The sequence below is a fragment of the Bufo bufo genome, chromosome 4 (genome assembly GCF_905171765.1).
Source record: "Bufo bufo chromosome 4, aBufBuf1.1, whole genome shotgun sequence".
Lineage (NCBI taxonomy): Eukaryota > Metazoa > Chordata > Amphibia > Anura > Bufonidae > Bufo > Bufo bufo.
The window spans coordinates 534,077,121-534,149,209 of NC_053392.1; the positions used below are offsets into that span (position 1 = coordinate 534,077,121).

The following is a 72,089-nucleotide window of genomic DNA, read 5'->3' on the forward strand; positions in this document are numbered from 1 at the left end:
GTAATAGCACGCACCTTCTGCAACTTCCCACTTAGGCTCCGGCCTGGTGCACCTGCCTGATCCCTACTACCCCTGCGGAATAACCTGCCTCTTCCTCTGCCTGTCATTTTCTAAATGACCCTGTGACAAAAGTCCCTATAGAAGAGCAGTATTTGTGAAAGAAGGTATATCGCAGCCCTGCCTCAATCAGTTTTTTTGGGAGGCAACTGGTATATCACACCAGTAGAAATTATTTCTTCAAATAGGTATATCAAGCTCCTTAAACAATATTTTGTGGAAGCAGGTATATCGCACCCCTCAATCAGTATTTTGTGAAAGCAGGTATATAGAACGCCTTTATCAGTATTTTGTAGAAGCAGGTATATCCCACCCCTCAATCAGTATTTTGTGGTAACAGGTAACAGGTATATAGAACACCTGAATCAATATTTGGTGGAAGCAGGTATATTGCACCCCTCACACAGTATTTTGTGGAAGCAGGTATTTTAAACCTTTTAATCAGTATTTTGTGGAAGCAGGTATATCGCACCCCTCAATCAGTATTTTGTGAAAGCAGGTATATAGAACACCTTTATCAGTATTTTGTAGAAGCAGGTATATCCCACCCCTCCATCAGTATTTTGTGGAAACAGGTATATAGAACACCTGAATCAATATTTGGTGGAAGCAGGTATATTGCACCCCTCACACAGTATTTTGTGGAAGCAGGTATTTTAAACCTTTTAATCAGTATTTTGTGGAAGCAGGTATATCGCACCCCTCAATCAGTATTTTTTGGAAACAGGTATATAGAACCCCTGAATCAATATTTGGTGGAACCTGGTATATCGCACCCCTCAATTAGTATTTTGTGGAAGCAGTTATATACAACCCCTCAATCAATGTTTTGTGGAAGCCGCTGTATCGCAGGCCTCAATCTATATTTGGTGGAAGCAGTTATATCGCACCCCTCAATCAGTATTTTGCGGAATCAGGTAAATAGAACCTTTTAATCAGTATTTTGTAGAAGCAGGTATATCCCACCACTCAATTTTGTGGAAATAGGTATATAGAACATGTGATATAAGAATAGGGCGGCTCTCTATAACCCAAAAAGATGGAGTTAGGTGCTCAATCCAGACAGGCGTACCCAACGCTTGTAGTAAGAATAATGTGCAAGGAAGGAAAGGGATGGCACTCAGAACATTTGTGTTGTATGGGTAGATAAATTAATATATTTATTAAGGGGTGGCTATATGCCTAAAAAAATATGATAGGAGGTTGTATCAAAGTGGTAAAATTACATATCTAAAATAGCAGTATGAATAAAGCACATTAGAATAATTGATTCTACAAGATCCTGTTAAGGAAAGAAAGTCCTAAAAATTGGATAGATGTCTGTTTAAAAATGGAAAATTCAGTCTTAGGTAAAAGGAGTTGATAACATATCCTCATGTAAAATGTCACTTATCCTGGTAGATCATAGATAAAATATCAGTTAGTGAAAGAAATCCTGTTGAGGAAGGGGGAATAATAGGAAATGTCTTGTAGACCTGTGGGAGGAAATTACAGTCTCAAGTATCGATATCCAGCAATATATTGTGGTATAATCTCCTGAAAAATCAAAGCTTCCTATAGGAAGTAATGTGGAATAGTGCAGAATAGATATCTCCTTATTATTTGAGAATCAATCATATCCGATTTGGTGATAGTACTATGTGGTCATCAATTGCTGCTGTTAAAGCAGGTACATTACCCTCCTGGTGGCCGTCATGGATCGGGGCCGTCAGTGGATCGGGGAGCGGCTCCTGCCTGCAGGTTGGCGTCCACGTGTGTTCTTCGCGCCCGTTGTGTGATCCGGCCGTTGGTTTGCTGCTGCTCTTCGTCACTTCCGGTGACGTCACATACGTGTGAGGGATCTCCCGCTCAATTCAATACCAGCGTGCCAAGTGGAGATAGGTGGCGGGAAGAGACGTTACAGCTTGCAGGAGGGAAAATAAGCTCCGGAGCTTTTCTTTGGTTGTAGGATCCTGGTGCTAGCTAGTTACAATGGGCTTGGCTCAATACCCCATACGCGTTTCGGAGCTTGCTGCTCCTTCATCAGTGGGAATGAGTGGCCCATTTCTTCTTGGAGATTTATATGGATCTAATTGGATCCAATTAGTAGTTGTAGGAGTGGTCAGGAGATTTTTTTCTTTTTTTGGGGGTTGAGTAAATTGTGTGCTGGACTTCCATAGACAAGATTGGGATGAATAGTATATCTCAATAGATATATATATATATATATTCAATTAAAAGTCAATGCATTTATGACAATAAAATTGTAATAGTATGAAAGCATGATATAAATATAATAAAACTGAAGACATAGTAAAAATGGAACTATACATAATGCAAAAAATATATATGTAATGATATTAATAAAAATATATATCAGGTAGGAGTGATATGAATAAATCCATATAACCTATCGATTGATGGTGGTGTGGGATGGGAGATATGGATACATAAATAGATATAAATACATAGGTCAATATATGGTATAGCAATCAATAAAACATAATGCTATTCTGTTCTCCTCACTATAGTTGTTAATTTTGTATATGTGTGTGATGTTGCGTCATAGTGATTGTCCAGATGTGTTATAGATGGAGGTGGCCCCTCCCCATGTTCTCTATCAATTACTGCAATCCACCTCCATCTATAACACATCTGGACAATTACTATGACGCAACATCACACACATATACAAAATTAACAACTATAGTGAGGAGAACAGAATAGCATTATGTTTTATTGATTGCTATACCATATATTGACCTATGTATTTATATCTATTTATGTATCCATATCTCCCATCCCACACCACCATCAATCGATAGGTTATATGGATTTATTCATATCACTCCTACCTGATATATATTTTTATTAATATCATTACATATATATTTTTTGCATTATGTATAGTTCCATTTTTACTATGTCTTCAGTTTTATTATATTTATATCATGCTTTCATACTATTCCAATTTTATTGTCATAAATGCATTGACTTTTAATTGAATATATATATATATATCTATTGAGATATACTATTCATCCCAATCTTGTCTATGGAAGTCCAGCACACAATTTACTCAACCCCCAAAAAAAGAAAAAAATCTCCTGACCACTCCTACAACTACTAATTGGATCCAATTAGATCCATATAAATCTCCAAGAAGAAATGGGCCACTCATTCCCACTGATGAAGGAGCAGCAAGCTCCGAAACGCGTATGGGGTATTGAGCCAAGCCCATTGTAACTAGCTAGCACCAGGATCCTACAACCAAAGAAAAGCTCCGGAGCCTATTTTCCCTCCTGCAAGCTGTAACGTCTCTTCCCGCCACCTATCTCCACGTGGCACGCTGGTATTGAATTGAGCGGGAGATCCCTCACACGTATGTGACGTCACCGGAAGTGACGAAGAGCAGCAGCAAACCAACGGCCGGATCACACAACGGGCGCGAAGAACACACGTGGACGCCAACCTGCAGGCAGGAGCCGCTCCCCGATCCACTGACGGCCCCGATCCATGACGGCCACCAGGAGGGTAATGTACCTGCTTTAACAGCAGCAATTGATGACCACATAGTACTATCACCAAATCGGATATGATTGATTCTCAAATAATAAGGAGATATCTATTCTGCACTATTCCACATTACTTCCTATAGGAAGCTTTGATTTTTCAGGAGATTATACCACAATATATTGCTGGATATCGATACTTGAGACTGTAATTTCCTCCCACAGGTCTACAAGACATTTCCTATTATTCCCCCTTCCTCAACAGGATTTCTTTCACTAACTGATATTTTATCTATGATCTACCAGGATAAGTGACATTTTACATGAGGATATGTTATCAACTCCTTTTACCTAAGACTGAATTTTCCATTTTTAAACAGACATCTATCCAATTTTTAGGACTTTCTTTCCTTAACAGGATCTTGTAGAATCAATTATTCTAATGTGCTTTATTCATACTGCTATTTTAGATATGTAATTTTACCACTTTGATACAACCTCCTATCATATTTTTTTAGGCATATAGCCACCCCTTAATAAATATATTAATTTATCTACCCATACAACACAAATGTTCTGAGTGCCATCCCTTTCCTTCCTTGCAGGTATATAGAACACCTGAATCAATATTTGGTATAAGCAGGTATATCACACCCCTAAATCAGTATTTTGTGGAAGCAGGTATATCGCACCCCTCAATCTGTGTTTTGTGGAAGTAGGTATATCAAACCCCTTAAACAGTATTTTGTCTAAGCAGCTATATCGCACCCCTCAATCAGTATTTTATGGAAGCAGGTATATAGAACCCCTTAATCAGTATTTTGCAGAAGCAGGTATATCGCACCCCTCAATCAGTATTTTAAGGAAGCAGGTATATAGAACCCCAGAATCAATATTTTGTGGAAGCAGACATATCACACCCATCGATCAGTTTTTTTGGGGGCAACACATATATCACACCCATTGCAAATAGTTGTTCCAATGATGCTTGTTCCCCTATATACCTGCGGTATCGCAGCAGAACCACACACTACTGCTGCACAATACAAATGCACTATAATATACTTTCTATGTAAGAAAGTATATTATAAGTATATCACACCCCTCAGTATATCACACCTATCGATAGCACACCTATACCAGTCCTTAAAGGGAACCTGTCACCAGGATTTTGTGTATAGAGCTGAGGACATGGGTTGCTAGATGGCTGCTAGCACATCCGCAATATCCAATCCCCATGGCTCTGTGTGCTTTTATTGTGTAAAAAAAACTGATTTGATACATATGCAAATGAACCTGAGATGAGTCCTGTATGTAAGATGAGTCAGGGACAGGACTCATCTCAGGGTAATTTGCATATGGATCAAATCGTTCTTTTTACACAATAAAAGCACACAGAGCTATGGGGACTGGGTATTGCGGATGTGCTAGCGGACATCTAGCAACCCATGTCCTCAGCTCTATACACAAAATCCCGATGACAGGTTCCCTTTAAAATGACTTTTGTGGCCCTATTAGCTAGCGTTTGGTGTCCCAAAGAGTCTGTCCCTGCTCCACAATGTAACCTTTTCCCTACACTGGCAAAACACAGAATGTTCGGAGCAATGCAAAAGAATATGGCACATGCCAACATCGCCATATGTTCGCATGTTCGGTGAATCGCGAACTAGCAAAGTTCGCCGCGAAAAGACCGCCGGGCGAACCGCAAGGCCATCTCTAGAGCTCCATTATTGTCAGAATTTGGGCCATTACGACCCTGGCCAGGAGCATATCATATGATCTGGAGCAGGAAGGTAAGTTTTAATAAGTATGAATGTAAAAGATGTTAGTCTCAACAAGGGGGAGAAACATAAACTAAAATTAAAAAACTCAGAATACCTCTTTATTTTATAAGTTGGAGTGGCCACCCCTCTACAAGTAGTAGTTGTTATTTTCTTAGCAGTTTTTGATTATAGTGTATGCAGTATTTTCGCATTTAGAAAGCATAGCAAGACCAAGTGGCTCGTAGCCAGATATAAGTTAGAAAATATGTTTTATGTGGAAATTGATGAAGTCATACATTATTTACTTTACTTTTTGCACATACAAACAGAAATGGCCTAATCAACCCGGGACCTAGAATTTACATAGAGATGGTATTTAAGAAGAACTGATGTGAAATATGAATGTAAACAACAGTATTAAAAATCCGCTAAGTGTCGAATTAATAACACATGTCAAGTCCTCGCAGTATGATAAATGATAAATTACGGACTCCTGTGGATTACCACATACGCAGATTCTTACATCTCAAAAGCTTACATATAAAGGAAGGAAGGTGAATGTTGTAATTATGGAGATTTCTAGTACATGGTTAATGAGATGATATATACATATCATTTGAATATTTGACATAAAACTCACAACTTTTTTGTGAGGAATGGAAAGAGTACTTACTTTCTTCTCTCATGCAGTTGTATAAACTGTAGGGTAAATATAGAATTAAAAGGGGACCTGTCGCCATGAAAATACAATGTAAGCTACTGACAGCATGTTATAGAGCAGAAGGAGCTGAGCAGATTGATATTTAGTTTTATAGTAAAAGATTTAGTAAAACTTGTATTTTATATATTTAGATTCCTGCTCATTCTGGGCTTTGAAGTCCAGGAGGTGGTCCTATCAGTGATTGCCAGCCTTCCCTCTATGACTGTGTATACAGAGATAGCTGTCAGTCACTGAAAGGACCGCTATGTTTTCACTATTATTCACTACAGTCCAAAAATATAGTCAGAAAATGAAGATCCTTAACAGGGAGTTTCACATACAGGTGTATGAAAATGGGGTTTGTAATCTAGATAACATTTGACAGTTCCGCGAATGGCATAGGTATGACATCAACAAATTTTCTGGTTAAGACATAATGAATATGTAAGTGTGTAAATGGTCTGCTTACACAAATCATTCTAAGGCCCCATGCTGCCATGTCTGTGTTAAGGACCGAAAAACACGTGCACTCCACATCTGATTTCAATGGGTCTACAATCTGCAAGATGCAGTGAGAGATAGGACATGTTCTATATTTTGCAGCGCAGAGGCACGGACTGGAGATTCACATTTTTTAGATTTCAGAGCCATTGAGTTCAATTCTCATCATAAGCCCAATGTTCCAAAAAATGCAGAAGGTAAACGGCCAGTATCTGTGTTTGGCAGATCCCCTATTTGTGGTCTGCAAAACTTGGCACAGTTGTGAGAATGCACCCTTAGGGAGAGGAGGATGATGCATGAACAAAAGGTTAAGTTTGGTGTATAGAAGGGCCAAACCCCCTTAGTCCCTTGCCATGCAGAAAAGCATGGCGCTGTCTCCTACCTGTACTGAAGACCTGAACATCTGGTCCAGGAGGAAGGGTATAGCCCAAGAATCCTTGAGAATTTTACCCCTTAAGGACGCTGCCATATTTCACCTTAAGGACCAGCCATTTTTTGCAAATCTGATATGTCACTTTATGTGGTGATATCTTTAAAACGCGTTTACTTATCCAGGACATTCTGAGATTGTTTTCTCGTCACATATTGTACTTCATGACAGTGGTAAAATTGAGTCAAAAAAATACCAAATTTACCAAAAATGTTGAAAAATTTGCACATTTTTACATTTCTATTTCTCTACTTTTATAATAGATAGTAATACCTCCAAAAATAGTTATCACTTTACATTCCCCATATGTCTACTACATGATTGTATCATTTTGTGAATGCCATTTTATTTTTTGGGGACGTTAGAAGACTTAGAAGTTTATAAGCAAATCTTGAACTTTTTCTGAAAATTTCCAAAACCCACTTTTTAACTCCTTTCCGACCGCCTAACGCACGGATGCGTCCTGGCGGCGGTCGATTCATGTGGAACTCCATATGTGGAACTCCATATGGTTTTTGGAAAGCAGATTTCACTGGGATAATTTTAAGCTGCCATGTCACGTTTGAAGACCCCCCTGATGCACCCCTAGAGTAGACACTCCACAAAAGTGACCCCATTTTGGAAAATACAGGATAAGGTGGCAGTTTTGTTGGTACTATTTTAGGGTACATAGGGCACATATGGCAAGGTAACAAAAAATAGCTGTTTTGGCATCGTTTTTATGTTTTGTTATTTACAACATTCATCTGACAGGTTAGATCAAGTTGTATTTTTAAAGAGCAGGTTGTTATGGACGCGACAATACCAAATATGTTTGTTTCAGTTTTACATAACTAAGCATTTAAAAAAAAAAAAAATTTTTTGTGTCTCCACATTCTGAAAGTCAAAGTTTTTTTTATTGTTTGGACAACTGTCTTGTGTAGGGGCTCATTTTTTTCAGGATGAGATGATGGTTTGATTGGTACTATTATAGTGTGCATATGACTTTTTGATTGCTTGCTATTACACTTTTTAAGGTGACACAAAATAACAACGTGTTTTTGTTTTTTACGGTATTCATCTGAGGGGTTAGATAATGTAATATTTTTATAGAGAAGGTTATTACAGACGCGGTGATACCTAATATGTTAACTTTTTTTTATTTATGTAAGTTTTACACAATGATATCATTTTTGAAACAAAAAAAAGCATGTTTTAGTGTCTCCATAGTCTGAAAGCAATAGTTTTTTAAGTTTGTGGGCGATTGTCTTAGGTAGGGAGTCATTTTTGCGGGATGAGATGACGGTTTGATTGGCACTGTTTTGGGGTGCATATGACTTTTTCATTGCTTGCTATTACACTTTTTGTGATGTAAGGTGACAAAAAAAATTCTTTTTTGACACTTTTTTTTTTTTACAGTATTCACCTGGGTTAGGTCATGTGATATTTTTATAGAGCAGATTATTACAGACGCGGCGATACCTAATATGTCAACTTTTTTTATTTATGTAAAAGTTTTACACAATAACAGCATTTTTGAAACAAAAAAAAACAGTCTTTTAGTGTCTCCATATTCTGAGCCGTAGTTTTTTTTTTTTTTTTTGGGCGATTGTCTTAGGTAGGGGCTCATTTGTTGCAGGATAATGTGACGGTTAGATTGGTACTATTTTGGGGGCTATATGCCTTTTTGATCGCTTGGTGTTGCGCATTTAGTGATGTAGGGTGACAAAAGAATTGTTTATTTAGCGCAGTTTTTATTTTATTTTTTTGACGGTGTTCACCTGAGGGGTTAGGTCATGTGATATCTATATAGAGCCGGTCAATACGGACACGGAGATACCTAATATGTCTACTTTTCTTTCTTTCCCTATTTTTTTTTTTTTTAAATCCCTTTATTATGGCAAAAGGATTATTTTTTTTCTTTACTTGAAACTTTTATTTTATTTTTGGAAAACTTTATTTTTTGTCCCACTCTGGGACTTCAACTTTTGGGGGTCTGACCCCTTTACAATTCATAAAGAAGGCATCATGCTGCCTTCCATGCCATCAGGTCCCCGTCACAGCAGCGCAGGGACCCAATGTCTGCTTCCTCCCTGCACGGACATTGCACGTGCCGCGGTCAGCGCTGACCGTGGCTGTGCAGGGGTTAATGCGCCAGCATCAGTCATTCCACCGATGCCGGCGCATGCAGCAGGGGTCCAGCTATCAGTGACTGCCGGACCCCTGCTGCTGATCGGGCTTCTGCACCCGCCCGATCACCATGACGTACATGTACTTCTCTGGTCCTTAAGTCACAGCCAGAGATGACGTACATGTACATCATGGGTCCTTAAGGGGCTATAATAAAGGTAAATTATGCAAAAGTATATTTAGTTCACATCTGCTTTCTGGATTCCTTTATGGATTTCCGTTATAAAATAGTTATAACGGAAAATAACGGAATCTATAATACAGAAGGACAGATTCGTTATGCTGCCCATAGACTTGTATTATGAAGGAATGCAAAATGGAAGCCTTTAAAAGGCATTCCGTTTTGCTTTCCGTCTTAATAGAAGTCTATAGGGAAGCATAACGGATCCATCTGGTTTCTGTTATGCAGAACAGAGAAAAAAGTCCTGTCGACAGGACCTGTTATGATTCCCATAGACTTCTATTAAGACGGATCAAAACGGAATGTCTCTAAAGGCTTCCGTTTTGAATACCGTCTTATGGATTCCGTTATTTTCCTTTATAACGGAAAGCCAGAATGCAGATGTGAACCCACCCTTAAAGGTTATAAACGCAACATTTTTTTTTTCCACCAGAATACCCTTTTAAATGATCGTTTAATTAACCACCTCCGGACCGCCTAACGCAGGATCGCGTTCCGGAGGTGGCAGCCCTGCGCACAGTCACGCATATATGCGTCATCTCGCGAGACGCGAGACTTCCTGTGAACGCGCGCACACAGGCGCGCGCGCTCACAGGAACGGAAGGTAAGAGAGTTGATCTCCAGCCTGCCAGCGGCGATCGTTCGCTGGCAGGCTGGAGATGTGTTTTTTTTAACCCCTAACAGGTATATTAGACGCTGTTTTGATAACAGCGTCTAATATACCTGCTACCTGGTCCTCTGGTGGTCCCCTTTGTTTGGATCGACCACCAGAGGACACAGGTAGCTCAGTAAAGTACCACCAAGCACCACTACACTACACTACACCCCCCCCCCCCCGTCACTTATTAACCCCTTATTAGCCCCTGATCACCCCATATAGACTCCCTGATCACCCCCCTGTCATTGATTACCCCCTGTCATTGATCAACCCCCTGTAAAGCTCCATTCAGATGTCCGCATGATTTTTACGGATCCACTGATAGATGGATCGGATCCGCAAAACGCATCCGGACGTCTGAATGAAGCCTTACAGGGGCGTGATCAATGACTGTGGTGATCACCCCATATAGACTCCCTGATCACCCCCCTGTCATTGATTACCCCCCTGTCATTGATTACCCCCCTGTAAAGCTCCATTCAGACGTCCGCATGATTTTTACGGATCCACTGATAGATGGATCGGATCCGCAAAACGCATCCGGACGTCTGAATGAAGCCTTACAGGGGCATGATCAATGACTGTGGTAATCACCCCATATAGACTCCCTGATCACCCCCCTGTCATTGATTACCCCCCTGTAAAGCTCCATTCAGATGTCCGCATGATTTTTACGGATGCACTGATAGATGGATCGGATCCGCAAAAGGCATCCGGACGTCTGAATAAAGCCTTACAGGGGCATGATCAATGACTGTGGTGATCACCCCATATAGACTCCCTGATCACCCCCCTGTCATTGATTACCCCCCTGTCATTGATCACCCCCCTGTAAAGCTCCATTCAGATGTCCGCATGATTTTTACGGATGCACTGATAGATGGATCGGATCCGCAAAACGCATCCGGACGTCTGAATGAAGCCTTACAGGGGCGTGATCAATGACTGTGGTGATCACCCCATATAGACTCCCTGATCACCCCCCTGTCATTGATTACCCCCCTGTAAAGCTCCATTCAGACGTCCGCATGATTTTTACGGATCCACTGATAGATGGATCGGATCCGCAAAACGCATCCGGACGTCTGAATGAAGCCTTACAGGGGCGTGATCAATGACTGTGGTGATCACCCCATATAGACTCCCTGATCACCCCCCTGTCATTGATTACCCCCCTGTCATTGATCACCCCCCTGTAAAGCTCCATTCAGATGTCCGCATGATTTTTACGGATCCACTGATAGATGGATCGGATCCGCAAAACACATCCGGACATCTGAATGAAGCCTTACAGGGGCGTGATCAATGACTGTGGTGATCACCCCATATAGACTCCCTGATCACCCCCCTGTCATTGATTACCCCCCTGTCATTGATTACCCCCCTGTAAAGCTCCATTCAGATGTCCGCATGATTTTTACGGATGCACTGATAGATGGATCGGATCCGCAAAATGCATCCGGACGTCTGAATGAAGCCTTACAGGGGCATGATCAATGACTGTGGTTATCACCCCATATAGACTCCCTGATCACCCCCCTGTCATTGATTACCCCCCTGTAAAGCTCCATTCAGACGTCCGCATGATTTTTACGGATCCACTGATAGATGGATCGGATCCGCAAAACGCATCCGGACGTCTGAATGAAGCCTTACAGGGGCGTGATCAATGACTGTGGTGATCACCCCATATAGACTCCCTGATCACCCCCCTGTCATTGATTACCCCCCTGTAAAGCTCCATTCAGATGTCCGCATGATTTTTACGGATGCACTGATAGATGGATCGGATCCGCAAAACGCATCCGGACGTCAGAATAAAGCCTTACAGGGGCATGATCAATGACTGTGGTGATCACCCCATATAGACTCCCTGATCACCCCCCTGTCATTGATTACCCCCCTGTCATTGATCACCCCCCTGTAAAGCTCCATTCAGATGTCCGCATGATTTTTACGGATGCACTGATAGATGGATCGGATCCGCAAAACGCATCCGGACGTCTGAATGAAGCCTTACAGGGGCGTGATCAATGACTGTGGTGATCACCCCATATAGACTCCCTGATCACCCCCCTGTCATTGATTACCCCCCTGTAAAGCTCCATTCAGACGTCCGCATGATTTTTACGGATCCACTGATAGATGGATCGGATCCGCAAAACGCATCCGGACGTCTGAATGAAGCCTTACAGGGGCGTGATCAATGACTGTGGTGATCACCCCATATAGACTCCCTGATCACCCCCCTGTCATTGATTACCCCCCTGTCATTGATCACCCCCCTGTAAAGCTCCATTCAGATGTCCGCATGATTTTTACGGATCCACTGATAGATGGATCGGATCCGCAAAACACATCCGGACATCTGAATGAAGCCTTACAGGGGCGTGATCAATGACTGTGGTGATCACCCCATATAGACTCCCTGATCACCCCCCTGTCATTGATTACCCCCCTGTAAAGCTCCATTCAGATGTCCGCATGATTTTTACGGATGCACTGATAGATGGATCGGATCCGCAAAATGCATCCGGACGTCTGAATGAAGCCTTACAGGGGCATGATCAATGACTGTGGTTATCACCCCATATAGACTCCCTGATCACCCCCCTGTCATTGATTACCCCCCTGTAAAGCTCCATTCAGACGTCCGCATGATTTTTACGGATCCACTGATAGATGGATCGGATCCGCAAAACGCATCCGGACGTCTGAATGAAGCCTTACAGGGGCGTGATCAATGACTGTGGTGATCACCCCATATAGACTCCCTGATCACCCCCCTGTCATTGATTACCCCCCTGTCATTGATTACCCCCCTGTAAAGCTCCATTCAGATGTCCGCATGATTTTTACGGATGCACTGATAGATGGATCGGATCCGCAAAACGCATCCGGACGTCTGAATGAAGCCTTACAGGGGCATGATCAATGACTGTGGTTATCACCCCATATAGACTCCCTGATCACCCCCCTGTCATTGATTACCCCCCTGTAAAGCTCCATTCAGATGTCCGCATGATTTTTACGGATGCACTGATAGATGGATCGGATCCGCAAAACGCATACGGACGTCTGAATGAAGCCTTACACGGGCGTGATCAATGACTGTGGTTATCACCCCATATAGACTCCCTGATCACCCCCCCTGTCATTGATCACCCCCCTGTCATTGATCAACCCCCTGTCATTGATCACCCCCCCTGTCATTGATCAACCCCCTGTCATTGATCACCCCCCCTGTCATTGATCACCCCCCTGTCATTGATCACCCCTCTGTAAGGCTCCATTCAGACATTTTTTTGGCCCAAGTTAGCGGAATTATTATTTTTTTTTCTTACAAAGTCTCATATTCCACTAACTTGTGTCAAAAAATAAAATCTCACATGAACTCACCATACCCCTCACGGAATCCAAATGCGTAAAATTTTTTAGACATTTATATTCCAGACTTCTTCTCACGCTTTAGGGCCCCTAGAATGCCAGGGCAGTATAAATACCCCACATGTTACCCCATTTCGGAAAGAAGACACCCCCAGGTATTCCGTGAGGGGCATATTGAGTCCATGAAAGATTGAAATTTTTGTCCAAAGTTAGCGGAAAGGGAGACTTTGTGAGAAAAAAATTAAAAATATAAATTTCCGCTAACTTGTGCCAAAAAATTTTTTTTCTATGAACTCGCCATGCCCCTCATTGAATACCTTGGGGTGTCTTCTTTCCAAAATGGGGTCACATGTGGGGTATTTATACTGCCCTGGCATTCTAGGGGCCCCAAAGCGTGAGAAGAAGTCTGGTATCCAAATGTCTAAAAATGCCCTCCTAAAAGGAATTTTGGCACCTTTGCGCATCTAGGCTGCAAAAAAGTGTCACACATCTGGTATCTCCGTACTCAGGAGAAGTTGGGGAATGTGTTTTGGGGTGTCATTTTACATATACCCATGCTGGGTGAGAGAAATATCTTGGTCAAATGCCAACTTTGTATAACAAAATGGGAAAAGTTGTCTTTTGCCAAGATATTTCTCTCACCCAGAAAGGGTATATGTAAAATGACACCCCAAAACACATTCCCCACCTTCTCCTGAATACGGCGATACCACATGTGTGACACTTTTTTGCAGCCTAGGTGGGCAAAGGGGCCCATATTCCAAAGAGCACCTTTAGGATTTCACAGGTCATTTACCTACTTACCACACATTAGGGCCCCTGGAAAATGCCAGGGCAGTATAACTACCCCACAAGTGACCCCATTTTGGAAAGAAGACACCCCAAGGTATTCCGTGAGGGGCATGGCGAGTTCCTAGAATTTTTTATTTTTTGTCACAAGTTAGTGGAAAATGCTGATTTTTTTTTTTTTTTTTTCATACAAAGTCTCATATTCCACTAACTTGTGACAAAAAATTAAAACTTCCATGAACTCACTATGCCCATCAGCGAATACCTTGGGGTCTCTTCTTTCCAAAATGGGGTCACTTGTGGGGTAGTTATACTGCCCTGGCATTCTAGGGGCCCAAATGTGTGGTAAGGAGTTTGAAATCAAATTCTGTAAAAAATGACCTGTGAAATCCGAAAGGTGCTCTTTGGAATATGGGCCCCTTTGCCCACCTAGGCTGCAAAAAAGTGTCACACATCTGGTATCTCCGTACTCAGGAGAAGTTGGGGAATGTGTTTTGGGGTGTCATTTTACATATACCCATGCTGGGTGAGAGAAATATCTTGGCAAAAGACAACTTTTCCCATTTTTTTATACAAAGTTGGCATTTGACCAAGATATTTATCTCACCCAGCATGGGTATATGTAAAAAGACACCCCAAAACACATTCCTCAACTTCTCCTGAATACAGAGATACCAGATGTGTGACACTTTTTTGCAGCCTAGGTGGGCAAAGGGGCCCATATTCCAAAGAGCACCTTTCGGATTTCACAGGTCATTTTTTACAGAATTTGATTTCAAACTCCTTACCACACATTTGGGTCCCTAGAATGCCAGGGCAGTATAACTACCCCACAAGTGACCCCATTTTGGAAAGAAGATACCCCAAGGTATTCGCTGATGGGCATAGTGAGTTCATGGAAGTTTTTATTTTTTGTCACAAGTTAGTGGAATATGAGACTTTGTATGAAAAAAAAAAAAAAAAAAATCATCATTTTCCACTAACTTGTGACAAAAAATAAAAAATTCTAGGAACTTGCCATGCCCCTCGCGGCATACCTTGGGGTGTCTTCTTTCCAAAATGGGGTCACTTGTGGGGTAGTTATACTGCCCTGGCATTCTAGGGGCCCAAATGTGTGGTAAGGAGTTTGAAATCAAATTCTGTAAAAAATGACCTGTGAAATCCGAAAGGTGCTCTTTGGAATATGGGCCCCTTTGCCCACCTAGGCTGCAAAAAAGTGTCACACATCTGGTATCTCCGTACTCAGGAGAAGTTGGGGAATGTGTTTTGGGGTGTCATTTTACATATACCCATGCTGGGTGAGAGAAATATCTTGGCAAAAGACAACTTTTCCCATTTTTTTATACAAAGTTGGCATTTGACCAAGATATTTATCTCACCCAGCATGGGTATATGTAAAAAGACACCCCAAAACACATTCCTCAACTTCTCCTGAATACAGAGATACCAGATGTGTGACACTTTTTTGCAGCCTAGGTGGGCAAAGGGGCCCACATTCCAAAGAGCACCTTTCGGATTTCACAGGTCATTTTTTACAGAATTTGATTTCAAACTCCTTACCACACATTTGGGCCCCTAGAATGCCAGGGCAGTATAACTACCCCACAAGTGACCCCATTTTGGAAAGAAGAGACCCCAAGGTATTCGCTGATGGGCATAGTGAGTTCATGGAAGTTTTTATTTTTTGTCACAAGTTAGTGGAATATGAGACTTTGTATGAGAAAAAAAAAAAAAAAAAATCATCATTTTCCACTAACTTGTGACAAAAAATAAAAAATTCTAGGAACTTGCCATGCCCCTCACGGCATACCTTGGGGTGTCTTCTTTCCAAAATGGGGTCACTTGTGGGGTAGTTATACTGCCCTGGCATTCTAGGGGCCCAAATGTGTGGTAAGGAGTTTGAAATCAAATTCTGTAAAAAATGACCTGTGAAATCCGAAAGGTGCTCTTTGGAATATGGGCCCCTTTGCCCACCTAGGCTGCAAAAAAGTGTCACACATCTGGTATCTCCGTACTCAGGAGAAGTTGGGGAATGTGTTTTGGGGTGTCATTTTACATATACCCATGCTGAGTGAGAGAAATATCTTGGCAAAAGACAACTTTTCCCATTTTTTTATACAAAGTTGGCATTTGACCAAGATATTTATCTCACCCAGCATGGGTATATGTAAAAAGACACCCCAAAACACATTCCTCAACTTCTCCTGAATACAGAGATACCAGATGTGTGACACTTTTTTGCAGCCTAGGTGGGCAAAGGGGCCCATATTCCAAAGAGCACCTTTCGGATTTCACAGGTCATTTTTTACAGAATTTGATTTCAAACTCCTTACCACACATTTGGGCCCCTAGAATGCCAGGGCAGTATAACTACCCCACAAGTGACCCCATTTTGGAAAGAAGAGACCCCAAGGTATTTCGTGATGGGCATAGTGAGTTCATAGAAGTTTTTATTTTTTGCCACACGTTAGTGGAATATGAGACTTTGTAAGAAAAGAAAAAAAAAAAGAAAAAATCATCATTTTCCGCTAACTTGTGACAAAAAATAAAAAGTTCTATGAACTCACTATGCCCATCAGCGAATACCTTAGGGTGTGTACTTTCCGAAATGGGGTCATTTGTGGGGTGTTTGTACTGTCTGGCCATTGTAGAACCTCAGGAAACATGACAGGTGCTCAGAAAGTCAGAACTGCTTCAAAAAGCGGAAATTCACATTTTTGTACCATAGTTTGTAAACGCTATAACTTTTACCCAAACCATTTTTTTTTTACCCAAACATTTTTTTTTATCAAAGACATGTAGAACAATAAATTTAGAGCAAAATTTCTATATGGATCTCGTTTTTTTTGCAAAATTTTACAACTGAAAGTGAAAAATGTCATTTTTTTGCAAAAAAAATCGTTAAATTTCGATTAATAACAAAAAAAGTAAAAATGTCAGCAGCAATGAAATACCACCAAATGAAAGCTCTATTAGTGAGAAGAAAAGGAGGTAAAATTCATTTGGGTGGTAAGTTGCATGACCGAGCAATAAACGGTGAAAGTAGTGTAGGTCAGAAGTGTAAAAAGTGGCCTGGTCTTTCAGGGTGTTTAAGCACTGGGGGCTGAGGTGGTTAAATTGTTTAATACTGTTGTTTACTTGTCCATTTCTTATGTTAGAAAAAGAAAATCCCATTCTCTTATTTGATCATTTTATATACTGTACATGTAACAGCAGCCATCTGTTATTTTGTTCAGTATGGAAACAGTCTGGTAGGGAGGACGTCAGCTAAAACTATAACACAGATTGAGACATAATATGCTCCTTCGGTCTGGTTTACCAGCAAAAGCAATTATTTTATCATAATTGTAAGAGTCAGTAGGCAGCAGAATGCTAATACGATTGCAGGATAAATTTACCGTGATCAGCTTTTGTTTCTGGAATGGTGACATGTGCCAGTGTTAGTTTTCTTTTGTGTGGGAGTAATGCAGGAGCTGGGTACATGGAAGTGCAATGTAATATAATGCCAAATGAGATTTCTGATTATGGCTGAAAAGCTCTGCTCCTCTGACACCATTCATCAAGTCTGTTCAACAAGGAGGAGATAATGCCCTCTCTTTATAAGATGATATTGTCAAATAGTGATGGACGAACATCGGCTGGATGGTTCGTGAACGCGATCGCGCGAACCCGATCAAATGTTCACGAACCACAAGTTCAATGGCAGGCGAACCTAAAAAACCTTCAGCTCATATTTGCAGCCACCAAATACTTAGTAGAAGTTCACAAATAGTCCCACAACATGGACAGTGACATACTAGAGGGGGATCAATGACAAAAAATCCGACAAAAAATCCGACAAAAAATATGTATCTAAATCGGGGGACATTTTTATGCATCTTAAAGGGAAATTCTCTGAAATGTGCCCTGTCGGAGCCTAGAAAAATTTTATTTATTTAAGCCACGGGAGTACGGGCCTTAAAAATTAGGCATTCACCTAACATAAAAGAAATTCTGATTATGTGGCTCGAGGTACATTATACAGTCAATGGATAAAAATTTTACTGTATGCCACTGGACTACAGGCCCCAAACATTAGGGATTCACCGGACAGAAAAGATCAAGTGATTATGTGGCCGGAGGTATATGACAGTCAATGGATATCAATTTTTCTGCAGGCCAGTACAAATACAGCTCAAATACATATGTTTAAAAGAACAAAAAAAAAAATTGGATTAAAAACATGGCTAACGAAATCCCCCCTCTTGAAAAAAACCTTATTGTTGAAATTTGATAACACGTGGTCGTCACTGGTGTTGAATTCCTCTGAGGCCGCAACAATTATTCATTCAGCGTACAGAAAAGAACAAGTATGTATATGGCTGGAGGTAGATAACACGGTCATTGGATATCAATTTTATAGCAGGCCAGTGGACTACAGGCCCCAAAAATTATGCATTCAGCGTACAAAAATAAACAAGTAAGTATGTGGCTGGAGGTAGATTACACGGTCATTGGATATCAATTTTACAGCAGGCCAGTGGACTACAGGCCCCAACAATTATGCATTCAGCCTACAGAAAATAACAAGTATGTATGTGGCTGGAGGTAGATTACACGGTCATTGGATTTAAATTTTACAGCAGGCCAGTGAACTGCAGGCCCCAAAAATTATGCATTAAGCAGAAAGTAAAGAACAAGTAAGTATGTGGCTGGCGGTAGATTACACGGTCATTGGATATCAATTTTACAGCAGGCCAGTGGACTACAGGCCCCAAAAATTATGCATTCAGTGTACAGAAAAGAACAAGTAAGTATGTGGCTGGAGGTAGATTACACGGTCATTGGATATCAATTTTACAGTAGGCCAGTGAACTGCAGGCCCCAAAAAGTATGCATTTAGCGTACAGAACAAAACAAGTAAGTATGTGCCTGGAGGTAGATTACACGGTCATTGGATATCAATTTTACAGCAGGCCAGTGGACTACAGGCCCCAACAATTATGCATTCAGCCTACAGAAAATAACAAGCATGTATGTGGCTGGAGGTAGATTACACGGTCATTGAATATCAATTTTACAGCAGGCCAGTGGACTACAGGCCCCAACAATTATGCATTCAGCCTACAGAAAATAACAAGCATGTATGTGGCTGGAGGTAGATTACACGGTCATTGGATATCAATTTTACAGCAGGCCAGTGGACTACAGGCCCCAACAATTATGCATTCAGAGGGCAGAAAAAAACAAGTACCGAATTTTATGCTTTATAACACGCACCTTTTCCCCCAAAAAAGTGGGGGGGAAATGTCTGTGCGTCTTATAAAATGAATACTAGTGAGCGATTCCATTATGGAAGCGCTCACTAGTATGTATTAGGAGCGGGGAGCGAAGATCCGCAAGCGTAGGTAATACTTACCCTCCCTGGTCTGCGCTGCGGCTCCTCTTCATCTGTCGCGCTCCCATCTTCCTGGCCTGTGCTGCACTGTCATGACCCCGTACAGAGTCAGGACATAGTGCTCGCACTATGACCTGACGCTGCACACAGTCATGTGACAGTGCAGCGCAGGTCTGGAAGATGGGAGCACGACAGCTGAAGAGGAGCCGCGGCGCAGGACAGGTAAGATGATTTTTTTTATTTTAGTCTGATGGGGGTACTGATGGGCTATTCTGAGGTCTGGGGGTACTAATGGGCTGATCTGAGGTCTGGGGGTACTGATGGGCTGATCTTAGGTCTGGGCGTACTGATGGGCTGATCTGAGGTCTGGGCGTACTCATGGGCTGATTTGAGGTCTGGGCGTACTCATGGGCTGATTTGAGGTCTGGGGGTACTGATGGGCTAATCTGGGGTTACTGATCAGCTAATCTGAGGTCTGGGGGTAATGATGGGCTAATCTGAGGTCTGGGGGTACTGATGGGCTAATCTGGGGTCTGATGGGCTAATCTGGGGTCTGATGGTAATCTGAGGTCTGATGGGGTAATCTGAGGTCTGATGGGCTAATCTGTGACCTCATGGGGATCTGATGGTCTAAACTAGGGATGGCCAACCTGAGGCTCTCCAGCTGTTGCAAAACTCCCATCATGCCCAGACTGCCTACAGCTAGCAGCCTACAGCAGGGCATGGTGGGAGTTGTAGTTTTACAACAGCTGGAGACCCGCAGATTGGCCATGCCTGGTCTAAAATCTGGGGTGCATGTTATCATAGGGAGCGTCTTATAAAGTGAAAAATACGGTAAGTATGTGGCTGGAGGTAGATTACACGGTCATTGGATATAAATTTTACAGCAGGCCAGTGGACTACAGGCCCCACAAATTATGCATTCAGCGTACAGAAAAGAACAAGTAAGTATGTGGCTGGAGGTCTATTAGACGGTCAACGGATATCAATTTTACTGAAGGCCAGTACAAATACAGGTCAAATACATATGTTTAAAAGAACTAAAAATATAAAATTGGATTAAAAACATGGCTAACGAAATCCCGCATCTTGAGAGGCCCAAAACATTAGGCATTCAACGGACAGAAAAGGCCTTTTATGCCGCTGTATTTACCTAAGACAGGGACCATTATTTGTTCTTTCAGACAGGACACTGGACAAGAGTTCCATGGCAAATTGTGTCAGCGCTGGCCATAGGTCAAGCCTGCACACCCAGTAGTCCAGGGGTTCCTCACTTCTCAGAGCGTCCACATCGGCCGTTAACCCGATGTAGTCGGACACCTGTCGGTCTAGGCGTTCCCTGAGGCTGGATCCCGAGGGCGGCTGTCAATGGGTTGGCTGCAAGAATGATCTCATATCCGAAGTGACCAACACATCTTCAAACCACGCTCTTCTTGCATGTGCTGTTGGATTGGTACCCGCAACTGTTTCTCTGTGAGTGGAAATTCCTCTGCCAGCGCCCACAAAAGCAGAATGCAGCATTTCTCGAAGCAAGGCCTGGAAGTGCTGCATTCTGACAGCCCTCTGTGATGCTGGTAACATGTCCGCTATTTTGTATTTGTACCGGGGGTCTAAGTACGTTCCCACCCAGTACTGGTCCTTGCCCTTTATGCTTTTTATAATGGGGTCCCTCTTCAAATACTGGAGCATGAAGGCCCCCATTTGCACTAAACTGGAAGCGGTGGAGTGGCCTGGATCCTGCTGATCGTCCAGGATAATGTCATCCTCGGTCTTCTCCCCCCAGCCATAGACAACACCAGGGATCCCAGAAAAGTTTAAAGCATGCTCTTCTTGCTTCTCCTCCGTCCCAGCACCATCCTCCTCTGACTCCTCTTCAGACTCCTGTTGACTTGTCTCAGATGGAGTATCCCCCCTTGGGAATTCATCCAGCATTGCGACTTCCTCATCTTCCTGCTCCTACTCCTCTGCCTGTCATTTTCAAAAGGACATTGTGACAAAAGTCCCTATAGAAGAAGGTATATCACACCCCTGCCTCAATCAGTTTTTTGGGGGGGCAACTGGAAAATCACAGCAGTAGAAATTATTTGTTCCAATAGTGTTTGTCACTCTGTGTAGCTGCGATAACGCAGCAAACCCGCAAACAAATGCTGCACTACCCAAATGCACTATATAGAAAGTATATTATTGGTATATCACACCCCTGCTTCAATCAGTTTTTTGGGGGGCAACTGGTATATCACACCAGTAGAAATTATTTGTTCCAATGGCGTTTGTCACTCTGTGTAGCTGTGGAAACGCAGCAAAACCGCAAACAAATGCTGCAGGGGTGTTGCTAGGGTCTTAAAACATTAGGGGCAAGAGCCCAAGGCATATGTCTACCCCAACCCTCCCCCTCTTCCTCAAAACTGAGCTCCTCCACTTACAGTCTATATGCACAGCTCTTCCATCTACAGTATACAGTATATCCATAGCTTCTCCACCCACAGTATACAGTATAAACAGCTCCTTCACCCACAGTTTATATGCACAGCTCCTCCACCCACAGTATACAGTATATACACAGCATCTCCACCCACAGTACACAGTATTTGCACAGCTCCTCCACCCACAGTATACAGTATCTGCACAGCTCTCCCACCCCCAATATAGAGTATCTACACAGCTCTCCCACCCACAGTATACAGTATATGCACAGCTCCTCTACCCACAGTATACAGTATATGCACAGCTCCTTTACCCACAGTATACAGTATATGCACAGCTCCTCCACCCACAGTATACAGTATATGAACAGCTCCTTAACCCACAGTATAAAGTTTATGCACAGCTCCTCCACTAGGGTGACCACATTTCCAAACTGCCATTCAGGGACACCCGCCCCGGCCCCCCCGCACCCATGTCCACTCCCCAAAAAATATGATTTTTGATACTTTTTTTAAAAAATTAAGTCACTTAGTGACAGCGGCGTACTTTGTACTTACGCTGGCAAGTTCATTGCATCGAAGTTATGCTTGAGATTGCTATAAACATAACTGCCTGTGCATTGTTCAGTAATTTGTGATTGTGCCCTGCACACAATCACTGGCTACCTAAAACAGGTCATATTTTTAATGTGTTAGACATCTCTTAATCCCCTTTTATAGAGAGGGGGATCTGTGGATGATACTGCTATGGGGGGGATCTGTGGATGCCACATACCGTATATAGCATCTTATGCTATATGTGTCATCCCCAGATCCACCCCATGACAGTGTCATCCCCATTTCCCCCTCCATAACAGTGTCATCCACAGATCTCCCTCCCTATAACAGTGTCATCCACAGATCTCCCTCCCTATAACAGTGTCATCCACAGATCTCCCTCCCCGCCTCTCACAGGAGTGTACATATATAAAAAAAAGCATATTTCACATGAACACTTACAGTTACTTGGCTTGGCCCTTGGGGATCTCGGACGCCACTTCAACACTTTGGCCGGGGGCTCGGCGGAGCTGATGTTGTGTTTTATCCTAATGAGAAAGATTTCATAATAAGGATTTGGAGAAGGGGCAGAGGGATAGCAGAGCAGGGAGAGGCTGGTGCTGCTACTAGGGGGTCATACCATGGGGGAGTAATAAAACCCACCATAATGCCCCCCAGTAGAAAGAATTCTCTTTATAATGTGCAAAACATACCCCCTTGTAATGCCCCCAGTTGAGCTAATGTCCCCCATAATGTGCCAGTATAAAATACCCCTATATAGTGCCCCAGTAAATGGCTCCATAGTGCTCCTCTCCCCCCTTCCTGCTAGTGCCCCCCATAATGTACCAGTATAAAATGCCCCATATATCGTGCCCCAGTAGATGCCCTCAGTGTCCCCCATAATTTGCAAGTATAAAATACCCCTTCTTAGTGCCCCCCGTAGATGACTCCATAGTACTCCTGTCTCCCCTTCTCCATAGTACCCACCATAATGTGTCCCAGTATAAAATGCTACTGTACAGAGCCCCCCATATAAAACACCCCTTCTTTGTGGCCTCAGTAGATGCCCCTATAGTGCCCACCAATAATGTGCCAGTAATAAGTGCCCTCAATAACGTGCCACTGCCAGTAACAAGAGCCCCCCAATGTGCCAGTAACAAGAGCCCCATCACGTGCCAGTAATAAGCCCCCCATCACGTGCCAGTAATAAGCCCCCCATCACGTGCCAGTAATAAGCCCCCCATCACGTGCCAGTAATAAGCCCCCCCATCACGTGCCAGTAATAAGCCCCCCATCACGTGCCAGTAATAAGCCCCCCATCACGTGCCAGTAACAAGAGCCCCATCACGTGCCAGTAATAAGCCCCCCATCACGTGCCAGTAATAAGCCCCCCATCACGTGCCAGTAATAAGCCCCCCATCACGTGCCAGTAATAAGCCCCCCATCACGTGCCAGTAATAAGCCCCCCATCACGTGCCAGTAATAGGCCCCCCCATTACGTGCCAGTAATAAGCCCCCCCATTACGTGCCAGTAATAAGCCCCCCATTACGTGCCAGTAATAAGCCCCCCATTACGTGTCAGTAATAAGCCCCCCCATTACGTGCCAGCAATAAGCCCCCCATTACGTGCTTGTAATAAGCCCCCCATTACGTGCCAGTATTAAGCCCCCCCATCACTTGCCAGTATTAAGCCCCCCATGATGTGCCAGTATTAAGTCCCCCCATCATCATGTGCCAGTATTAAGCCCCCCCATCATCATGTGCCAGTATTAAGCCCCCCCATCATGTGCCAGTATTAAGCCCCCCCCATTGTAATAAGCCCCCCCATTGTAATAAGCCCCCCCATTGTAATAAGCCCCCCCAATGCCAGTAACACTATTGTAAAAAAAAAAAAAAAAACCACTTATACTTACCTCAGTGTCAGCGATGCGATGCAGACTCTTCCTGTGTCCCGCGCTGTAAGGCTCGGGCGGTGCGATGACGTCATCGCCCCGCCTTCGCCGGCCTCTGATAGGCTGCCGGCCTAGTGCCTGCAGCCTATCAGAAGAAGGGGAAGGGACACGCCTCTCCCTCCCCTGCACCTCCGCTGGCACAGGCAGATTACTAAGGAGATGAGCGCAATGGAAGCGCTCATCTCCCTGTGCCCGGCGGCGGCTCACTTGGGGGGGCATTTTAGTTGGGGGGGCACATGGGGTGGCACAGCATGATGTAGGGGGGGCCGTGGCCCCCCCCTGGCGTCGCCACTGAAGTCTGGCAGGCAGTTGATTCCGGGACTCTCTATTGTCCCGGTTTGAAGGCTCCCGGGACACGGGACAAAAATGTAAATTACGGGACACGTGGTCACCCTATCCTCCACCCACAGTATACAGTATATGCACAGCTCCTTTACCAACAGTATACAGTATCTGCACAGCTCCTCCACCCACAGTATACAGTATATGCACAGCTCCTTTACCCACAGTATACAGTATATGCACAGCTCCTTTACCCACAGTATACAGTAAATGCACAGCTCCTTCACCCACAGTATACAGTATATGAACAGCTCCTTAACCCACAGTATAAAGTTTATGCACAGCTCCTCCACCCACAGTATACAGTATCTGCACAGCTCCTCCACCCACAGTATACAGTATCTGCACAGCTCTCTCACCCACAGTATACAGTATTTGCACAGCTCCTCCACCCACAGTATACAGTATCTGCACAGCTCCTCCACCCACAGTATACAGTATCTGCACAGCTCTCTCACCCACAGTATACATTATTTGCACAGCTCTTCCACCCACAGTATACAGTATCTGCACAGCTCTCTCACTCACAGTATACAGTATTTGCACAGCTCTCTCACCCACAGTATACAGTATCTGCACAGCTCTCTCACCCACAGTATACAGTATTTGCACAGCTCCTCCACCCACAGTATACAGTATATGCACAGCTCTCTCACCCACAATATACATTATTTGCACAGCTCCTCCACCCACAGTATACAGTTTCTGCACAGCTCTCTCACCCACAGTATACAGTATATGCACAGCTCTCTCACCCACAGTATACAGTATTTGCACAGCTCCTCCACCCACAGTATACAGTATATGCACAGCTCTCTCACCCACAGTATACAGTATCTGCACAGCTCCTCCACCCACAGTATACAGTATCTGCACAGCTCTCTCACCCACAGTATACATTATTTGCACAGCTCCTCCACCCACATTATACAGTATCTGCACAGCTCTCTCACCCACAGTATACATTATTTGCACAACTCTCTCTCACCCACAGTATACAGTATTTGCACAGCTCCTCTACCCACAGTATACAGTATATACACAGCACTCCACCCACAGTATACAGTATATGTACAGAGCTCCTAGAAGCAGTTTATAGTGTAACACACTGATGGGCCCATAAACAGATATGGATGACAGTGGACTTACAAGTAGCTTCCCTGCATTGCTTGCACTTCTTTGTGCTCCTTCACACTGGCACTGGTTGCTGCTGGGCTGGAAGAGGCAATTTCTACATCCCTTTTACTGGTACCAGCACTAGTGAGGACAGGACACAGCAGCTCTGTAATCTGCTTGTCCTGTCTGGGATGCGATCCTCAGCTGCTAGACCTGCTTAAGGGCCCAGGATAACTACTGGACGTTCTTCATAGACCCATACTGAGCCACCAGTGCTGGACTGCCGGCTCATTCACCTACACTAGACTGGCAGTAAATGGGGCTAACAAGTATATGTTTAGTGTGTCTTTTGCTAAACTCATACAGAGCTGCCTAGCAGCGCCACACTGGTGGTTTAGTGCACAGCAATGGAGAAAGTGCTGGCCAGAGTTTTGGGGCAAAATGCTTGTAATCCGGGGCCTAGGCCCCGGATCTAGGTGCCTAGCAACGCCCCTGAATGCTGCACTACCCAAATGCACTATATAGAAAGTATATAATTGGTATATCACACCCCTGCTTCAATCAATGTTTTTAGGGGGCAACTGGTATATCACACCAGTAGAAATTATTTGTTCCAATAGCGTTTGTCCCTATCTGTAGCTGCGGTAACGCAGCAAAACCGCAAACAAATGCTGCACTACCTAAACGCACTATATAGAAAGTATATTATTGGTATATCACACCCCTGCTTTAATCAGTTTTTTGGGGGGCAACTAGTAAATCACACCAGTAGAAATTATTTGTTCCAATAGCGTTTGTCACTCTGTGTAGCTGCGGTAGCGCAGCAGAACCGCACACAACTGCTGCACATTACAAATGCACTATAATATACTTTCTATGTTAGAAAGTACATTATAAGTATATCACACCCCTCAGTAGGTCACACTTATCGATAGCACACCTATACCAGTCCTTAAAAGGACTTTTGTGGCCATATTAACTAGCGTTTGGTGTCCTTAACAGCCTGTCCCTGGTCCACACAGCAACCTCTCCCTACACTGGCAAAAGACTGAATATAAAATGGCGGCCAGATCAGGTTTATTTATAAGGTAGGGGGTATGTCCATGTGCTGAAACATCTCAATTGGCTGTCCTGTACCACCTGATAGATGTGTCATTGGTCAAAGTTCTTCACAATGTAAAAGAATATGGCGCCGGCGGAAAACGCCATATGTTCGCCCGTTCGGTGAACCGCTAACAAGCAAAGTTTGCCGCGAAATGACCGCCGTGCGAACCGCAAGGCCATCTCTACTGTCAAATTCGGCCATCTCTACTGTCAAAATTGTTATTTTATGTGTATTATTTCTTGTAAATTTAAGTTTATTACGTTTTTCAGAAAATAAATTTACATTGGTGTAAAACATGGGTATAAAAAAACTGGTTCTAAATACAAGACATCTTTTCATTGTCACTTATCAAAATCACATCTTTTTTTTTCTCAAAAGAGTGTGTTTTTGGATGAATACCCTTCTTAAATACAATCCAACTTGACCTGATTTCAACAGGTAGCTTATATCTACTAATTAATGAAATCTTATAACTTAGACAATCCTATAATAATCATTTTATATCTTAATATGACATAAACCTCATACAAACTTTGTATTATTTCTACCTGTCACCTACTGTTCTATAGACATATAGGGGGTCATATATTAAGACCCCCAAAAAACTGAATTAAGAGTGATCAAAAAGTCATGCATACTACAAATCAATGTGCAAAAGTAGCTTTTACACAGCCTATAGACCGTATTATAAACAAGTTATGGGTCTGAAAATATGGCGATGCAAAGAAAAAACTTTCTTTCAGAGTTTTTTAAAATGATAAAATGTAACAAAAAGTATATAAATTTGGCATTGCTGTACTCATACAAAATAAATCACAGAATAAGGGTACGACCACACGGTCAGGTTTCTGGATTCAGTTTTGGAGGCCAAAATCAGGAGAGGATCATGAAAGGAAAGAAAGTATAAAAAATAGACATGTATTCTCTTTTTTTTTAAGTTGCATCAGGAAACCTGGCCGTGCGGTCATTATTACCACACAGGGAATGCCATAAGGTGCACACCATTAATATCTTTCTCCAGCTTCTCACACACGTTATTAAATAGTGCAATTAGAAAGTACAAGTTGTCCTGTAAGAAACAAGCTCTCAACCCGCTATGTAAATGGAAAAAGTTTAAAAAGCCAGCTACGGTTTGTGAAATGAAAAAAATGGCAAACATTGCTAATTTTTTATGATCTGTACAATGAATATGATATCTAATGGTAGGACAACATTGAGATGAATAACTCACTGTATACATATCCAGTCTAGTAGATATACAGAATGTTTGTGCATATACATGTATATGTATATGAATGAATTGATTCTAAACAAACTCAATTTGACCCGAAGTTTCCAATAATTTCACTTAAATCCAAATTTTTGGCAAAACTGTTTGCCCAATTTTCTTAAAATGATGTCAGACATTTTTTCAGGTCAAAAGATAGGAAAGATGAAGAAGGATCACATGACCTCAGGCGGTATGTTTTTTGGACCATTTTTTTAAAACATAAAAAATCCTAAAGTGCAGTTTGTTTTCATTACAGACTATTTGTTATCACTAGTGTGGGGATTCGCTCTGGTAGTTAGGATAAGCGGGCACAGTACAGAGGCAAAATACAAGTTCATCATTCAAACTTCAGTGTTTATTCACACATAATACCAAAAACAATACGTCACTTTTTCAGTGTTGGTGTTACTTCACAACCAATGGCAAGTTAATAAAACAAAAGTCAGTTCTGCCTCAGAAAGTTCAAATACAGGCTTTAGGCAGCCTGTTCCCCTGACACATGGGTCTCCGCTCTCCAGGCCAGCACAGACCTCAGATCCCAGCACACAGACCTCCTGAGCTTCACTGTCAGACGGAGGTAATCCTCTCCACCTGGCAGTGCTGGCTGGTTTTTATGCCTGGCAAAATCCGGCCTGGAACGTGGGGAGTAGTCACCCACCCAGCACTTTGACTACTCCCAGTAAGAGCCGTCCCGGATCAGCTATTACAGCCATGCTAAGTACCAAGGTGTTAAATAGTGATGGCCTTGCAGTTCGCCCGGCGGTCGGTTCGCGGCGAACTTTGCGTGCTCCCGATCTGCCGAGCATGCGAACATATGGCGATATCCGCTCGTGCCATATTCTTTTGCATTGTGCCGAACTTTGACCCATGACATATCCATCAGGTGGGACAGGACAGTCAATTGAGACGTTTCAGCACATGGACACACCCCCAATTCTATAACAGAACCCAATCTGGCAGCCATTTTACATTATGTGTTTTGCCAGTGTAGGGAGAGGTTGCATTTTGGAGCAGGGACAGGCTGTTAGAAACTTAGGGACACCAAACGCTAGCTAATAGGAACACAAAAGTCCTTTTAAGGACTGGTAACTTTGTGCTATCGATAGGTGTGATACACAGAGGGGTGTGATATACAGGTGAAACTCGAAAAATTAGAATATCGTGCAAAAGTCCATTTATTTAAGTAATGCAAATTAAAAGGAATTGCATTATTGCAGCTTAAAATTAGAATTTTGTGAAAAGGTTCAATATTCTAGGTTCAAGTGTCACACTCTAGTCAGCTAATTAATCCATACCCCCTGAGCAAAGGGTACCTCAAAATTGAGACTTTGGGGTTTCATAAGCTGTAAGCCATAATCATCCTAATTATAACAAATAAGGGCTTGAAATATCTCGCTTTGCATGTAATGAGTCTATCTCATATGTTAGTTTCACCTTTTAAGTTGCATTACTGAAATAAATGAACTTTGCACAATATTCTAATTTTTCGAGTTTCACCTGTACTTATAATATACTTTCTAACACAGAAAGTATATTATAGTGCATTTGTATGCTTCCAGAAAATACTGATAGAGGGCTGCGATCTATCAGCTTCCACAAAATAATGATTGAGGTTTTCCATATACCTGCGTCCACAAAATTACTGCTTGAGGGTTTTGATATACCTGCTTCAACTAACAAATGATTGAGGCCTGCCATATATCAGCTTCCACAAAATAGTGATAAAGGTTTTCCATATACCTGCGTCCACAAAATTACTGCTTGAGGGTGATATACCTGCTTCAACTAACAACTGATTGAGGCCTGCCATATATCAGCTTCCACAAATACTGCTATTCTCTAGGGACTTTGGCACAGGGTCATTTTGAAAATGACAGGCAGAGGAAGAGGCAGGCCGTTCCGCAGGGGTAGTAGGGGTCGGGCAGGTGCACCAGGCCAGAGACTAAATGGGAAGTTGGAGAAGGTGCGTGCGATTATGTCAAAGGACGCACCAGAGTTGGTTGAGTGGCACACTCAGCCTTCCACTTCTGCACCCTCCTCATCCTCTGTATCTGCACCCTCCTCACTCTATGCTGTGTGCACCCCCAAAGACATCACCACCACCACCATAGCCCCTCCACTCGAGTCAGAGGAATTATTTTCCCATCCATTTCCAGACCTTACTAATGCGCAGCCATTCTTGGCATCGGATGAGGAAGAGGAGGTAGCAACAGCCGCCACCCAGCGGTCTGACAATAGTACCCAGATCAGCCCAAGGAGGGTGGTCCCCGCTGTTGCTCCCTACTCCGAGATCTCTAATGTAGCGGTGGTGAAGGTGACGATGATGACGTGTCGATGGACGTCACATGGGTGTCCACAAGAGAGGAAGAGGAGGGGAGTTCAGAGGGAGAGATGGAGCAGCAGATAGGGAGGAGAAGCAGGTAGAACTCGCAGTGCACAGGAGGCAAAAAGCAGACTGCAAATGTATCTGGAGCGAGCCATCCACCATGCACGGTCACATCTTGCGCTCCCAGGACGCCGGCACATGGCTCCGCAATATGGGCTTTTTTTAACGTGTCAGCTGGTAACAATAGTGTTGCCACCTGCAGCCTGTGCTGTCACCGCATACGTCGCAGTAAGCCCAACACTCACCTAGGGACGACAGCCTTAAGAAGGCACCTGGCCTCCCATCACCGAGCCCAGTGGTAGCAATGCCGTCAGAACCCACAAAGCCACACTCCCGGCGCTCCATGTCCTGCCTCTTCTCCTTCTCCTACCATTTGTCCTCTACTCCACCTTCCACCGTGCCAACGTCGCGTTTATCTGGTAAATGGCAGGCTTCCGTGGCCCAAATGCTCGAGCATAAAAAGATGATGACGCCGGATAACCCTCTTGCCCAACAGCTGAGCGATGGCTTGTCGGAACTGCTAGCCCGCCAACCAGGGCCGTTTCTAGAGGCGGGCGAGGGGTGTGACCGCCCGGGACGCATCCCTCAGGACAGAAGAGGGGGGGCGCCGTCAGCAGGGCCCAGCGCCGGAGGGGGGCCCTTTCTTTCCGGAGGCAGCAGGAGTGGAGATGAGCGCTTCCATTGTGGGCACTATGGAGAAGAGGGAAAGCACTATGGGGGCCCTATATACTGGCACAATATGGGGGGCACTATGGAGAAGAGGGGACGCATCTACTGGGGGCCCTATATACTGGCACAATATGGGGGGCACTATGGAGAAGAGGGGACGCATCTACTGGGGGCCCTATATACTGGCACAATATGGGGGGCACTATGGTGAAGAGGGGAAGCACTATGGGGGCCCAATATACTGCCACAATATAGGGGGGCACTATGGAGAAGAGGGGAAGCACTATGGGGGCCCTATATACTGGCACAATATGGGGGGGAACTATGGAGAAGAGGGGAAGCACTATGGGGGCCCAATATACTGGCACAATATGAGGGGCACTATGGAGAAGAGGGGACGCATCTACTGGGGGCTCTATATACTGGATCTCATTATGGGGGGCTCTATGGAGAAGTGGGGGGTAAAGGAGCACTATGGGGGCATTTACTGGGGGCCCTATTTACTGGCACGCATTATGGGGGGAACTATGGAGAAGTGGGGGAGAAGAGCACTATGGGGGCATTATATAGGGGCATTTAATACTGGAAACCATTTTGGTGCCACTATGGGGAAGGGGGAGAGGAGCATTATGGGGGCATCCATGTGGGGCAGTCTATAGGGGCATTTTATACTGGCACATTATGGAGGACACTATGGGGACAGGGGAGGAACACTATGGGGCATCTTATGGATGCACTATATAGGAGTATTTTATACTGTCACAAATTATAGGGGCACTATGGACACCTAAGCTCAACTGGGGGCACTAAGTGTTTTTTCTAGTGGCACACAGTACGGGTCATTGGAACACATGAGGGCATTCTGGAAACATTGGCTCTACTGGGGGCACTAAGATGTTTTTGGTGGTTTTTTTTGTCTTTTTTTACTGACACACAACGGGGCATTTTATGCACTGGCGCACACTATAAATAGAATTATTACTACCAGGGGCATTATGGTGGGCTTTATTACAACTGGGGGACTATGGGAGCATTATTACCGTACTTCTGGGACACAATTACTGTAGGAGCACTATTACTACTAAGTGCACTCTGGCACAGTATTATGACTATTGTTGGGATTTTTGGGAGCTCTATTACTGTGGGGGCACCCTGGCACAGTATCAGCTTAGCACAGTTGTTTTTGGGGGACATTATGGTTACACTATTAGTGTCAGGGACACTATTTGCTGGGTGCAGTTATTTTTTAGAGCATTGTGTTCCAATAATTATTGAAGGGGGCGCTATTTGTGTGTAACTAGTATTTTCAGGGGGTTTATCAGTTTATGCAGTATAGTTTTGGGGGTGCATGATGGGATGTTGAGAAGGTGGGAGGATGATGGAAAAGTAGGAAACTAAGAGAGAGGAGATGGCTGAAATAAATCATCATGGAGAAGATAAAGAAAGAGAACATCTACATCAAAGGAGACATCACTGGATGTAAGAGGTATGTGGGGCTGTATTAGGCTACTTTCACAACTGCGTTAGTGATTCTGGCAGGCTGTACCAGCTAAGAGCAGCCTGCCGGAATTCACTGGATCCGGCACTGCAGACTGAATGCCCGCCGCCCCCATCAACTACAATGGGGTACGGCAGAGATCCGCCCACAATCGGGGGGGGGGGGCGCTTTTTTGATGTTCGCCCTGTTGGTAAATTTCCCTGCCCTGCCGCCAACTACTGCCATATAAACTGGTGGACTCAGAGGCCTTTAGAAAATTTGTGGCCATTGGCACACCGCGATGGAAGGTCCCTGGAAGGAAATATTTCTCCCAGAATGGCATCCCAGAGCTACAGTCAGGTCCATAGATATTGGGACATCTACACAATTCTAACATTTTTGGCTCTATACACCACAACAATGGATTTGAAATTAAACAAACATTATGTGCTTTAACTGCCGACTGTCAGCTTTAATTTGAGGGTATTTACATCCAAATCAGGTGAACGGGTGTTGGAATTACAACAGTTTGCATATGTGCCTCCCATTTGTTAAGGGACCAAAAGTAATGGGACAATTGGCTTCTCAGCTGTTTCATGGCCAGGTGTGTGTTATTCCCTCATTATCCCAATTACAATGAGCAGATAAAAGGTCCAGAGTTCATTTCAAGTGTGCTATTTGCATTTGGAATCTGTTGCTGTCAACTCTCAAGATGAGATCCAAAGAGCTGTCACTATCAGTGAATCATGCCATCATTAGGCTGAAAAAACAAAACAAACCCATCAGAGAGATAGCAAACACATTAGGCGTGGCCAAAACAACTGTTTGGAACATCCTTAAAAAGAAGGAACGCACCGGTGAGCTCAGCAACACCAAAAGACCCGGAAGACCACGGAAAACAACTGTGGTGGATGACCAACAAATTCTTTCCCTGGTGAAGAAAACACCCTTCACAACAGTTGGCCAGATCAAGAACACTCCAGGAGGTAGGTGTATGTGTGTCAAAGTCAACAATCAATAGAAGACTTCACCAGAGTGAATACAGAGGGTTCACCACAAGATGTAAACCATTGGTGAGCCTCAAAAACAGGAAGGCCAGATTAGAGTTTGCCAAACGACATCTAAAAAAGCCTTCACAGTTCTGGAACAACATCCTATGGACAGATGAGACCAAGATCAACTTGTACCAGAGTGATGGGAAGAGAAGAGTATAGAGAAGGAAAGGAACTGCTCATGATCCTAAGCATACCACCCCATCAGTGAAGCATGGTGGTGGTAGTGTCATGGCGTGGGCATGTATGGCTGCCAATGGAACTGGTTCTCTTGTATTTATTGATGATGTGACTGCTGATAAAAGCAGCAGGATGAATTCTGAAGTGTTTTGGGCAATATTATCTGCTCATATTCAGCCAAATGCTTCAGAACTCATTGGACGGTCTTCACAGTGCAGATGGACAATGACCCAAAGCATACTGCAAAAGCAACCAAAGAGTTTTTTAAGGGAAAGAAGTGGAATGTTATGCAATGGCCAAGTCATTCACCTGACCTGAATCCGATTGAGCATGCATTTCACTTGCTAAAGACAAAACTGAAGGGAAAATGCCCCAAGAACAAGCAGGAACTATAGACAGTTGCAGTAGAGGCCTGGCAGAGCATCACCAGGGATGAAACCCAGCGACTGGTGATGTCTATGCGTTCCAGACTTCAGGCTGTAATTGGCTGCAAAGGATTTGCAACCAAGTATTAAAAAGTGAAAGTTTGATTTATGATTTTTATTCTGTCCCATTACTTTTGGTCCCCTAACAAGTGGGAGGCACATATACAAACTGTTGTAATTCCTACACCGGTCACCTGATTTGGATGTAAATACCCTCAAATTAAAGCTGACAGTCTGCAGTTAAAATCATTTCAAATCCATTGTGGTGGTGTATAGAGCCAAAAATGTTAGAATTGTGTCGATGTCCCAATATTTATGGACCTGACTGTATATGGCTATGTTCAGGGGCAATTGAATATATCTCTGGCACACAGTGTCGTGCCAAGATACATCTGACCACAGACACGTGGTCTAGCAAACACAGGCAGGGAAGGTACATAACTTTTACTGCCCACTGGGTGAACCTTCTGATGGCCATCAAGCATGTACCCCTGGCACCCATGCGGATACGGTGTTACCGCCACATATTGCATGCAGGCCTGCCTCTTCTTCTCCTCCTCCTACTCCATCTTCCGTCTCCTCCTTGGCTGACTCCTCCTTTTCCACTGCTACCGCCTCTTCCGCTGCACCTCCCAAGCTCCCCAGAACCTTTTCGACGTGCCAGGTGAGACATTGCCATGCTGTGCTGCAGCTGTTGTGCCTGGAAGCCAAGAGCCCCACCAGTCCTGCACTGCTTTCAGCTCTGCGGTCACAGGACGATCAGTGGCTAACCCCGCTCAATTTGACATTTGAGAAAGTGGTGTGCGACAACGGTGCCAATCTGCTGAGCGCGTTGAAACAGGGCAAAATGACACATGTGCCATGCATGACACGCGTCCTGAACTTAGTCGTGCAGCGATTCGTTGCCAAATACCTCGGGGTCCAGGACATCTTGCGGCAGGCCAGGAAAATCTCTGGTCATTTTAGAAGATCTTACACAGCCATGGCTCGCCTTGCTGACGTTCAGCGGCGACACCACTTGCCCGTCAGATGTCTGATTTGTGACTGACCGACGAAGTCTGCATGCATCGCGCATGAGTAGCGCGACGCATGCAGACTTCTGCGGCCATTTGATGAGATCACCAAACTGGTCAGTCGCAGCCAGGGCGCCATCAGTTACATCGTACCTTACGCCTTCTTTCTGGAGCGTGCATTGCATCGTGTCATTGATCAAGCCGTCGAGGAGCAGGAGCTGGAAGATGAGGAAGTCGCAACGCTGAATGAATCCCAAGGGGGGCTACGCCATCTGAGACAAATAAGCAGGAGTCTGAAGAGGAGTCAGAGGAGGATGGTGGCTGGGAGGAAGAGGAGGAGTAGAAGCAAGAAGAGCAGGCTTTAAACTTTTCAGGGATCCCTGGTGTTGTCCGTAGCTGGGGGGAGAAGACCGAGGATGACATTCTCCTGGGCGATAAGCAGTAGCCAGGGCGCTCCACCGCTTCCAATTTAGTGCAAATGGGGGCCTTCATGCTCCAGTGTTTGAAGAGGGACCCCCGTATAAAAAGCATAAAGGGCAAGGACCTGTACTGGGTGGGAACGTACTTAGACCCCCGGTACAAACACAAAATGGTGGACATGTTACAAGCATCACAGAGGGCTGTCAGAATGCAGCACTTCCAGGCCTTGCTGCGAGAGATGCTGCATTCTGCTGTTGCAGGCACTGGCAGAGAAATTTCCACCCACACCGAAACAGGTGTGGGTACCAATCCTACCGCGCCTGCAAAAAGAGGGCGGTTTGAAGATGTGTTGGTCATTCTTGCAGACAACCCATTGACAGCCGCCCTCCAGATCCAGCCTCAGGGAACGTCTAGACCGACTGGTGTCTGACTACATCTGGTTAACGGCCGATGTGGACGCTCTGAGAAGCGAGGAACCCCTTGACTACTGGGTGTGCAGGCTTGACCTGTGGCACAATTTGCCATGGAACGATTGGCTTGTCCCTCGTCGAGTGTCCTGCCTAAAATAACGTTCACTGCAGCAGGGGAGATCATGACCAATTAGCACACTCGCCTAGCTCACGACAGTGTGGACTACCTCACATTTTTAGAAATGAATGAGGCATGGATCTCGGAGGAATTCAACACCTGCGATGACCACGTGTAATTGAATTTCCTCATGCCAGCCCACACATATCTGCCACCACACAGAACAAAGAATGCCTTATGTATATACAGCAAAATAAAAGGCCTTTTATGTCAGGTGAATGCCTAATTTTTTCAGTTACATATTTATCCTGTGACCACCTAATGTACCTCCAGCCACAGAATCCAAAGTTCTGTGCAGTCAGGTGAATGCCTATTGGCTAATTGTTGGGACCTGTACTGGCCGACAGTTACATATTTATCCTGTGACCGCCTAATGTACCTCCAGCCACAGAATCCAAAGTTCTTTGCTGTCAGGTGAATGTCTATTGCCTAATTTTTGGGGCCTGTACTGGCTGACAGTTAATTTTTTTATCTCTAGCCACATAATCACACTCCTGTCTCACTCCTCTGCCTCTCATCATAAGGACCTTCTAATGTCACAGGGTCATGTAACTGTGCCCCCCCACCCCGTACTGTGCCCCTCACCTCGTACTGTGCCCCCTTATACCCTGCATTGTGCCCTCTTATCATACCCTGTGCTGTACCCCTAGTCATCCCCTGTACTGTACTCTCTTATACCCTGGTCACGGTATGGCGGTGTTATCCGGTCACTGTACAGAGGAGTTATCCAGTCAATGTATGGCAGTGGTATCCAATAACTGGATGGCCATAACTGTATCCCTTTCCCTGCCCACGCCATCCTTTTTAGACCTGGCATGAGCGGGAAACATATGCAGATTGCAGTGCTAAGGACCTTTGTGCCACAATCTGTGTCAGAAATACGGTGGCAGCTTTAACGTCACTCACTCATGTCACGTGCCTGCTCCGCCTGTTTCATTATGAAGCGGGCGGAGCAGGCACGTGAGGTGAGTGAGTGACGTTACGCTGCCGGTCGCTCTGCCTGCTACAGTACGGGAGCTTGATAGTAAGTAGTAGTACACGGGATAGCGCTACTTTAACTAAAGTTAAGAAAAGGTTAAGGATTACAGTTTACATATGAATACTGCTGTCAGAGGAGGGGCCCGGTGTATTGGGGGACACTGTTATGGGGGGATCTGTGGATGACACATATATAGCATAAGATGCTGTATATGTGTCATCAACAGATCCCACCCCATAACAGTGCCATCCACAGATCCCCCCATAACAGTGCCATCCACAGATCCCCCCCATAACAGTGCCATCCACAGATCCCCCTCCCCATAACAGTGCCATTCACAGATCCCCCATAACAGTGCCATCCACAGATACCCCATAACAGTGTCATCCACAGATACCCCATAACAGTGTCATCCACAGATCCCCCATAAGTGTCATCCACAGATCCCCGATAAGTGTCATCCACAGATCCCCCATAACAGTGTCATCCACAGATCCCCCATAATAGTGTCATCCACAGACCACCATTAGTTCAAAACCCACCAAAAGCACACCTTTTGGTTACATTTTTTTTTTCTTATTTTCCTCCTGAAAAAGGGTGAAAAATACAGTAAATGTATTATTATTCGGGGTAGGGCTAATATCTTTATATTATATAGATTCTAGTATATTATACTGTGCCCTGGGTTTCCCAGTAGAAAATGATCCTTGGGAAACACAGTCCTCATCCCTGACCACCAGGACCAGGTAGTGCTCTGTCAGTACATGGCGGCCTCCCCTCTCCGCCACGCTGCTCCGCTGTGTACTGGTGCTTATTCTGACACTAGGGCTGGGTTCACATCCTATTTATGCCATCCATTTACTGCATACCAAAAATGTATGCGTTAACAGATGCCTCAGACTGATGCTGTACAGTGACGTCCGTTCACCATACAGTTCCATGGTAGATAAAAAATTTACGTTAACGTATGCATTTTTTTAAATGGACTCTGCAGGATACAAAAACGTGGAGTGCTGCACATTTGTATACATCAAACCGATAGCAAACAAAAATTTTCTAGGCTCCAGCAGGGCACATTTTTGAGAGTTTCCCTTTAAGACGCATAAAAATGGCCCCTGATTAAAATACATATTTATGTGGGAATTTTTGCCAATGATCCCCCTCTGGTATATCACTGTCCATGTTGTGGGACTATTTGTGTACTTCTAGTAAGTGTTTGCTGGCTGCAAATGTGACCTGAAGGTTTTTCAGGTTCGCCTGCTATTAAAGTGAATGGGGCCTGCCGCGAACGTGCGGTTCGCGAACATTTGTTCGCGAATCGTCCCGGCCGATGTTCGTCCATCACTAGTGTCAAACAGCAACTGCTGCTGACACATAAAAACCAGCTCTTACTCCACCAAGGCCAGGAACCTCGGTGACACGTACCTATCATCCACGATGATTCCTTGTGCTTTCTTACACTAGAGTTGAGCGAATCGAAGCTGAAAAAGTTGAATTCATTACGAATTTCAGGAAAAATTTGATTTGCACCGGATTGTGAATTTCCTCGCGCTTCGTAGTAATGAATCACATTTTTCCTACAATGGCGGCTGCACGTGTGAGGACATGGAGAAAGGAAGTCTGGAAAGGCGGGATCACCCATGACATGCATGCAGCCAATCAGCAGCCAGCCCTGTGATGTCACAGCCCTATATATACGGCAGCCATCTTAGATTCTGCCATTCACCAGCGTACTTAGTGCAGGGATAGACGTGTCTAACAGGCGCTAGGGACAGGGATAGAAAAATCGTCATTGTGTTAAAAAAAACAATTTACAAGTGCAGGAAAAGCTTATTCAAGGTGTAGGGAAAGGAGAGGGAGGAATCATTCCACAGCATTTCTGTTGAACAGGGTTTAGTCGGGGAGGTGACAGCCTGGGTAATAGGAACAATCAGATTACACTTTGCTGCACTGACTGGCGATACAAATTGCTATTATACAGCTCTGTAATTCCAGCAAACCATTCTTATTAGGGTGCAAGTGCTGTTTGATACAGGCATTAACAGGGTTCATTACTAGGAAATATTTCTACATTTTATTTGCCCTAGTGAGTTGCAGTTATATGTTCAAAAGCATTTTTTGGCTTTTATTAGTAGGAAAAAAGGGCTTATTAGACGTTGTGTGGTGAAGTGCGAAAATGACAGCCCTTTTTGTAGTGTATTAGTGGCAAAAGTAAAATTTATTTGCCGCTCAACGGTGCAGTTATCTGTTTTAAAGCCCTTTTTTGCGTGCATTAGTGGAAAAGGGAAAAATATCTTTGCCGCCTAGCAATGCAGTTATCTGTTTTAAAACCCTTTTTGCGTGTATTAGTGGAAAAATGAAAAATATCTTTGCCGCCTAGCAATGCAGTTGTCTGTTTTAAAACCCTTTTTGCGTGTATTAGTGGAAAAATGAAAAATATCTTTGCCGCCCACCGGTGCAGTTATGTGTTTTAAAGCCCTTTTTTGCGTGTATTAGTGGAAAAAGAAAAAATATCTTTGCCGCTCAGCGGTGCAGTGAGAAATTTTACAGCCCACTTTGCCATGTATTATTGGCGAAATACAAATATATTCGCCGTTCATAGTTGTACTTATCTGTTGAAAAGTCTTTTCTGTAAAAATAGAAAAAACTTAGGGACTAATTGCCGTTCAGTGGTCGAGTGAGATATTTTACAGCCCACTTTGACGTGTATTACTGACAAAATACAAATATATTCGCTGTTTATAGTTGTACTTATCTGTTGAAAAGCCTTTTGTGTAAAAATAGAAAAAAAACTTGGGCCTAATTGCCATTCAGCGGTGCAGTAAGATATTTTACAGCCCAGTTTGCCGTGTATTACTGGGGAAATACAATATGTATTCGCCTTTCATTGTTGCACTTATCTGTTGAAAAGCCTTTTGTGTAAAAATATTTTTAAAAAGTTGGTCTAATTGCCGTTCTGCGGTGCAGTGAGATATTTTACAGCCCAGTTTGCCATGTATTACTGGCGAAATACAAATATATTCGCTGTTCATAGTTGTACTTATCTGTTGAAAAGCCTTTTGTGTAAAACTATGAAAAAACTTTGGCCTAATTGCAATTCAGTGGTGCAATGAGATATCTTACCTCCCAGTTTACCGTGTATTACTGGCGAAATACAAATATATTCGTCGTTTATAGTTGTACTTATCTGTAGAAAAGCCTTTCGTGTTAAAATAAAAAAAACACTTGGGCCTAATTGCCATTCAGCAGAGCAATGAGATATTTTACAGCCCAGTTTGCCGTGTATTACTGGGGAAATACAATATATATTCACCTTTCATTGTTGCACTTATCTGTTGAAAAGCCTTTTGTGTAAAAATAGAAAAAATGTTGGTCTAATTGCCGTTCTGCGGTGCAGTGAGATATTTTACAGCCCAGTATGCCGTGTATTACTGGGGAAATACAAATATATTCGCCTTTCATTGTTGCACTTATCTTACTTGAAAAGCTTTTTGTGTAAAAATAGATACAAATTTTGGTCTAATTGCTGTTCTGCGGTGCAGTGAGATATTTTAGAGCCCAGTTTGCCGCGTATTACGGGGGAAATACAAATATATTCGTCTTTCATTGTTGCACTTATCAGTTGAAAAGCACTTTGTGTAAAAAAAAAAGTTGGTCTAATTGCCGTTCAAAGGTGCAGTGAGATATTTTACAGTCCAGTTTGCTGTGTATAACTGGCGAAATACAAATAAATTTGCCTTTCATTGTTGCACTGACATCTGTTGAAAAGCCTTTTGTGTAAAAATAGAAAAAAAAGTGGGCCTAATTGCCGTTTAGCGGTGCAGTGAGATATTTTACAGCCCAGTTTGCCATGTATTACTGGCGAAATACAAATATATTCGCTGTTCATAGTTGTTCTTATCTGTTAAAAAGCCTTTTGTGCCTTTCATTGTTGCACCTATCTGTTGCTGTGTATTAGTGGCAAATAAAAAATATTTGATCTAACATTTGGTTATTTGATCTAACAGTATGTCAGGCAGAGAAGTGGCAGGCCCTGCACAGAGGAGTGGCAGAGGCCTAAATGTTTCTGGCGCAGGCAGAGGTCGCAGCAGAGTACGGGGCTGTGGCAGCAGGGGTCACTTCGAGAGGCCTGAGCTCCCAGTGTCAACTAACGGTGTCGTGACCAGCAACCCAGCGGTTCTTGATTGGTTGACTCGATCTTCGACTTCATTGCAACTTACATCAGACACCCCCAGCCAAGAGTCAGTGGGTTCATCAGACACAACCCTTATTTGGCATGGCCCGGGAGCAGGCCCTGTGCCCTCACCTGTCCTCCACCTGCCTCTGTCCTTTCATCCACTAGGCAGGCAAGTATTAATGAGGAGAGTGGCGTGGTAGCTGGTGTTGCAAGCGGTCAGGCTCCTGACCCAGAGTCGGTTGAGAAGGACATCAGTGACGTGCAGACAGTACTCGATGATGATGTAGCTGATCGCACTTGGGAGCCGGATGACAAAGGGGCTTCATTTTTTATTTTATTTATATAATAATGTAATATTATAAAATCCGGTGTCTCCATGATAAATCTGCAGCGTGGGGGCCCCATGTGGCTTCTACACACTTTCAAAATAATCCTTCAGGGGGCGAATAGATGCCGGATGACCGGGATGCTCCATGACCTTCCCAGGAGCTTCAGTCGGGAAAAGCGGTTCATTTCTGAGACGTCCGTATAGTGCAGGGGGAATCCGAAGACCCTCTCCATCTCCGTGCACCACAGGATGTCCTCCTTCACATCCATGATGACTGGGAACTCGTGATGTTTTCCCTGATGAAGAGACCAGGGGCTGGTAGTTATGGTTGAATCTTGATGAACTTTGAGACTCTTCTGGGCTCCAAGCAATCTTAAAGCTTTGTCTTCTCATTGTCTGTAGCTACTTGAGGCCTGTTCATGCCAGGCAGATTCCCCCAGAAGTATCTTGCTTAATGAGCAGCCGATACTGTACTTGCATCAATCATGACAGGACTCGTCTCCAGGTGTAGAGAAATAGTTTTTTGGAATGCTTTGTCCATCGCAACCACGTTGTCGAATAACCAGAAGACTGGCCGATTCTCTTCGGTCTTAGGCAACACTTAATTTTTTTAAATTCAATTTATTAAATATTTACTATTAAATTGAACCAAAACTTGATTACGATTATAAGTAACTAAACTTAAATTCGCCAATATATTATCCCAATCTTTGATGGAAATTTCCGGACAATCAGTTTGCCAAGCCTTTTGTGCAAGAGAATGTGTATTATTAAATCGTGCCGAGCCGAGGTGGCCTCCTCATGCTGCTGCCACCTCCACACTTTATCGTTGTGCCACTCTGTGGCCTTCTCATGCTGCTGAAGCCTCCACACTTAGTTGTCGTGCCACTCTGTGGCCTCTTCATGCTGCTGCCACCTCCACAATCTCTCGTCGTGCTACTCTGTGGCCTCCTGATGCTGCCGCCACCTCTAAACTATGTCACCTTGCCACTCTGTGGTCTCCTCATGCTGCTGCCACCTCCACACTCTGTCATTGTGCCACTCTGTGGTCTCCTGATGCTGCTACCACCTACAGACTCTGTCATTGGGCCACTTTGTGGTCTACTCATGCTGCTTCCACCTCACCACTATATCATAGGGCCACTCTGTGGACTTCTCATGCTTTTCCCACTCTCCCCACTTCATGACTGGGCCACTATTTAGCCTTTTTGGCTTGGCTGACATCATCATTTATTTGACCCTTCTAATGATCTGTCAGAAGGAAGGAAAAATGAGACGCACAACAGATCCTCTCTGTCTAGCAGCTGTAAGGCCTGTATGGTCCCATCAGAATTGGCTTGTGATTTGGCAGCCAAAAGCAGGAGTGGGTACAAAACACAGAAGACTTGCAAATATTCAGTTCACGTGTCATCTCTGTTTTGGATCCACTCCTGTTTTTTTCAAATATTCCGTTCATGTGTCATCTCTGTTTTGGATCCACTCCTGTTTTTTTTTGCATTAGCAATACTGAAAGATTACTGACCAAATGCTGACCGAGTGAAGGCGGATGCTCAACAGACAGATCGGATCAGAAGAAGGGCAAAAATATCAGTGACGTCAATACAAACTTACTGCTGACACCCTCTCCACTCTGTCGGGGCTCTACTTGTTTAAGAGTTTAATAGAACTAATTACTAAGCATTGGATAGGGGGTAATCCACCCAACAGACAGGAATATATAAATAGGTTAAATACAGTTTTACGCTTTGATAGGGGGTCTATGTTAAGAGAAAATGTCCCAACAAATTCCTGTCAATATGGAAGGGCTGGCTAGAAACTGGGAACTTGGCTTCATTAGCACTGACAAGGGATTGCCTAAGAGGACAACTTTCCCTACTAGGCCATTTACCTTAGCTCAAGCTATGTACTAGTGAAGATCGTGTGCTCACTTGACGAGGGTATTGGTTATCCGTGTTCGCCTCTTCCATTTACCTTCATATCCTTCTTTTACCCCTTTACCACCATTACTCCTCCCCGCCACAGAGCCCCAATCCCAATAACAACTCGGACCACCAACTGGAAATGTAATGGCCACAGCAGCCGTTTATTAAATAACAATTACAACAATAACATAACATAATACTGTAAACCCCAATGGGGGAAGGTCCTTGAAGCCCCAAAAACATCGAGCTGTCGAACCGGGGTGAGCCATTGTTGCCTCCAGCCGTAACGCCCAGCTCAAAGGCACCACCGAATGACCCCCCCTCGATTCAGCACAATGGGGCCCCCCCAGTTGTCCTCAGATTCCACCGTGCCCAACTCCAAGGACCCCCCCCCCACCGCCACAAGCCGCCGTGACAAAACCAATCCCCACAAATCTCCCAATACCACAACCCCAATCCCTTCGACTCCAAAACCAGAAAAAAAGGGGAAGGGTGGGTGGGAGCTTTTTCTCTTTCCCAAAATGGCCCCTGCCTTCCTCTTCCCTGCCTATTTAACCCCTTAACTCCACCCCCTCACTCAACCTAACCTTTCTCCCTGCCATAGCCCCCTCCCTCTCCCCTAGCCCGACCACTCCCCCCCCCCAGCTCACTAAACCAAACCCCCGTCATGGGGGCCTCCCCTAAAGGGGGCTCCGCCCCCCTTCAGTCCGGCCATTGCTTTAGTATTAGTTTACATTGACATGACCTTTTTGAGGTATGATTAATAAATAAAAAAGGTGTAATTAATTATCTCTCTGCAGGGTAACGCAAGAGGGGGGGGGTTGGTAAGATGTTAAGTAGTTATTTAACATTATTTTTGTATTGTTCTGTATCATCATAACATCAAGTTTCTGTCTATATAACTTATATTACGCTGATTCGAGGTTACTATAGTGATGGATCCAGTATGGTGTGGTCAATTTGATGGATAGACTGACAGGATCTTTGTCATTGTATACAAATTTGTATTTTTTTTATAATTTTATTAATAACCAATAAAAATGATTCTGATAAAAAAAGAGTTTAATAGAACAGATTCTGTAGACATCTATATGGAATCAGCTGACGACGGTGTAAAGGACAGTAGGATCTTGGGCCTCTGCACGGTTCTTTATACCTGGCACTAACATCGACCTGTAAGGCTGACTTCATACTTGAGTTATTTGGTCAGTTTTGGCCCAGTGACTGCCCTAATAAGTGAAGTGTGCAGTGATTCTAAGAGCGACGTCTGTCATCTGCATGTCATACGGACTCACAGTATTATTTCACTACCAAAGCAGGCTCCCTATGCGTGTTACTGCAAGGCACAGTGTTGTACAACTCTATAAAGGCTCTCCCCAACCAGGAAATAGCCGTTTTTTAACGCGATTTGCCACAAATTAATTCAGATCCAACCAAATTTTTCCCAAAAAATTTGTCGAACCGGCGAATCGAATTTAAAAAAAATTGCTCATCTCTAGTTATCCCCATAAGCCCTGCGTTTAACCATATCCATATATGTCACTTTAAGATTAATAATGCCTTTGCGCTAAAGAGCTTGAAATGAGTTACCTATAGTCCCAGGAGACCTCAGAATTGTATCCACAACTTTTTAGGGCAACACATTCAATTTGGGACAAATTGAATCCAAATAGAATTTCTAGTGTGTACAGTTGTGGCCAAAAGTTTTGAGAATTACATAAATATTGGAAATTGGAAAAGTTGCTGCTTAAGTTTTTATAATAGCAATTTGCATATACTCCAGAATGTTATGAAGAGTGATCAGATGAATTGCATAGTCCTTCTTTGCCATGAAAATTAACTCCCAAAAAAAACTTTCCACTGCATTTCATTGCTGTCATTAAAGGACCTGCTGAGATCATTTCAGTAATCGTCTGTTAACTCAGGTGAGAATGTTGACGAGCACAAGGCTGGAGATCATTATGTCAGGCTGATTCGGTTAAAATGGCAGACTTGACATGTTAAAAGGAGGGTGATGCTTGAAATCATTGTTCTTCCATTGTTAACCATGGTGACCTGCAAAGAAACGCGTGCAGCTATCATTGCGTTGCATAAAAATGGCTTCACAGGCAAGGATATTGTGGCTACTAAGATTGCACCTCAATCAACAATTTATAGGATCATCAAGAACTTCAAGGAAAGAGGTTCAATTCTTGTTAAGAAGGCTTCAGGGCGTCCAAGAAAGTCCAGCAAGCGCTAGGATAGTCTAAAGAGGATTCAGCTGCGGGATCGGAGTGCCACCAGTGCAGAGCTTGCTCAGGAATGGCAGCAGGCAGGTGTGAGCGCATCTGCACGCACAGTGAGGCGAAGACTTTTGGAAGATGGCCTGGTGTCAAGAAGGGCAGCAAAGAAGCCACTTCTCTCCAAAAAAAACATCAGGGACAGATTGATCTTCTGCAAAAAGTATGGTGAATGGACTGCTGAGGACTGGGGCAAAGTCATATTCTCTGATGAAGCCTCTTTCCGATTGTTTGGGGCATCTGGAAAAAGGCTTGTCCGGAGAAGAAAAGGTGAGCGCTACCATCAGTTCTGTGTCATGCCAACAGTAAAGCATCCTGAGACCATTCATGTGTGGGGTTGCTTCTCATCCAAGGGAGTGGGCTCACTCACAATTTTGCCCAAAAACACAGCCATGAATAAAGAATGGTACCAAAACACCCTCCAACAGCAACTTCTTCCAACAATCCAACAACAGTTTGGTGAAGAACAATGCATTTTCCAGCACGATGGAGCACTGTGCCATAAGGCAAAAGTGATAACTAAGTGGCTCGGGGACCAAAACGTTGACATTTTGGGTCCATGGCCTGGAAACTCTCCAGATCTTAATCCCATTGAGAACTTTTGTTCAATCCTCAAGAGGCAGGTGGACAAACAAAAACCCACTAATTCTGACAAACGCCAAGAAGTGATTATGAAAGAATGGGTTGCTATCAGTCAGGAATTGGCCCAGAAGTTGATTGAGAGCATGCCCAGTCGAATTGCAGAGGTCCTGAAAAAGAAGGGCCAACACTGCAAATACTGACTCTTTGCATAAATGTCATGTAATTGTCGATAAAAGCCTTTGAAACGTATGAAGTGCGTGTAATTATATTTCACTACATCACAGAAACAACTGAAACAAAGATCTAAAAGCAGTTTAGCAGCAAACTTTGTGAAAACTAATATTTGTGTCATTCTCAAAACTTTTGGCCACGACTGTATATCTTCACACACACTGAGGTCCCACTAGTGTAGCCTCTTAGCATTCACAAATGGAAGCTGGGGCCCTCGGAATCAATTCTTATCATAAGCCCAATGTATCCAAGTCTTAGGCCGCTTTCACACAATGTTTGATCAGTGATTTTCATCAGTCAGGTGTGGAACAATTACAAATCTTTCCATGATATCTTATCTCTGTGTAGACTTCACTTCTGGTTTTGGCTCATAATCACTAATGGAACTGATCAAACACTGGGGAAGACTAATTAGTACTGGTATACCCCACATGCCAGTATTAATTCCCCTGCGCTAATGTGAGATGCTCCTAATTTATTAAGAGGTAAATACCTCTTATTAAATTAGGCACATCTCTTCCCTGTCATGTGCCAGAAATTGAAGTCTATGGCAACCATGGGCCGGTTCAGACTTTAGCAATAACTTACGCCTGTCTCTGGCATACGGCCCACAAAAAAAACGGAACGGACACTGAAAGAAAATGCGTTTGCGTGCATGAGCCCTAAGCCTCAAACTTTATCCTTGCCACTTTAGAAAAAGTGTTGAGAAGCCTAAAAAGGTGCAAATTATGCTGCACATACTTTTTTTTAACCCACAATAGTGACGTAAGGGACACTCACTAACTGTGTGAAAACGGCCTTATTGTTGACCTTAAGAGGGAGACTTCTCCTTTAAACTTTTTGTTAAACTTTTACTGAAAACTCCCTTATAAAACACACAGTAAAACTATGGCAAAGGTAGTTTAAATAGCGTTTTACCACGCATATCCTGCTTCTCTTGTGTAGTTAAGGATTAGCATTGAATGTTAGCACAATAAACATGTACCGTGATAGGACAGCGCCGGTACATGTTAAATGACTACAGATATAACAGCTGACTGTTCAAAAAGTATATTGTCGCGGCATACATTGAAGGGTTATTTCCATCAGTTTTTTTATGGCACAGATCGGAATAACCCTCTTGGTGACAGACTGTTGCCTCTATGACACACTCAAAGTCACTTTGTTCAGTTGACAAACTTTGAGAGGGGGGAGGGAAAGGTCATTTTGACGAATTGCCCACCATCTAGGTAATTCTTTACTAGCTCTTAGGAGGTGTTGGGAGCAGTGGTAATGTGAGGGCACACACGGAAAACAGACTCCGGAAGGCACAGACAGACCGCCAGTAGAGTGGACTGTTTGACCTCAGGCATGAGCAGCTATAAACCATTTCATTGTCCACCATCAAGGCACAGGTGGCACCTTCATTACACACCACTGTCTCTGCTCTGACCATTTCCAGGTGCTTAGCAGAAGTAAATTTGAAGTCACAGTACCCATTAAATGTCCTGCCATTGACAGACAGCCATCGTCCCCTTCATTTGAAGTGGCTTTGTGAACAAGAAACCTGGACTGCTGCGGACTGGATTGACTATGGAGGCCTTGCAGTGAAAGCTTTAATCCTGTTCATTCTGTGGAGCGACACACTGCCCCAAGTGCTGGTGTGATGATCTGGGGAGCCATCGCATAGTAATGATACAAGGGTATATAGTACACTGCTCAAAAAAAGTAAAGGGAACACTTAAACAACACAATGTAACTCCAAGTCAATCACACTTCTGTGAAATCAAACTGTCCACTTAGGAAGCAACACTGAGTGACAATCAATTTCACATGCTGTTGTGCAAATGGGATAGACAACAGGTGGAAATTATAGGCAATTAGCAAGACACCCCCAATAAAGGAGTGGTTCTGCAGGTGGTGACCACAGACCACTTCTCAGTTCCTATGCTTCCTGGCTGATGTTTTGGTCACTTTTGAATGCTGGCGGTGCTTTCACTCTAGTGGTAGCATGAGACGGAGTCTACAACCCACACAAGTGGCTCAGGTAGTGCAGCTTATCCAGGATGGCACATCAATGCGAGCTGTGGCAAGAAGGTTTGCTGTGTCTGTCAGCGTAGTGTCCAGAGCATGGAGGCGCTACCAGGAGACAGGCCAGTACATCAGGAGACGTGGAGGAGACCGTAGGAGGGCAACAACCCAGCAGCAGGACCGCTACCTCCGCCTTTGTGCAAGGAGGAACAAGAGGAGCACTGCCAGAGCCCTGCAAAATGACCTCCAGCAGGCCACAAATGTGCATTTGTCTGCTCAAACGGTCAGAAACAGACTCAATGAGGGTGATATGAGGGCCCGACGTCCACAGGTGGGGGTTGTGCTTACAGCCCAACACCGTGCAGGACGTTTGGCATTTGCCAGAGAACACCAAGATTGGCAAATTCGCCACTGGCGCCCTGTGCTCTTCACAGATGAAAGCAGGTTCACACTGAGCACATGTGACAGATGTGACAGAGTCTTGAGACGCCGTGGAGAACGTTCTGCTGCCTGCAACATCCTCCAGCATGACCGCTTTGGCATTGTGTCAGTAATGGTGTGGGGTGGCATTTCTTTGGAGGGCCGCACAGCCCTCCATGTGCTCGCCAGAGGTAGCATGACTGCCATTAGGTACCGAGATGAGATCCTCAGACCCCTTGTGAGACCATATGCTGGTGCGGTTGGCCCTGGGTTCCTCCTAATGCAAGACAATGCTAGACCTCATGTGGCTGGAGTGTGTCAGCAGTTCCTGCAAGACGAAGGCATTCATGCTATGGACTGGCCCGCCCGTTCCCCAGACCTGAATCCAATTGAGCACATCTGGGACATAATGTCTCGCTCTATCCACCAACGTCACGTTGCACCACAGACTGTCCAGGAGTTGGCAGATGCTTTAGTCCAGGTCTGGAAGGAGATCCCTCAGGAGACCGTCCGCCACCTCATCAGGAGCATGCACAGGCGTTGTAGGGAGGTCATACAGGCACGTGGAGGCCACACACACTACTGAGCCTCATTTTGACTTGTTTTAAGGACATTACATCAAATTTGGATCAGCCTGTAGTGTGTTTTTCCACTTTAATATTGAGTGTGACTCCAAATCCAGACCTCCATGGGTTGAAAAATTTGATTTCCATTTTTTAATTTTTGTGTAATTTTGTTGTCAGCACATTCAACTATGTAAAGAACAAAGTATTTCAGAAGAATTTAATTAATTCAGATCTAGGATGTGTTATTTTTGTGTTCCCTTTATTTTTTTGAGCAATGTATATATACAGTTGTGTTCAAAATAATAGCAGTCAGACATCACTAACCTGATCAATCACTGTTTTTGGTAGAAATGATATTTCTGCATGGCAAATAATTTACTATCAGGTATAGTAGAGAAATAGAAATCCAACAGACCCAACAGTCATGACATGCATGCTGCTGATTTTCTGTAATTCAATCACTTATTGAAAGGGGCATGTTCAAAATAATAGCAGTGTGGAGATCAATGAGTGAGGTCATTCATTCTTTGAAAAACAGGTGGCAATTATTGCCCTTATTTAAGGAAGGAAGGCAGCAAATGTTGTACATGCTGGTTACAGTGTATTTCTCTCTGAAATTCTGAGGAAAATGGGTCGTTCCAGACATGGTTCAGAAGAACAACGTACCTTGATTAAAAAGTTGATTGGAGAGGGGAAAACATATAAAGAAGTGCAGAAAATGATGGGCTGCTCAGCTAAAATGATAGCAAATGCTATGAAATGGCAACCAAAACCTGAAAAACGTGGAAGAAAGCGAAAAACTACTATTTGAATGGATAGAAGAATAGCCAAAATGGCAAGGACTCAGCCAACAATCTGCTCCAGGAAGATAAAAGAAGGTCTAAAGTTACCTGTGAGTACTGTTACAATTAGAAGACGCCTATGTGAAGCCAAGCTATCTGCAAGAAGCCCCCGCAAAGTCCCACTGTTGAAAAAAAGACATGTGCTGAAGAGGTTACAATTTGCCAAAGAGATCATTGACTGGCCTAAAGAGACATTTTGTGGACTGATGAAAGTAAGATTATTCTTTTTGGGTCTAGTGGCCGGAGACAGTTTCTCAGACGACCCCCAAACACTGAATTCAAGCCACAGTACACTGTGAAGTAGAGATGGCCTTGAGGTTCACCCGGCGGTCATCTCGCGGCGAACTTTGCGTGTTCGCTATTCGCCGAACATGCGAACATATGGAGAAATTCGCGCCCGCCATATTCTTTTACATTGTGAAGAACTTTGACCCATGACACATCCATCAGGTGGTACAGGACAGCCAATTGAGACATTTCAGCACATGGACATACCCCCAACCTTATAAATAAACCTGATCTGGCCGCCATTTTACATTCAGTGCTTTGCCAGTGTAGGGAGAGGTTGCTGTGTGGAGCAGGGACAGGCTGTTAGGGACACCAAACGCTAGCTAATAGGGCCACAAAAGTCATTTTAAGCACTAGTATAGGTGTGCTATCGATATGTGTGATACACAGAGGGGTGCGATATACTTATACTTCAATAATGAGTTAAAAACACATAGATCTATATAGTGATCACCTGGAAGTCAGGGGCTAGGGGCTTACTAGGGCCATTTTTATATTGGGTAAGGTTCCAGACGAGGTCGCTCTTATCAGGGCGGGTGCTCTGTGGTTAGGCTATCAGGGCCAGAATAGCACCCCCCTGTAGGGAAATATCAGGGACAGTTCTTTGCCCATCCTGTCCTTCAATACCACATCATCATCTAGCCCAGGGATGGATGTTTTTTTGCTTTCCCTCCTGAATTCATCGATGTGCATAGGAACCCCCCGAATTGTGGTAGGACATATGGTTTCTGATTTGGTGCCGCCGAGCACAGTGGCGTACACAAAATCCATGGGGCCCCGGTGCGAAACTGATCCATGGGGCCCCCCCCTGTCGCGCCTCTCTGTGACCTTTTTACTACAAAATCACAATGAGATAAAGTTGTCACTGTGATTTTGTAGAAAATAGATCACAGAGAGGCAAAGAGCATTATCAATCATGTTAATGCTCCGTGTCTCGGCTGTCCGGGACGGGGCTTGGCTCTCTTTCAAGCAGCAGATTACTCGCACGGCATCCGCTCATGTGAAAGAGCCCTAAGCCCAATGCATGACTACACTCACCCACTCCTAACTAATAAAATCTGGTCCTACCTCATCCAGGGTGTCGCTGGCGTCGGCGTGATGTCCGCTGGATCCAGAACAAGGTCCCTGTGGTGATAGAGAAAAAAGAATAATCACATAAGGAAGGGATGGTGACTGCCCCAGTCAAATTACCAGCAGGGGGCGCTGTGCTGGCCTGTAAGACTGAGCCATGCCAATGTATAGCATACATTTCCCCTAAGTGCTACTACACAGTACTAATGCCCACCTTGTGGCCTCTCACAGTAATTAAGCCCACCTTGTGGTCCCTTCAAAATAGTTATGTCCTCCTTGTGGCCCCTCACAGTAGTTATGGCCAGATATATTCCCCCCCTTACAGTAGTTATGGCCAGATGTATCCCCTTCACAGTAGTAATGCCCAGATATGTGTCCCCCTCACAGTAGTAGTTATGTCCAGATATGTGCCCCCTCACAGTAGTTATGGCCAGATATGTGCCCCCTCACAGTAATTATGCCTAGATATGTGTCCCCCTCACAGTAGTAATGCCCAGATATGTGCCCCTCTCACAGTAGTTATGGCCAGATATGTGTCCCGCTAACAGTAGTTATATCCAGATATGTGTCCCGCTAACAGTAGTTATATCCAGATATGTGTCCCGCTAACAGTAGTTATATCCAGATATGTGCCCCCTCACTGTAGTTATATCCAGATATGTGCCCCCTCACTGTAGTTATATCCAGATATGTGCCCCCTCACTGTAGTTATGGCCAGATATGTGTCCCCCTCACAGTAGTTATGTCCAGATATGTGTCCCCCTCACTGTATTTATGGCCAGATATGTGCCCCTCTCACAGATACAGGGGGCAAAATGGAATATATATACAGCGGAGGCAAAAAATTGAATATATACACAGGGGACAAATGGAATATATACAAAGGGGGCAACATGGATATATATACAGGGGCCCTGTATATATATATATATATATATATATATATATCCATTTTGCCCCCTCTGTATATATTCCATTTGTCCCCTGTGTATGTATTCTATTTTTTACCCCCTCTGTATATATTTAATTTTTTGCATTTTGCCAAATATTTAATTACATTTGCCCCCGGGGTCGGGGGATTTGCTGCGATTCCCACTCTGCCAGATGCTCCCTGTGTTATAAAAAAAAACTTACCTACTCTGAAACTGCTCTGCTCCCGCCGTCTTGTTCATAATCCCGTCTTCTGGCGTGCGTCGGCCGCGTCATCCCGTCAAGCAGCGTGATCCCGCGAGACCTGGTGCGAGGGTCACGGGTCTGGCAGCAGCCCTGGATGGAGGAGGGGCCGCCGCGTAAGTTACTCACTGCGAGTGCGCAGTGCTGCACCACCGGCCAGGCACAGAGGCCAGGGCCCGACCAGCCATATACTATTAAAGCTTTTAAAATCTGCGGGCCCCAGCTGCCTTGGGTACAGCACTACTGCAGGGGTCCACAGGCGGCCGGGCCCCCTGGAGTGCCGGGCCCGGTCGCAACTGCGACCGCTGCGACCCCTGTATGTACGCGCCTGGCCGAGCACCTGATTTAGTGCCGCCGAGCACTTGTTATTGCCTACCACATCTATGCTTTTTGGTTAACTTTAATAATTTCATTTTTTTTCATTTTGAGGGATATCTTTTCCATTCACACATCCGCAAAATGGGTCCCATTCATTTTCCATTGGTCCGGAATGTGCTGTCCGCATCCGCGGATCCGCACTTCCGTATCTGTGCTTCCGTTTCCGCAAAAAAATAGCAATTGCAGACAAGATTAGGCATTTTCTATTATAGTGCCGGCGATGTGCGGTCAACAAATTGCAGAATGCACATTGCCGTTGTCCGTGTTTTGCGGATCCGCAAAACACTTACAGACGTGTAGATGGACCCTCATAGTAAAATTATTAAAGGTTACATTTTATCTTTATGTATATTCTAATGGATTGCCTTCCTTGTACAATGTTATAATATACTTTCTATGTTAGAAAGTATATTATAGTTCATTTGTATTGTGCGGCAGTTGTGTGCGGTTCTGCTGCGATACTGCAGGTATATAGAGGGACAAGCGTTATTGGAACAAATAATTTCTACTGGTGTGATATACCAGTCGTCCCCAAAAAAAACTGATTGAAGCGGGGTGTTATATACCAATATACTTTCTTCATAGTGCATTTGGGTACTATATAGTGCATTTGCGCATGCGCGTACGTGAAAATTATATTGCCGATATTTCGCATTGAAAAAAATAATGAATGGAGATCGCTAATTCGAATAATACATCTGGTATGTCACTGTCCATGTTGTGGGACTATTTGTGCACTTCTAGTAATTATTTCTTGGCTGCAAATATGAGCTGTAGGTTTTTCAGGTTCGCCTGCCATTAAAATGAATGGAACCCGCCGCGAACTTGCGGTTCGCCAACATTTGATCACGTTTGCGAACCGCCCCGGCAGATGTTCGTCCATCACTACTGTGAAGACAGTGAAGCATGGTGGCGCAAGCATCATGATATGGGGATATTTCTCATACTAGGGTGTTGGGCCTATTTATCGCATACCAGGGATCATGGATCAGTTTGAATACATCAGAATACTTGAAGAGGTCACGCTGCCTTACGCTGAAGAGGAAATGCCCTTGAAATGGGTGTTCCAACAAGACAACAACCCCAAACACACCAGTAAACGTGCAGCATCTTGGTTCCAGACCAACAAGATTGACGTTATGGAGTGGTCAACCCAAACCCCAGATCGTAATCCAATAGAAAACTTGTGGGGCGACATCAAAAATGCAGTTTCTGAGGCACAACCAAGAAATAGAGAAGAAGTGTGGAATGTAGTCCAATCATCCTGGGCTGGAATACCTGTTCACATGTGCCAAAAGTTGGTTGACTTCATGCAACACAGATGTCCAGCAGTTCTCAGAAACAGGGGTTATACAACTAAATATTAGTTAAGTGACTCTAGGAAAGCAAAATCTTCAAATATTTTTCAGTTTATATAGTGAATGTTTGAGTTTGTAAAGAAGAATACAAACTGCTATTTTTTTGAACAGTCTAATATTCACTTTTTTAAAAAAAAAATTAGAGGAACAACACAAATATATATTTGATATATTTTTATTCATGTTTTGATTTGGAATAGAATGTGTAGTGTTCCCAATGCATTTGTGTGTATGAAAATAAAAGCTATTAGAAGGATTTTGAGCTTTATTCACTTTTTAAAACACTGTTATTATTTTGAACACAACTGTAATATATATATACTGTATATATATATATACAGTACAAACCAAAAGTTTGGACACACCTTCTCATTTAAAGAGCTTTCTTTATTTTCATGACTATGAAGGCATCAAAACTATGAATTAACACATGTGGAATTATATACATAACAAACAAGTGTGAAACAACTGAAAATATGTCATATTCTAGGTTCTTTAAAGTAGCCACCTTTTGCTTTGATTACTGCTTTGCACACTCTTGGCATTCTCTTGATGAGCTTCAAGAGGTAGTCCCCTGAAATGGTCTTCCAACAGTCTTGAAGGAGTTCCCAGAGATGCTTAGCACTTGTTGGCCCTTTTGCCTTCACTCTGCGGTCCAGCTCACCCCAAACCATCTCGATTGGGTTCAGGTCCGGTGACTGTGGAGGCCAGGTCATCTGGCGCAGCACCCCATCACTCTCCTTCATGGTCAAATAGCCCTTACTTTCAAAGTTTTCCCAATTTTTCGGCTGACTGACTGACCTTCATTTCTTAAAGTAATGATGGCCACTCGTTTTTCTTTACTTAGCTGCTTTTTTCTTGCCATAATACAAATTCTAACAGTCTATTCAGTAGGACTATCAGCTGTGTATCCACCTGACTTCTCCTCAAAGCAACTGATGGTCCCAACCCCATTTATAAGGCAAGAAATCCCATATATTAAACCTGACAGGGCACACCTATGAAGTGAAAACCATTTCAGGGGACTACCTCTTGAAGCTCATCAAGAGAATGCCAAGAGTGTGCAAAGCAGTAATCAAAGCAAAAGGTGGCAACTTTGAAGAACCTAGAATATTACATATTTTCAGTTGTTTCACACTTGTTTGTTATGTATATAATTCCACATGTGTTAATTCATAGTTTTGATGCCTTCAGTGTGAATCTACAATATTCATAGTTATGAAAATAAAGAAAACTCTTTCAATGAGAAGGTGTGTCCAAACTTTTGGTCTGTACTTTTGGGCAGGGAGGTGGGGTGCTCGTGGTGTTGGGTCTGGCCAGGGGCGGATTAAGTACATGTGAGGCCCGGGGCTGTCTACCCCACACGGGGCCCCCCCCCCCTCAATTTTTTTCTGTATGAAGAGGCTGTGGTGCTTCGTGAGCGTCACAGTCTCTTCCTAGGCCATATGACATCATATTCATCGTTCACGTGGTCTAGGTGCAGCTCAATCCCATCTGAGTGATTGGGGCTGAGCTGCAGTAACAAGCACAGTGCTATCAAATGGACAGAGCTGTGCTTGGTAAGGAGCACTGGAACATCGCAGTCTCCTCAAACAGCTGATTGTCGGGGGTGTCAGGAGTCAGACCCCCACCAATCTCCTAACTCTCTGTGTACAGATGTCATAGATGTTACATGCAGTCCTATGTAACACCCCACATAACACAGTGAATTATTGTGTTGTGTGGGGTGTTACACAGGACTGCAGGGAACATCTACTACATTATCTGCACACAGAAAGTTAGCACTGTTATCTGGGCTGTTACATAGGACTGCAGGTGACATCTACAAATTAAAATCTTAGCCCGATCTACATATAGGAGAATATAGCACCACATACCTCTTAGTTGCCCACAGCAACCAATCAGATTCAACCTTTCATTTTACAAAGAAGCTGTCAAAAATAAAAGGTGGAATCTGATTGGTTGCTATGGGCTACTTAACCAGTTCTACTTTACACCAGTTTGATCAATTATCCCAAAGGTCCCCGTCTACAGCAGTTATTATGACCTCTAGAGTGCCCCCAGTAATAATAACACCCTATATTGTGCTCCAGGTACAGTTGTGTTCAAAATAATAGCAGTGTGTTTAAAAAAGTGAATAAAGCTAAAAATCCTTCTAATAGCTTTTATTTCTATACACACAAATGCATTGGGAACACTACACATTCTATTCCAAAACAAAATATGAAGAAAAATATATCAAATTTGTGTTGTTCCTCTAAAAAAATTGAAGAAAAGTGAATATTAGACTGTTCAAAAAAATAGCAGTCTGTATTCTTTTTTACAAACTCAAACATTCACTATATAAACTAAAAAATGTTTGAAGATTTTGCTTTCCTTTGAATCACTTAACTAATATTTAGTTGTATAACCACTGTTTTTGAGAACTGCTGGACATCTGTGTTGCATGGAGTCAACCAACTTCTGGCCCCTGTGAACAGGTATTCCAGCCCAGGAGGATTGGACTACATTCCACAGTTCTTCTCTATTTCTTTGTTTTGCCTCAGAAACTGCATTTTTGATGTCACCCCACAAGTTTTCTATTAAATTACGATCTGGGGATTGGGCTGACCACTCTATAACGTCAATCTTGTTGGTCTGGAACAAAGATGTTGCACGTTTACTGGTGCGTTTTTGGTCATTGTCTTGTTGGAACACCCATTTCAAGGGCATGACCTCTTCAGCATAAGGCAGCGTGACATCTTCAAGTATTCTGATGTATTCAAACTGATCCATAATCCCTGGTATGCGATAAATAGGCCCAACACTGTAGTATGAAAAACATCCCCATATCATGATGCTTGCACCACCATGCTTCACTGTCTTCACAGTGTACTGTGGCTTGAATTCAGTGTTTGGGGGTCATCTGAGAAACTATCTCCGGCCACTAGACCCAAAAATAACAATCTTACTTTCATCAATCCACAAAATGTCTCTTTAGGCCAGTCAATGTGCTCTTTGGCAAATTGTAACCTCTTCAGCACGTCTTTTTTTCAACAGTGGGACTTTGCGGGGGCTTATTGCAGATAGCTTGGCTTCACATAGGCGTCTTCTAATTGTAACAGTACTCACAGGTAACTTTAGACCTTCTTTCATTTCCTGGAGCTGATTGTTGGCTGAGTCCTTGCCATTTTGGCTATTCTTCTATCCATTTGAATGGTAGTTTTTCGCTTTTTTCCACATCTTTCAGGTTTTGGTTGCCATTTCAAAGCATTTGCGATCATTTTAGCTGAGCAGCCTATCATTTTCTGCACATTTTTATATGTTTTACTCTCTCTAATCAACCTTTTAATCAAGTTATGCTGTTCTTCTGAACAATGTCTGGAACGACCCATTTTCCTCAGAATTTCAGAGAGAAATGCACTGTAACCAGCATGTACAACATTTGTACAACATTTGCTGCCTTCCTTCCTTAAATAAGGGCAATAATTGCCACCTGTTTTTTAAAGAATGAATGTACTCATTGTACTCCTCACTGCTATTATTTTGAACATGCCCCTTTCAATAAGTGATTGAATTACAGAGAATCAGCAGCATGCATGCCATGACTGTTGGGTCTGTTGGGTTTCAATTACTCGATTTGCCATGTAGAAATATTATTTCTACCAAAAATTGTGATTGATCAGGTTAGTGATGTCTGACTGCTATTATTATGAACACAACTGCAATAATGCCTGTATAGTGTCCCCAAAAATAATGTCCCCTAATTGTAATTTTCCCCCACACTGCCCCATATAGTAATTCCCCCCACACTGCCCCCATATAATAATTTCCCCCACACTGCCCCATATAGTAATTTCCCCCACACTGCCCCCATGAAGTAATTTTCCCCCACACTGCACTCCCATGAAATAATTTGCCCCCATACTGCACTCCCATGAAATAATTTGCCCCCACACTGCCCCATGAAGTAATTTGCCGCCACACTGCACTCCCATGAAATAATTTGCCCCCACACTGTCGCCCATAAAGTAATTTGCCCCCACACTGCCGCCCCATGAAGTAATTTGCCCCTACTCTGCACCCCCATGAAGTAATTTGCCCCCACACTGCACCCCCTGAAGTAATCTGCCCCCACACTGCATCCCCTGAAGTAATCTGCCCCCACACTGCACCCCCTGAAGTAATTTGGCCCCACACTGCACCCCCTGAAGTAATTCGGCTCCACACTGCCCACCATGAAGAATTTGCCCTCACACTGCACCCCCTGGAAAGTGATTTGCCCCCACACTGCCCCCATAAAGTAATTTTCCCCCACACTGCCCCCATGAAGTAATTTGCCCCCAAGTAATAATCTGCCCTCACACTGCACCCCCTGGAAAGTGATTTGCCCCGTTTAATAATCTTCCCCCCCTGAACTGATTTGCTACCACACTGCCGCATGTCCTCCTCTGCCCCCCCCCCCCAAAAAAAAGTTGCCACACACAGAAAATAAAAATAAAAACTATTAAAAGCTAATACCTACCTGTGTCCGGCATGGTAAGGCAGGCGCGCATTCTTCATTGTCCTGTATCCCTCCCGACACAGGCGTGTGATGACGTCGTCACGCACGCCTGTGCCGGGATTTGACTACCGCATAGGCCTCAGACCTACTAGACCTGAAGCCTATGGCAGTGATCGGCAGCGGGGAAGGGAACTATTCGCTCCCGTGCCCCGCCGCAGTATGTGAGCGTTCGAGTCGGCGTTGGGCCCCCCAGGGAAAGGCCTTGGAGGCCACAGCAAACCTGTTCTAGAAAAACTACTTTTGCATTAAGTTTACATTGGGGTTAACTTATTACTACTAATGCTGCTATAGTATATGTTTTCCCCTCCCCCACGACAGCACCTTAGAGAGAGATGGCTCCGCCCCCAGGAGAGGAAACCTGCAGCATAAAAAGGTGGAGCCACTCTCCCATCTCAGTGAGGTTTCCTGTCCTGGTGCGGGAGCCTGCAGTTCGGTTTGTCCTGACCTGGAAGCCCCGGTAGTTACTGGAGGGTCAGTGACAACAGTTTTTCTTACCTGCCTTAAAGATTCCTCCCCCATAGGTGTGGAGTTGAAGGAATAGGCGAGAGAGGCGATGGTTGGGAGGCGGACATCAAAACACTGCTTGCAGCGTTTTGGTGTCCGTCTGACGAAACTGAGCCAAACGGATCTGTCCTGACACACAATGTAAGTCAATGGGGACGGATCCGTTTTCACGGACACAATATGGCACAATAGAAAACGGATCCGTCCCCCATTGACTTTCAATGGTGTTCAAGACGGATCCGTCTTGGCTATGTTAAAGATAATACAAACTGATCCGTTCTCAACGGATGCATGCGGTTGTATTATCGATGCGGATCTGTCTGTGCAGATCCATGAAGGATCCGCACCAAACGAGAGTGTGAAAGTATCCTTACCTGTTTTGTCTTGGTGACACTGCTCTCTACACAGGTTTTAGTGCCATGACCACTGCTTTGTTCCCAGGGGTGCATAGGCATACATTTGGAGGTCCCTCATGCTTGCTCTACTTTAATAGCTCCTCTTTCCCATCCTCTTTATCTGGAATTATGGTCCATGGCCCTGTAAGATGAGCTGCTGAGTATAGGCTGTCCGCTACCATAACTTGTCTGATGGGGGCAACTAGTGATGATCATGCATGCTCGGCCAAACACCAGTTCGGCTCGAGCATCGTGATGCTTGGCACATTGCGGTGTTCGGCCAAATATCGCGTGTGCTCAAGCGCCATGCTCAAGTCTCCTCCCTGCACGTTTGTTGGCTGCTACGCAGCCAATAAATGTTCAGGTAAGTACTGTCACTCACCGTAATGCCGTAGCCATGTTGGTTACTGGCATTACAGTGACACATGGTTCGACCAGTCTTAGTCAGGGAGAGCTGTGCTGTAGAAGGGACAGATAGTGTAGGGAATTGAATTAAATTTTTTTGTTAGGCAGAAATGGTGTTAGAGACACAAAAGTCCTTTTAAGGACTATTGTATCTGGCAGCAATTTATATTTTTAGTGCTACCTGCACTAAATTGCGTGCAATTGTTTGGCCGCTGCAGAAGGCGACATTATCTGTGCTATATTTCCTGTGTAACGTGTGCACAGCCTAAAAATATCTGTGACATCCAATGTACTTTTTCCGTAGACGGTGCGGACAGCGACATTATATGCGCTATATCTCCTGTTTAACGTGTGTGCATACTAAAAATATCTGTGACATCAAGTGTACTTTTTCCGTAGACGATGCGGACAGCAACATTATCTGCGCTGCATCTCCTGTTTAACGTGTGCGCATACTAAAAACACAGACATGGAAAAGGACCTAGGAATTTTATTGAACAGCAAACTAAGCTGTAAAAACCAGTGTCAGGCAGCTGCTGCCAAGGCCAATAAGATAATGGGTTGCATCAAAAGGGGCATAGATGCCCGTGATAAGAACATAGTCCTACCACTTTACAAATCATTAGTCAGACCACACATGGAGTACTGTGTACAGTTCTGGGCTCCTGTAAACAAGGCAGACATAGCAAAGATGGAGATGGTCCAGAGGAGGGCAACTAAAGTAATGACTGGAATGGGGGGTTACAGTACCCTGAAAGATTATCAACATTAGGGTTATTCACTTTTGATAAAAGACAACTGAGGGGAGATCTAATTACTATGTATAAATATATCAGGGGTCAGTACAGAGATCTATCCCATCATCTATTTATCCCCAGGACTGTGACTGTGACGAGGGGACATCCTCTGCGTCTGGAGGAAAGAAGGTTTGTACACAAACATAGAAAAGGATTCTTTACGGTAAGAGCAGTGAGACTATGGAACTCTCTGCCTGAGGAGGTGGTGATGGTGAGTACAATAAAGGAATTCAAGAGGGGCCTGGATGTGTTTCTGGAGTGTAATAATATTACAGGCTATAACTACTAGAGAGGGGTCGTTGGTCCAGGGAGTTTTTCTGATTGCCTGATTGGAGTCGGGAAGGAATTTTTTTCCCCTTAAGTGGGGAAAATTGGCTTCTACCTCACAGTTTTTTTTTTGCCTTCCTCTGGATCAACTTGCAGGATGACAGGCCGAACTGGATGGACAAATGTCTTTTTTCGGCCTTATAAACTATGTTACCATGTTACTATCTATGACATCCAGTGTACTTTTTCCGTAGACGGTGTCCGCTGCAGACAGTTAATAATAAATAATAATATTTTTTTTTTATATAGCACCACCATATTCCGCAGCGCTTTAAATTCATAGGGTTCATGTACGAAAGAAAACTAACTGGCTAATATGCAACGCAAACATTAGGAGTCAGGGCCCTGCTCGCAAGGGCTTACAATCTATGAGGAATTGGGGGTGACACATAAGGTAGTTGATTGTGATAAGTAGGATTTGAGCCATTATTGAACTGACAGGAGTGGTGCTGGCCGATCTGCTTTGGGTGTGGGACTACTAGAGGATCGCGTTAAAGGGCTTCTGTCACCCCACTAAAGTCTTTTTTTTTTTTGGGCTAGTTAAATTACTTACCGTATTTTTCGCCCTATAAGACGCACCGGCCCATAAGACGCACCTAGGTTTTTGAGGAGGAAAATAAGAAAAAAAAATTTTTAACCAAAAGGTGTGCTTTTGGTGGGTTTTGAACTAATTGTGGTCTGTGGATGGCACTGTTATGGGGGATCTGTGGATGGCGCACTGTTATGGGGGATCTGTGGGTGACGCACTGTTATGGGGGATCTGTGGGTGACACTTATGGGGGATCTGTGGGTGACACTTATGGGGGATCTGTGGGTGACACATATGGGGGATCTGTGGGTGACACATATGGGGGATCTGTGGGTGACACATATGGGGATCTGTGGGTGACACATATGGGGGATCTGTGGGTGACACTTATGGGGGATCTGTGGGTGACACTTATGGGGGATCTGTGGGTGACACTTATGGGGGATCTGTGGGTGACACTTATGGGGGATCTGTGGGTAGCTCTTATTGGGCTCTCTGGATGGCACTGTTATGAGGATCTGTGTATGACAGTTATGGGGGGGATCTGTGGATGACACATATATAGCATCTTATGCTATGTGTCATCCACAGATCCCCTCCATAAGTGTCCCTGTAGTGAATGACCCTCAATACACGCTGGGGGCCGGCATCTGCTTTTATAATGACAGCGGGGCCTGTGCAGTGACTGTATTCTACTACACGGGCCCCGCTCACTGTATAATCCTATGTCTAATAGTTAATTGTAATTGTATGTAATCACATAAGGAGCGCTGTGTATTACCGGTACTTACAACTACAAGCGCTCGCCTGCTCGGTAGCTAGCAGAGAGGAGGGAGGAGGCAGGCCGGGAGGACGGACGCTGGCAGTGTGAGTCATATGTCATGCGCCCACGCCGCCTGCTTCATTCATAAAGTGGGCGGCTCATGACGTATGACTCACACAGCCAGCGTCCGTCCTCCCGGCCTGCCTCCTCCCTCCTCTCTGCTACCTACCGAGCAGGCGAGCGCTTGTAGTTGTAAGTACCGGTAATACACAGCGCTCCTTAGTCTTGCTGGTAGAGACCTAATTTACATATTATAAAACTTCGTTTTCAGAAGAAACTGCTGAATCAAAGTAAGTAAGACCATTATATTTTCATATATCGCAATATAAGTAATTTAACTAGCCCAAAAAAAATATATGACTTTAGTGGGGTGACAGAAGCCCTTTAAGGCCATAGGGGTTGGTTGGGGAAAGGTTTAGTCTGGGAAAAGTCATTTTAGGTAGCTTGATAAGCCTGACTGAAAAGATGTATTTTTAAGGCACGTTTGAAGGTAGAGCAGTTGTAAATTGACCTAGTATTCCGGGGCAGAGTTTTCCAGAGAGTAGGTGCAGCTCAAGAAAAGTCTTGAAGACGGGAGTGAGAGGTACGAATTATGGAGGTTATTAATCTTAGGTCGCTAACAGAACGGAGAGCACGAGTAGGGTGGTAGATGGAGATGAGGGAGGAGATGTATGGAGGTGCAGCACTGTGGAGAGCTTTGTGGGTGAGAAGTTTGAACTGTATTCTGTGGTGGATGGGCAACCAGTGAAGTGACTGGCACAGACTAGTAGCATCAGTGTAGCTGTTGGATTGATAGTTGAGCCTGGCTGCAGCATTTAGGACAGACTGAAGGGGGGAGAGTTTAGTGAGAGCGAGACCGATTAGTAATGCGTATGTATGTCATACATATGTAGTCAAGACGAGAATAAATCAAGGCAACAAGATTTTTTTCCGTTTCCACCGTAAGAAAAGGGCGGATTTTGGCGATATTCTTGAGGTGCAGACGACAAGAGCGTGTAAGTGATTGAATATGGGGAACAAAGGAAAGATCAGAGTCAAATGTGGCCCCAAGACAGCGGGCATGTTGCACAGGAGTTATGATAGTGCTGCAGACCGAAATTGAAATATCAAGTTTAGGTGGGTGAGTAGATGGGGGGAAAGACAAGAAGTTCAGTTTTTGAGAGGTTCATGATGTTAGAGACAGCTGCCAGACAATTACTGGTGTTTTGGAGTAAAGCAGGGTAAAGTGTATAGTTGGGTGTCGTCAGCATAGAGATGGTATCGAAAGCCAAATCTACTGATAGTCTGTCTGATGGGGGCTGTATAGAGGGAGAAGAGTAGAGGACCTAGTACTGAGCCCTGAGTGACGCCGACATCAAGAGGAAGAGGAAAAGAAGAAGAGCCAGCAAATGATACACTAAAGGAGCAGCCAGAGAAGAGAACCAAGACAGTTACATTACCTGCGCTACATCTCCTGTATAACGTTTGCGCATCATAAATATCAGTGACATTAAGTCTCATTTTTTCGCTGCTGGTGACAGCGAAATTCCCTGCGCTACATCTCCTGTATAACGTTTGCACATCCTAAATATCAGTGACATTCAGTTTAATTTATTTGTGCATACACTGTGCATACACAAACAAAACCTGCGCTACTGTACGTGTGACATACTTGCAAGCATATATACCATTTAATATGCAGAAGGCGGGCAGTAAGGGACAGGGAAGTGGCCGAGCTGCTGATGGTGCACGCAGAGGCCATGGCCCTGAGCACGGTGAAACTGTGCCTGCTGCCAGAGCACAAGAAACACACTCATCCACGATAACTAGCTTTATGTCCCAGTTTGCAAGGCGGCGCAGGACACCACTCTCGAAGTCACAACAGTGCAACCAGGTGGTCGGTTGGATTGCAGCAGATAATGCTTTAAGTCGGTTAAGCACCACACTGTCTTCCACCAAGTCCATTCTCAGTAGCCAACAGTCTGGTGAACAGAATCCTCACCCAGATCCTCCTTCCTCCCACCATGGAGAGTCTTGTCAAACAAGTGATCCCACACTTGGATATACCAAGGAGCTCTTTTCATCACCATTCCTTGATTTGGGCCTCTCGCCATACCCGCTTGAAGAGGGACATGAGGAGATCGTGTGCACTGATGCCCAAACTCTTGGGGAAGATGACGGTGGGGAACGGCAATTAGTGTTTCACGAGGTGGATGATGATGATGAGACACAGTTGCCAAAGAGTCAACGGCAATTAGTGTCTCAAGAGGTTGATGATGAGGATGAGACACAGTTGTCAATAAGTGAGGTTGTTGTTAGGTCAACAAGTCAGAATGATGACCAGAGTGAGGAAGTGGAAGAGGAGGTGGTGGACAATGAAATCACTGAGCCAACCTGGGAAGGTGGCTAGCCGAGAAAAGACAGCAGTACAGAGGGGGAGGGATCTGCAGCACCTCAACAGCCAGGAAGAGGCAGTGGGGTGGCAAAAGGGAGAAGGCAGGCCACACCAAACAGGCCCACAACTGTTTCCCAGAGCACCCCCTTGCAGCCATCTCCCTTGCCAAGGGGTAGGCAGTCTGGCACTGTTTTGAGGAAAGTGAGGTCGATGAAAGAATTGTCATTTGCAAAATACCACCACCAGCATGATCCGCCACATGGCATCAAAGCACCCTAATAGGTGGGCCAAACGCCTGCGTCCACAATCAGTGTCTGCGGGTCACACCACTGTCTCCTCTTCCCTTGTGTTATGTGCTGGCCAATCCCCTGTCTAAGACGCAGGCCCGGATGCCTCCCGCCCTGCACCTGGACTTTTGCAAGCACCATCAGCTAGCACATCCACTTCTGTGTCCCAGCGCAGCGTACAGATGTCCATACCCCAGGCCTTTGAACGAAAAAACAAATACACAGCCACCCACCCACAGGCCATAGCACTAAATGCGCAACTTTCCAAATTACTGGCCCTGGAAATGTTTCCATTTAGGCTTGTGGACACTGAGGCTTTCCCTCAATACTCAGTCCTCAGCCGCCACTATATTTTCCTGGTGTGACGTCCCCGCCTTACACCAACATGTGTCCCGTAACATCACCCGTGCCCTGACCAATGCAGTTATTGGGAAGGTCCACTTAACGACAGACACATGGACAAGTGCTTGTGGCCAGGGATGCTACATTTTCCTGACGGTACACTGGGTGAATGTTGTGGAGGCCGGGAGCGAGTTGTACCTTGGGATGGCACAGGTTCTACCGATGCCAAGGATTGCGGGCCCTACTTCCATAAGGATTTCTGCCACCACCTATATTAGTGGCTGCAACTCCCCCTTCTCCTCCACCTCCATTATCATCTTGTAGCACCAGTCAGCCATCAGTCAGTAGCTGGAAGCAGTATAGCACTGCAGTGGGGAAGCGGCCACAGGCCGCGCTTAAATGAATATATTTAGGTGACAAATAGCACACCGCCGCAGAGCTGTGGCAAGGTATAAGGGACCAGACTGAGCTGTGGCTCTCGCCACTCAACCTACAACCAGGCATAGTTATGTCTGATAATAGCCGTAACTTGGTGGCTGATTTGGAGCTCAGCAAGCTCAAACACATACCATGCCTAGCCCACGTGGTTCAGCGGTTTCTCAAAAACTGCCCCAATTTGCCTGAGCTACTGGTGAAGGTGCGCCGCGTGTGTGCACATTTCCGAAAGTAATCTACAGCTTCCGCTGGACTGGCAACGCTGCAGCAGCGCTTGCATATGCCAGCTCACCGACTGTTGTGCGACGTGAGCATGCGCTGGAACTCCACATTCCACATGTTGGCCAGGCTTTGTGAGCAGCAGAGGGCAGTAGTGGAATACCAATTGCAACATGGTCGTCGCCTTTCCAGTCAGCTTCAGAGTGGGCATGGATGTCTGACCTCTATGAGGTTTTACGCAACTTTTGAGGAATCAACACAGATGGTGAGTGGCGATGCCACTATTATCAGCAAACCCTCCCACTTCTGTGTCTACTTAAACGCTCGCTGCTCACAATGAAGGAGGACACTTTGCATGTGAAAAAGGTGGAAAGGGGGGAAGACAGTACACGGGGTGATAGCCAGACCACCCTCCGTTCGTCTTCTCAGCGCGAATTGGATGATGATGAGGAGGAGGAGTAGGAGATGGTTGCCTCCTCTACAGAGGGTAGTACCCACAGCAGGTTTATTCCATCTGTTCAGCGTGGATGGGCCGAAGAGGATGAGGAGATTGAGAGTCATCTTCCTGATGAGGACAGCAAAGTCTTGTCTGTTGGGACTCTGGCACACATGGCTGACTTTATGTTATGCTGCCTTTCCCTTGACCATCGCGTTATACACATTTTGGCCAAAACTGATTACTGGTTGTTCACCCTTCTCAAGTCCTGCTACAAAGAGAACTTCTCATCTCTCATTCCTGTGGTGGGGAGGACTAGCAAAATGGTGCAATACCAGAAGGTCCTTGTGGAATAATTGCTCCAAAAATTTCCAGCGGACAACTCTGGCAGCAGAGTATGTAGTTCCTTGGGCAACCGAGGAGGAGAGACGAAGAGAACACACATCAGTTCCAACAGAGGCAAGGCAACAGTCTTGTCTGGGACAGTTTCATGACACTCCGCCAGCAACCTCACCCTGATGTGCGGCCTAGTGTCAGAAGGAAATAAAAATTTTGGAAGATGGTGAAGGAGTACGTAGCAGACCGTGTCAACGTCCTCAATGATCCCTCTGTGCCTTACAACTATTGGGTGTCCAAGCTGGACACGTGGCACAAACAGGTGCTCTATGCCTTGGAGGTGCTGGCCTGCTCTGCTGCCAGCATTTTGTCAGAGCGGGTATTTAGTGCTGCTGGGGGCATAATAACTGATAAGCGCATCCGCCTGTCAACTGAAAATGCTGACAGGTTGACTCTTATCAAAATGAACAAGGCCTGGATTGCCCCTGACTTCTCTACTCCACCAGATGAAAGCGGCTGAACATAAAGGCACTTTAAATGTGGCTTTTATGGTGTATTGAATACAGTGTATTCCCATGCACCCCTTCCACCACAAAAAGGGTATATGGTTCAATCTTCCTTTTCTCGTCCTCCTCCTCCTCCATCATATCAACATGCTTATTAGGCTGCCCCCACTCCTAATGTTTTAGAGGATCAGCTCAGCAGCAGGCCCTCAACCATAATTTTTTCTATGGTCAGCTCAGCAGCAGGCCCTCAACCATAATTTTTTCGATGGTCAGCTCAGCAGCAGGCACTCACCCATAATGTTTTAGATGGTCAGATCAGCAGCAAGCACTAGCTGCTAATGTTTTAGATAGTCATCTCAGCAGCAGTCCCTTGCCCATAATGTTTTACATGGTCAGCTCAGCAGCAGGCCGTCGCCCATAATTTTTTTCATGGTCAGATCAGCAGCAGGCACTCGCCCCTAATGTTTTAGAGAGTCAGCTCAGCAGCAGACCCTCAACCATAATTTTTTCGATGGTCAGCTCAGCAGCAGGCCCTCATCCCTAATTTTTTAGATGGTTAGATCAGCAGCAGGGCCTCGCCCCTAATGTTTTAGAGGGTCACCAGCAGGCGCTTGCTTCTAATGCTTATGAGGGTCACCAGCAGGCCATCAATCATAATTTTTCAAGGGTGTGTATGATGCCCTCCTTTATGTGTAATAAATGGTGTATTGGAGTGCCGGTTCCTTGTACTTTTTGGCAGCCCTTTCACTTAGTGCACAGGGTTTAGGAGTCCCACTACCTGAACAATTGTACCACAATGTGAATGAGGCCCTCATTTATGTGATATACAGGTTGTATCGGAGTGCCTCTTCCTTGTAATTTTTGGCAGCACTTGCACTTTATATACAAGTTAATATACAGGAAAGAATGTTTCCTAACATGTTTTCCTCTAAAATCGATTTTATCTTCGGTTTTGTGCGTATTATTGTCAGTCTGTAAAAGTGCCATACTACTCGGACAACATCGTTCCCTGCAGCGACCTGAGAGTCCAAGATGCATCCAGACATCCTCCCCATGTTGTTCCCGAACCATTTCAGTGGTGTTTCCATCAATTTCTGACCTTTTCCTAGGAACCAGACACCCTCCTCTCTTCAGAGCAGGGGGTGCCTCGTTTAATGCTCGGGTTCTTTTATTGACTTCCATTGTGCTCGGGTGCTCAGTAGAGCACCTGAGCATCCCGAGGTGTTCTACTCGAGCACCCGAGCACTTTGGTGCTCGATCAACACTACGGGCAACCTATTTCTGGTAGTGCCAGAGGGCCTTCCTATTTCAGGCCACCTACTGTAGCTTCTTGATCAGTTCACCACTGCCTGGCACTTGAGATCAACCTTCTGGTCACACACAGGTTTCTTCTCCTGAGGTACCATTGATTGCAATTGTGGCACTGACTGGATAAATAATTGCCACCCCTTTAGCCCCCTCAGGGTTTTCCGGAGTACAGATGGCTCCAGTCCTCAAATTAGCAATGTCTTTCATCTTCTGCATATGACTCCTGTAACTCTGTTAGTGCTGTCTGCCAATGTTATAGCAGGCAGAAGTCTCAGTGTCCTCTTGTCTCTTCCAGTTCTCTGGGTAGTAGTAAACATGGAACACTTTATTTGCCCCCTTCTCCTGCCAGGCCTCTGGTGCCTTTTTTCAAAAACAAGATCCATTTTTGCCTCATTCACATCAGATCCTCTCTCAGTTCCAACTTGCAGGAGATGCAGGAAATAGGAACCATTCAGGGGGCTTAAGGGTCCATGAATACCAGGCACCGATTTGTAAAAGGTTAGAGCGTCGTTGTCTAACATACTGTCGACAATTGGAGGGCCAAGCTTCTTCTAGTGCCCCTCCTCCAAAGCAGCAATTTAATCCAGGCCCCTGCAGAACGAGGTGCTTGGTGTAGCTGGCCAGCTAAGACCTGTCCTTGGTTGCTAGTATAGCCTTATATGTGTATAAAGCTATACCTGCCAATAGCCTTAATACAGTTCCTATGTTTATGTATTAAAGACAAAAGCAGAGTTATTTACTGTGACATCATGTTTTGGATGTCATATAATTGTTATATTTTGTGTTCACAGAAGCAGAAAAAGATAATATGCCTTTTAAGATTCATTTTGTTATGTAAAGTAAGCTCAGTGACACAGCAGAAACAACAAAAAGTATAGTGTTAATCTGTTGTTGCTGGGCAGAAGTCTAGACCAATCACAGCCAGCTTCTCACACAACAACAGTTTTCACCAATCACAGCCAGCCTCACACACAGCCTGTCTGGGAATTCCCCCAGCTCCTGCTGCTAGAATCATTACTCACCAGAGACAGGAGCTGAAGAGACATTCACTCCACTGAGAGCTGAGTTGTATGGGAACAAGGGGCCAATATAGGTATTTAAAACAGTTATATAATGTTCATATTGTTAGTATTGTGTTTGGAACTGTATACTGAACTAGATATATATCTGTTTACTTACAGTTCCACTAATCGCAAGCATACAAAGTACAAATACAAATTGCAAATTGCAAGCTACAGTTGCAAACTGTGAACTACTACAAATACCATACAAACATATTGTAATCCAAATTGCATACAACCATACCAGATCATACTCAACCAATCTGCAAATAGTCACTGCTAACTGCATACTGCAAGTGAACTATTAGTTAGACCTCAGATATACTTCTCAGAGAGATCATAAAGTGCTTAAAAAACTTAAAGTGAGAGTACAGATACTCAAGAGAGAAATATATCCACCATTTTATGTTGAATGACAAGATTGAACAGTTGAACCACCATCTTATGCATACCGCACAGATAGTCCATGTACACGTGTTTTGTACATGGACTATCTGCTGCGGAGGCGGCAGTGTTATATATGAAGAAAAGTTTCAGTTAATAAAGAAGTTATTTGAAGCATTTGGTGTGCTCTTTAAATCTACTATTTCCATAGAACGGCACTAGAGGAATTACAGAGTAATAGACAGTCTGGTTAGACTAAAAGTCAGACATATCAAAATTCTTCTAATGCCACAGCGCAAAAGTCACTTCATAGTGCTGCACCTGCCACACTTGGTGTAGGGATACAGGAGACACGCAGTGTTAAGAGGTCCACAGAGTTCATTTTAAGGAAATTTGTCTAGAAATGTTTCCGTCAGGAATTCGGGATGGTAAGAAGAAGTATCTCTCTCTTTTTGGTAGGAATTGGAGCATGACATATGTATGTGTCTCATTCCACTAATTTTATAGTGTGTTACTTAAATAATGAATGCGCATAAGATGCATACACTGCAATTTACTTTTATATTATAAGTATACACCAATAATAAATGACTCACGAAAGTGAGTACCCGTGCCAAGCCTGCACGCAAAGTAGAACATCAAAAGAGAACGGGGCTAGCACAAATAGTAATGGATATAAACTTTATTATGGTCTCAGTATAAAATACAATTAAATACAAGTAAGGGACAGTACAATGGTGAATGGAGAACACACAGGAAGTCATGGGACACCACTAGTCAATCAACATATCAAGGCTGGTAAGATCATACCAGCCTTGATATGTTGATTGACTAGTGGTGTCCCATGTCTTCCTGTGTGTTCTTGTCACGGATGGTGTACAGGGAAACAAGACAATACAATATAATCTATGAGTCACTGGATCCACAACTAAGGAACAAAAGGGAGACCCCTGCATGAGACCTGCCACTCTCCCTGACTGCTCAGCCTATGCGAACACCCCAAAGGTGGATGGGCG

At 44.3% G+C, this 72,089-nt stretch overlaps 1 long non-coding RNA gene across 1 annotated transcript; it reads left to right on the top strand.

Annotated features, from left to right (window-relative positions):
• The first annotated feature begins 20,157 nt into the window (after positions 1–20,157).
• On the top strand, positions 20,158–49,311 carry LOC120997428. Its single transcript, XR_005778171.1, has 5 exons — positions 20,158–20,294; positions 22,649–22,658; positions 34,412–34,416; positions 43,304–43,309; positions 49,298–49,311. It is a non-coding gene; the product is annotated as an uncharacterized LOC120997428 (long non-coding RNA).
• The last annotated feature ends 22,778 nt before the right edge of the window (positions 49,312–72,089 follow it).